This window comes from Rhinolophus sinicus, linkage group LG13 (genome assembly GCF_036562045.2).
Source record: "Rhinolophus sinicus isolate RSC01 linkage group LG13, ASM3656204v1, whole genome shotgun sequence".
NCBI classification, from domain to species: Eukaryota; Metazoa; Chordata; class Mammalia; order Chiroptera; family Rhinolophidae; genus Rhinolophus; species Rhinolophus sinicus.
The window spans coordinates 43,360,129-43,432,217 of NC_133762.1; the positions used below are offsets into that span (position 1 = coordinate 43,360,129).

The 72,089-nt window shown below is 36.4% G+C and overlaps 1 protein-coding gene across 6 annotated transcripts; it reads right to left on the minus strand.

Annotated features, from left to right (window-relative positions):
* Positions 1-5,886: 5,886 nt before the first annotated feature.
* Positions 5,887-56,428, minus strand: GPCPD1 (glycerophosphocholine phosphodiesterase 1). Of its 6 annotated transcripts, none has more exons than XR_012491245.1 (21): positions 56,222-56,417; positions 50,445-50,521; positions 47,467-47,563; positions 43,760-43,844; positions 37,875-37,950; positions 35,985-36,026; positions 34,013-34,136; positions 30,539-30,770; positions 28,600-28,762; positions 28,141-28,273; positions 27,017-27,071; positions 24,528-24,620; positions 22,349-22,426; positions 21,619-21,658; positions 19,703-19,764; positions 17,718-17,783; positions 16,169-16,305; positions 15,545-15,680; positions 14,960-15,120; positions 12,304-12,362; positions 5,887-9,306 (listed from the first exon to the last, which is right to left on the minus strand). XR_012491245.1 is itself a non-coding variant. In XM_074317679.1 (20 exons), the coding sequence occupies exons 2-20, from the start codon at positions 50,491-50,493 to the stop codon at positions 9,117-9,119; spliced, it is 2,019 nt and encodes a 672-aa protein (XP_074173780.1). In that variant the 5' UTR covers positions 50,494-50,521; positions 56,222-56,428; the 3' UTR covers positions 5,887-9,116. The 6 variants fall into 6 exon arrangements, 3 of the variants coding, with proteins under 3 accessions (XP_074173780.1, XP_019590454.1, XP_019590455.1); XR_002137628.2 differs by lacking the exon at positions 56,222-56,417 and adding an exon at positions 56,011-56,150 and having other exon boundaries at positions 8,069-9,306; XR_012491246.1 differs by lacking the exon at positions 56,222-56,417 and adding an exon at positions 53,802-53,939 and having other exon boundaries at positions 8,069-9,306.
* Positions 56,429-72,089: the final 15,661 nt, after the last annotated feature.

Consider the following 72,089-nt stretch of genomic DNA (forward strand, 5'->3'; position numbering starts at 1 on the left):
AACTCCAGTATGCAACTCTGACAGCTTCTTAAGAACTAGAACCAGCCACAGAAAAAAATGGCCATTGGTTGTCACCCATTGGCTAACCCAAGGTAGATGATGCTGTCCCTTTCCAGTCATCAGCCACTGGAGGGGCAACAAAGATTCCCAGTGCCAGGGAGAGGTGGGACGACAAGAAAGATTGGCATAGAGAACGTGAGGGGCTTCATGCAATGAGGGAGAGAGATGAGAGATTCTGGGAAGACAGGTACATGCAACAAGTTTCAGGAAGCAGATTTCTGCGGTAGAAGTGAAGTCAAATTTCTTTTTTTGGCAGCTGGCTTCTTCCCTGTCTTTGGTGCTGGGTATTGAAATGAATTTCCAGTGTAAGTTTGGGACCTGCTTGCTTAATGGATCAAACAGAATGAATATAATGTCATCGCAGGCACTCAAGACAGAAGGCAAGTGTCTATGTATCAAACACTGAGAGAAGTGTCTCTAAAATGCAATCAAAGCAATGTCTCATTGTTCTTTATAGCCTAGACTCAGACACTTAAATAACAAGGCAAGTAACTGTCAGGGGAATAGTTGTCAGCTACTCTGGGAATTCAGGGGGAAAGGAAGGGTACCGTCTGGTAAGCTGGGTATTCATGTAAAATAATAGGAAAAATAGTGAAAACAAAGATACCAAGAAGAGAGAGTATAAGTACATTCTGAGACAGTGATGAGTATGACAGCAGAGGAGGACTTGGGTTGAGGTGGGAGACAACAGTGGAAGCAGAACCTTCACAAGGATGGACAGAGCCACTCTAGTCACTGTTCACAAGGCAGCAAAAGCACAGGATGGGCTCCTACCAACTTGAATTACTTAGTCATTGCTTCTTGTTTGATGCTAAGTATATGAAGTATCTGACATGTGTGAAGAAAATGCAAGCTGCTCAACTGCAAGCATGGTATATAGAAATTATATTTGAAAATTTACATGTTTGTAGATGTATACACATCTGTAAAGGTACATATTCTACGTGTGTATACATCTATCATCAAGTTTACGTGGGTGTAAGCAACAGAACTTTCTCCAATATTAGAAGGAACTTACTAGAGGGACGTAGGGGATCTCATAGAATTGAAGGGAAGACCAAGGTGTCAGGTCAGAAAGAACAAGAATCAGGAAGATCCTATAGGCTTCACTGCAGAACCCACTTAAGTTGACCTGGAATGAAAACAGTCTAAACGCCTGTCCTATCCTCTGGCTTCTCTGATTAACATGCAACCACCCAGAAGCGAGTCCAGTTGGTTTGGCTTTGTTCATGCGCCCAGCTCTTAGCTGGGGGAAAGGAGGATTCTTTATTTTACATTTCCCCAAAGACTGTACCCAACAGGGGACAGAGAATTCCCAAAAAGAAAATGCTACAACCAAAAGCAGGAGGTGAGTTGCTGGGCAGCTGGAGAATCACAAACCTCCACATTAATTCTGGTCCCCTCCGGGGAGCAGGAACCTACAACATAGTCCTCTGGGATGGTGGGGATTTTTTAACACTATATGATGATTTAGTGAGTTTAATGCTAAAAATAATAAAACAACAAAAAACCCCAAACAAATCTTTGCTCCAAACACACAGGAAAAAATAAGCAGACTACAAACAGAGAAAACTAGATAGATGATAGATAGATGGATAGATTAGATTTAAATAATCCTCCTTGAACCAGAAATCAAAATGATGACACCTAGTGACTCTGGAGTGGGATGCAAGGTCCCCAGTGTCCTTACGAGTATTACCAGGTACAATCATATACCTGGATTTAGATTGAGGTCCTGAAGCGCCTAAGGAAAGCAACCACAAGACCATCAGAGAGGTTGGAAGAGGGAAGGAAAGAAACAGAAACATAATCTTGTGTACCCAAACTCCAAAATACAGGAGGAAACTCAGTATTAAGGAAGGTAGCCAATAAAAACAACAAAATCAGAACAGGAATTCATTCCAGAACAGCCTGAAAAGGATAAAGCAGATCGAGACTGTTTAAAGAGATCAATGAAAGTTCCACTTATGTTAAAAAAAGAACTGTAAATTATTTAATAAAAATGGGAAAAAAGGAAATAAAATCAGATGGACATAAACAATTAGAAATCTTGGAAATTAAAAACATAGTTTAATATTTAAAATGCAATAAACAGAGTGAGGTGGATATCGTGAAAGAGTAAGTGAACTGGAAGACAATACTGAGGAAATCACCCAAAATACAAGATACACACCTCCACTTACATGTCTAACAGACATTTCAAATATTTTTAGCTAAGGAACACCATCTTCAAATCACATCTGTACTAGAAAAAATAAAACAGGTCAAACCACAGCCATTTTGGTAGAAGTGGAGGTGGTAGGATTGATCTGGGTTATTAAATGAACATTAGGTATAGCTTGGTGACCTTTCTATTGCTCTCTTGCATTTCTGAAACATATATTACCTCAGCTAAATAATAAGCATGTTGAAGATAGAAGCTGCTTTATTCTTCTACCCACGCCCTCAAAAAGTATTTGATTTAAGGGATTATAATGAAATTCAGTTCAATTAGAATAAGGTTTATATTTTATGTAGTGCATATTTCTATTAATATAGAAACATCAGTACTAAGGAATATAGACTTTTTTCTTTTTTTTAAAGTTCTTTTCCCATACTATTAAAACAGTATTTCTCCAAGGTTAATTTAACTCTATTATTCCATTGTTATAGAACCAGAACTGTATTTAACAACGAGGTAGAATTAACTCAAGCAAGAAGAGGCACAAAATAACCCAAATTAGAATTTTACAAAACTAAATTTAAGGGGCGGCCGGATGGCTCAGTTGATTAGAGCGTGAGCTCTTAACAACAAGGTTGCTGGTTCAATTCCCACATGGGATGGTGGGCTGCGCCCCTTGCAGACTGAAAACAACAACAGGACTTGGAACTGAGTTGTGCCCTCCATAACTAGATTGAAGGACAACAACTTGGAGCTGATGGGTCCTGGAGAAACACACTGTTCCCCAAAATTACCAAATAAAAAAACAAAAACAAAAACCTAAATTTAAGAGCAGGAATTAATGAAATAGTAAAAACACTGCGCAATACTATTAGAGCTCAGTTAAAAAAAAAAAAAGGATATTTGGCAATCTAAGACTGCAGCACCTTACCCAGAGAAAATATCAAGAACAAAACAGTCACCAAGGGAAGATTTTATTCTCTCTCTCTCTCTCTCTCTCTCTCTCAATACACAGCTTTACATACAAAAAACTTTTTTTAGTCTAGGAAAGCTGGATGATTTTCCCAAGGAAATATAAATTTCATTAAAAAGTAGGGAACATGAACAGGATATAGCTAAAGAAACTATATGGGCAATAAAAAATACTTGAAAATATGCATGTTTCATAGGAGAGTTTATCAAACCTTCAATGAGATGATTATACAAACTGTACCACTAAATAGAAAAAAACTGAAAAGCTACTCATTTTATAAAGCTATCCTAATGGTCTCTAAAACTAGATATAAATAGCATTAAAAAACTAAGTCAATCTCATTTATTAGTATAGATAATAAATCCTAAACAAATTAGCAAACCAGTGTTAAAAATCATTCATATATAGGTTTTTGTACCAGTTATTGAAGGGTAATTCAACATTAGAAAAAATATTAGCCTCATTCATTCCATTAAAATAGATAAATGAAAAACTATTATTATTTTCTAAGTCTCCAAAAACTCATCGGATAAATTCAAAACCTATCCCTTGGGGGGTGGGCGGGGTGTTTGGGGAGAAGAGATCCTTTAGGAAACTAAGAAAAGGAAATTTCCTAAATTTAATAAGTGTTATCTACTAGAAACTTCAGCAGACATCATAGTTACTTCCCATGACACTCAGGAAAAAAACAAGTATGCCTACAATTGTTATTTGATGAAATAAGACATGATAAAGACCTGTTATTAAAAATTAGCAAAATACATTTGCAGACAAAATGATCAACTATCTAGAAAATCCAAGACTTAAATAACAAACTATTTTGACTAGTTGAATTCAGCAAAGTCGCTAGAGATAAAATAAACAAAAATTAACTGCCATTATTGGTGAAGAACATATTTAAGGAAATGTAACAGGAATTTTTAAAAAACCAATTCGTAAGAGTAGCTTTTAAAATATATAGGAATAAACTTTTAAAAGTACACACCTAAATGAAAAACACTCATCTTACTGGAAAACGTAAAAATTCTGAAGAAATGGAGAAGTAGAATAATAAATACTGTGTTCTGGATAGAAAGACCTCATATTTTAAAAATATTAATCCTTCCCACACATTAATCTAGAAAATCAATTCAACACTGATCAAAATCCCAAGAGAACTTCTCTGGCACTTGGTTTCATATTATTAAACCAAAAAAAAGTATGTGGAAGAATTTTTAAAAAATCAAAACGGAATAGGCAACTGACCTATCACATATCATAATATAAAGTTATACTAATCACAAGTTTTATGTTGAGTTAAATCATAGAAGATTCCTAGGTACCACTTACTGAGACGCAGAACACTGGAGGAGGTGGGGTGGGAAGGAGCAGGTTTGATGGACGGAGGAAAAGTATAGTTGAGGAACATTAAATGTAAGATGCCCATTAGACTCCAAGTGGAGATGGATGTGTGAATCTGGAGCTTAGGAGAGAGGTCTGGGCTGAAGAGAGATACATTTGAAACCATGAGATGTCAAGGAACACTTACTGGGCTTTTAGTTTTCTTCCTGTGAAATTATGTAATTTGCCTTTGCAAGTAATTTTCAGAAGTTCAGCCATTCCATTGACAATTCTATCTTCTTAGGAAACAGGCCAGAGGTATGTTCAGATCAATCAAGTAGAGAATTAGAAAATTTAATCTCTGTACTTCTTTTATTATTCCTGTACTAAGACTACTTTCTTCATTATTTTTAAATCCATTTTCATTTTAATGTCACTTCCATTTAAAATGAATAAACTTTTCATATCCTACAAGGATGCAAACCCTCTGACATTCAAATATCCTCTCCATTGTTAGGATGGCGCCTTCATTCTCCCTGACCACACCATGAACACTGCCCTAGCCTGAGTTTACAAAGGCAATGCCCCAAACTGGCTTCCCAACCACCCTGACCCCCACCCCATCCTGTAAGGGCTTGAGAGCTTCATCAAGTCTTTGTTCCAACCCAAGACCTCTCTTCCTTATCTATAACATACTCACATGGTCTTAATCATATGCTCTCTTGCATTTTAAACATTTCAAATCTATTTCTCAAACTATATAAAATCACTAAGAGTTTATATCTGAATGAATTTCCACTCATGAATACCAAAATAATGCAATGTTTCTAGTATATTTTGCTTTGTACCCAAAAAGTACATGATCCAAACCTAACAACACAAGAGTAAATCAGTTGTATCAAAATCTAAATTAACCTAGAGTACCAAACCAGTAATAATGTGACAAAATGCAGTCAAGCCATGAAGAGAAAGTGCCAAGGCACAGAGGGCAATGATGATCCATCAAACAGCCATCCCACAGGTCACACAAGTCCTATCCAAGGCAGCACTTTCTTCACTACCAGGCCACCAGCTGCAGGATTTAGGTGCACTGCCCCAGGAAGGAGCAAAGGCCTGGGGAGAAAAACATACCTTATTCCCATAATTCTCGCCACTTATCCCCCATACTTGTCCTCATTCAGCATAAAGTAGAAAATTGCTTTATAGCAACCCATCAGATATGTGACCCCAACCAATCGAGGTGGAGAACTCCATGTGTAAAGATGCAAACACACATGCACACGTGAGCACACACATATTCCAGACAATATGGCTAAACATGCCATACAAGTTGTATTTATACTGTGAAACAATCCGAATTAGGAAACTAGGATTGTTGCCATCACCATTTATTTATCGAGTTCATAACTAAGTATAGAGCACTACAGTAGTGCTAGAAATGCACAGTCCCTGCCCTTAAGGGGCTTACAATCTTATTAACAGGCATATAAAACGTTGGCCTATAAGAAAGCATAAGCTAACAAATGCCACAAGAATTCAGAAGGCAGCGACTTTAAGAATATAGCATAGTCACGAAACCCAGTTCTAGTCCCAATATGGTAAGTCAGTTAACTCTGGGTTTATTACCTCAGCTGCAAAATGAAGTAGTGAGATTTAGAGGCTGTCTGCATTTGTTTGCATCAAGATTCTGATCAAAAGGTGAGGAAGTTTTATGGAGTAGGTGGCACCTGAGCTGGACACTGAAAGGAGAGAGAGAGGGCATTTTGAGACAAGGAAAGTGGGATTGAGGTAGGCAGGCGCGTGGGGTTTGGAGGGGAGAACACAAGCTTCAGAAGGAACGATGGGAGTAAGGTCTAGGGCTGGCTGTGGTAGCCCTCAGGCACTAGCGACACAGAAAAGAACTGCATTCCTCACACCTACCTCCAGTCAACAGTACATAATTCCAGAGAGTAGAAAATACCAGAGAAGAATGGCGGCGTTTTAGCAAACATTTCACTCAATTTCCAGAAAATATAAAATAATTCAACATTATATCTCTATGACATCAATAAACTATTCCAATTGTCAAAATGTAAACCAATTCAAAGTCTATATCTTAGTAAACATCACTAAATCTCTTAATTCAAAAGGATATTTGATATAAATTATATTATCCCTATAATTTCAACATTCATTTTCTCCTATGCTTCATTCACTGTGAAAATAAAAATGAGTAAGTCAAGGTTCGTGCCCTTGAAGGGTCCGTATCCTGGTAGGTGAGACGAGCATCACGATGCCTACCTAGAATGTACTATGATGCATGGCATGACTAAGGCATCAACATACAGCTACGGGGTACAAACGATGGATTCATCCCTCCTGAAGGAGGTTCAGCCAGGCTCAGGGGAGAGGGTTGACGGCTCAAGGAGAAATCAGTTTGGCAAGGAGGAAGCGTCTGCAGGGAGGAGGGCTTCTACGCAGAGGGCACTTGGCTACATGTAGACAGGGAGCAGTGGAGGAGCAGGGCATGGCCGGGGCCTCGCACAGATACAGTGTGGCTGGAGCAGAGTATATAGGGCAGCAACTAGTGATATGGAAGCCAGGACTTAGTTCTATAGAAGTGGGGAGCCACGGCTTGCTATGCTTTAATCATCTACTAACCCTGGTTTACAAGGTCAGGAAGAGAAAGAAAAGAAAGTGAGTGGTGAGGTTCTACCTGCAGTCACTATAAGCTCTTCTCAGCAAATCACTCTGTTCAGGAAACCCATCTCTCTCTCCTAGTCCTCCTCTCTTCCTTCTCTTTATGAATTGCAAGTTTTCAAAATGGAGCTGGAACTTGAAAGGCATAGAGGAGAGGAGCAAACAAACAGGACTAGAAATACACACATTTGGCTAATCAAGTTACCATAAGGTATCCGTTAGGTAACCGTATTGTACAAGGTCTGCAAATGAAGAAAACGAATTCTTTTTCAGGCGTTTTCTAAAAGTACCTAATTCACACCAAAGTGTTGGAAAATCTCATTTGAGGTGGAATAAATACATAGAACCCTTGCAGAAGACTTCATTCCTGAAATTATTTTCTATTAAATATCTGTGTTACAAACACAGTATCATAGGATCTTAAAGCCTATCATCACACAATTAAGATCTGACCAAAATTCCATTGCTTGGCTTAAAAAATAAAAAGATAAAACGTGTTAATTCCAAGTCTTAGGTTCTCAGCTACTACCAAAATATGTCAATACATGAATAATCTGCCTAATGAAGAACATGCGTAAAAGGTAGCTGAAAATAAGCCATCCCTTTAACAGACAGTAAATTCCAATTTTTCATAATATTATAGAACCAATTCTACAAAAGTAAAACCTTGAAATTTCATTTTATAATGAAGAATATAAATCTGTGTATTTTATTTAACATTCATTCTTAAATTACAGTTATGCCAAAACAATCTGCTTCTAATGAAAGAAACCTTAGCATAGCCCTAAAAACATGCGTATACATTTAGTAGGATCATCTACATTTCTAAATAAATTACATGCATGATATACATTAACCAATAAAGAATACCAATATGAGAATTCAGGACATTTATTTTTCTGCATGGAGATTTAACTACTATACAACACACATACACACACACACACAACAAACCCATAAAGCAACGGTGTGTAATAGGTAGTGAGAGAGACTTAAAATAAGCATATTTAAAATGCCTATAAACAGGCTTTTTTTTTTTTTTAGGCAACAAAATATTTTCAGTCCTTGACACCTTCTCACACTCACCTAGCACCACAGATGCAAGGACTTATAGTAAACGTGTACAATCTCATGCTTAAAACTGAAGCATGCACTGAGTAGAATTTATACATAATGATCTACTCTACTAAGTATGCGATACATACTTCTGCTAATATATTATACATTAAATTACCCTGCAGCATTTTGAAATTTTAACATTTATGCAATACAACTTTTGAAAGACTCATGAAACAAGTTTTCAAGGATCACCTCAAGGCTGTTTACACAGGCATTGGTTTGATTAAGTGGAAAATGGCAGCAGCCTCAGGGTTCATACTGAATGAAAATGGTTTATGTGCATGTCAATCCATGTAAAAAATACATATATACACAGATGGCACAAAGATTTGTGCAGTTGGAATCACCAGTGCAAATGCATGCATTTGAGGTACTTATTTTTCCCATGGTCAGGTATAATTATGCATAGTCATGTTCCTCAAGTGCTAAATATTTCAGACCTGATTGAATGAAAAGATGTAAGAAGTGTAAATATGAGATATTTATACAGCTAATTTCAAAGTGCTATGCTTTTAATGAACATTTGTTTAACATTATACATTTATATATTTAGTTTAAAATATTTACCAATCAATAAATTTTCTCACTGTAATGAGACTGACTGGTAATTATACCTGGCCAATTGATTTAAACAGCATACTTGAAATTTTAGCAAGAACTGTAGTGAAACAGTAAAATACTTCATTATTGCTTAATTGGACTGAGAAACCTAAAAGGCATAGACAAACAATGCTCAACGATGAAAAGTGAATATTAGGAAGAGTAGTGCATGCCCCCAAGTGAGTGGCCTCTGCCCAATAAAAACTAAGCACTCTCCACATTATCAATGCCATTGGCATCCACGTGAATACCAGGCTCCCCACACAAAGATGAAGGACCAAAGCGGTTAACAGTGGGACACAAACAGCTTTTAAGCTCTGGCAATTCTTGCTTCAGGCGTTCCAACTGCTCCACTTGGAATATATTTGGCTGTTCAGGCATCCAATCATATATCCTATGGTGAGAGAAACAAAAAACACATAAAATAGGATAATTTTATGGTTTACTTAAGACCTGTCTGACTTAACCTTTTTAGAATTTGTTTACAAAATGCCTAGAACATCCATATCACAAGCGTCCTCTTTTTTAAAAAGATGTAAGCATCAGTTCTACTTAAAAATATTTTTCTTCTCCCTAGTCTTTCCAATAATCCAGAATAACAGCATTTCCTTTTGTACCCGGATGCAAAAGAGCTGATGAGAAAGCAATTGAATCAGAAAAAGAAATCTGTAGTTTACTACTGATTCTTCAAGAATCTTCTTGTCAATCAATTGGCAATGTCTTTTTTTTTTTTTTGAGTCAGACCAACAGTTTTATTGAAAGACCAGGAGAGCCAAATCCCCCTACCCCCAAGGTGCAGGCAGTGTCAGCTTCAAGCTTGGGGCATCTGGGCATTCTGCAGCCAGAGAGGTGGCAATGTCTTATTTTACAGATGGGAAGCTATTTAGAGCAGAGCTGGAATTCATACCCAGTTCTGACTTGAAAGCGTGAAAGACCAAGTTGAGAAGAACTGCACACCTGTGTGAGAATTATCCTGGAGCTGTGTCGTACTGGCAGCTGTACCCAGATTCAAAAGCAAATAAAAGCCCCATTTGACGATGGCAGCACTAGCACTGTAAATCAGCAGAGAAAGGATGGCCTTTCATGTCTTAATGTGAAAGCCAGGCAACTTTTATGAGGTACTACAAGACAATCTTTATGATATCACAGTTGGAAAGAATTTCTTAAACAAGATAAAAATATGTATTGACTCTACTAAATATTTGACTATATTAAAACAAAGGCTTTCTGTTAAAGATATGTATATACCTCTCTATATATCATATATATCTCTCTATATATACATATATAGAGAGATATATATACATGAAAAGTGACTCCTGGGTCAAGGTATTAGACTGAACAGAACATCTAATTTTACTCTCTCCCTATATCCCATTAAAAATAAAGCAAAGGGATTTAGGGAAAAAAAAGAAATCCATGAATATGGGAAAAACCAGAGACACAGCAACAAAGTTTTGGAAGCTGGAAAACAGATGATCACAAGACAGTAGAAGAACAAGTGAAATGAGTTCAAAGCAGCACCAAATTGCTCTGGAACTGGGAGTGAAAGGGAGAGGAGCTAAAAAAGGGAGGGTGAAGGTTTTGAGCTACAGTAAGCAACTCCCTTCCTACTAAGTGGCTGACTTGGAAGCGGCCCCTCCCCCGTCATGACCGAGGTGGTTTTGAGAGTTAAACAGGAAATCACTTGTAATGGAGAACAAGACCAGGTGAGGCTTGGGGCATTTTACAAAACCACCATCAGCACCAGCGGAATTAGAGACAGTTCATACACAGAACCAACGCTACACAGAGATATGCCCTCCCTTTCCCAGCTCCCTTCCCTCACTTGATTCCAAGAACCCTGGCAGCCAGACCTGGATCCTCTAGGTATTGTATATGAATTATATTATGAGCAATCTCAGCAGCCAAAAAGTAAAGTTCTAAATCTACTGACATCAAAGGTATGACCAGATCATTCCATAGTGAAATCCAAGTTAACACATTCAGAGCTTCCAACAAGCTTTTCAGATTCCGATTGCTTATCAGGAGAAGCAAAGCAGCCAAGGATTTCGAAACATCTGAGGAAAGCTTCTAACATGTAAGATAGTGAGCAAAAGATAAGAAAATTCCAAAAGAATAAACAAAAAGTCCTTAATGCGTTCAGAGAAATAGTGCTTTCACTGAACGAAAACAGGATGTTACATATACAGAAAAAGAACATTAAAAGAAAAAAAGACAGTTCTTGGAAATTAAAAACACAATAGCAGACGTGAAAACCTCAACAGAATGGGTGGAAGATAAGGTTGAGGAAATCTTTCAAAGTGGAGGAAAAAGACAAAGAAAGAAAATAAGAGAAAAAGACAAAGACTTAGAAATCTGGCCCAAGACTGTATAATATGCAAACAAAAATATTTCTATAAAAGAAAAAAAACAAAAGAAAAAACCCCAGAAAAATGGAAGGGACAAAAATCAAAGAAATAATTCATAAAAATTTTCACATCTTCAAGGACATGTATCAACAGACTGAGCTACCAAGTGCCCAGCACAATGGGTGAAACCAGACCCCACCACGACCCGACTCTATGAAATTTTAGAACACTGGGGACAAAAAGAAGACTCTCTTCTCCAAGCTTCCAGACAGGAAACAGAAATCAGATGCGAGGGAACAAGAAATAACATGGTTTTACACTCAACAGAGAAATGCTTTTAGAATTCTAAAGAAAAATGATTTCTAACATGGAATTTTATGCCCAGCCACAAATACTTATCTCTGCGTGCACTGGGTTGCAATGTAAAATGCATTTCTAACTGGGTTGGGGTCAAAAAAGTTTGAAAGTAATTGCCCTAGAGAAACTTCACACATGTAATCTAAGAGACCTGGTCAACAATGTTTACAGCAAATGATATAAGAGTAAATATTTGGTTAACTACATCAATGTTCTCAAATAGGGTAAACTGTGGTAGAGACATCCAGCCATGGATATTATACAGCCATAAAGATGAACAGATCATAGCTACATGCAACAAAAGTACAAATGAAGATTAAAGCCATGCAAAACTAAATGGTATGTTGAACAACAGAAATAAGAATTTAAAACATTTTTAAAGAGAATAATAACTGCTTTGATAAGCATTTAAATCTGAGGGAGGAGATTAGGAACTAGAGTTAGGGAGAGGCACATGGGGGACTCGAAAATCTAATGATAATATTCTTTAAACGTGGGTGTCTTGTTAGTGTATTTTGTTAATCATTTGAGCTCAGTAATTTTTTTAATAAAAAGAGGGGACATTGCCCAATTTATTCTGAGGCAAGTATTATCTGCATACCAAAACCAAACCATTAGAGAAAGGTAAAGGCTATGTATTATCATAAATGCAAAAATGCCAAATATCAGCAAATCAAACGTACCAGTTTATAAAATATATCACAAAATCATGATGAAATGGAAATCTATTGTGTATTAAAGCCTTTGTAAAAGAAAAGAACAAATTAGTTTTGATAAACTAAGATACCCATCCTCACCACAATTCTCCTCAATGTAGAATGAATCAAAGGCTCTGAATCACTAATCATTCAAATCTTCTATACAATGTTGCAATTTGATAATGAAAAAAATTATAGCATAAGCACATTAAATACCAGCAGAAACAGCTGAAAAAATTAGGGCACAGGAACTCAGCTAGAGACAATGAAAAGGATAGGTATACGGGACTGCTGGTTTTTATGGTAAGCCTCACAGAATTATTTACATTTTGAGGTATATGTATATACATATACATATATATGCATATAATACACACACATATGCAGTCATGCATACATACATATGTACTTCTTTGATTAAAATAACAAATAAAACTTTCAAGGGTAAAAACCAACTCTAACACAATCCATCTCACCTGTCACCAGACCCTAGCAGGAGCCCAGTGCTGGGCGTCTCCTCAAAATCCTACACACCTTCAACACTGTTCTACATGATTCATGCTCTAGCCTCAGCCTAAAACACAAATCCAGTCAAAGCAAACTTAACCACACCCAAAATCCATCTCAATCCTTCCTCTTTAAAATTATTCTTATTGACGCCAGGCCAGGAAGAACTCTTACCACCTTTTATATCATATAGCTTCTTCCTGTTGTTCTCCACTACATGTCAGTATTTGGCTCCAACCAAGTAAGGCCCTTGAGATAAAGTATATGCCTAAAATTTGTGCACCCTACAAAGTCATACACAGTATAACCTCCCAATACATTTTCTTGCCTGAAAATATTTGCAATCATTCCTTCGTCTTCCTCAAAAAAATAAATATTCTTCAAAAATTTGCTAAAGCCAATACTTCTTTCACATTGTTAATTTAAAATTTCAATTTTCCTTAAATTAATCAAAAATTGTCTATTATAAGAGCTATGAACCATGTGACTTATTGCAAAATTTAACAAAATAGTTAAGAAGGACGGCAGGCATTATCTGGGCTGCAATTTTAAAACCTGACTCAGACAAAATAGTGAAAAGAATAAGAAAGTGATATAATTTTACAGGGCAAACAGTAGTATGAACTAAATCCAAGGAAAGTATTTTTTAACACTTTTTAAAATTATTTTTTAAGATTTCATCACTTACTCTTTGCATGATGCTGCTCAAGTATTAGCAAATAATAACATCCCTTCTAACCCCCCAATTTCTTTATTGTAAGCAACTTTTTCATCTTTCAGGTTAGTGGCTCTTAAGCTTGTATCACACAAAAAAAAAAGAAAAAAAAGATTTGTTCAAATACAGAGGGTGCCAAAAAAAAAAGTGTACACATTTTAAGAAAGGAAAACTGTATTAAAATTGTAATATTCCATGTATACCGATAACAAAAGATGAATACAAGTCATGTTTGACTTCTGCAATTACAAGAGGTGCTCAAAGTGGTTACCATCAGCGTCCAGACACTTCTGATGACGGCGAACTACTGCTTGAGCAACACTGACCAAAGTGTCCACTTGTGTACATTTTTTGGCGTCTCCGGTATTTGAGCTCCTACTCTATATCACACATTGTTTTAATCTCTGGGAATACAGCAGTGAAAAAAACAGGCAAAGAACCCTGCCCTCATGGAACTTATGTTTGTGTGGATATATTGGGGGCGGGGGAGGTCAGGCAGAAAATAAACAAGTGAAATATTATATGTGTATGGGTGTATCTGATGGTGGCGGTAAATGCAATGGAGAAAAGACCGGAAGTGCACTGTGAGTAGAGCTTGTCATTTGAATTAGGGTATTACGGGAAGGCTTTACTGAGAAATTGACTTTGCAGGAGAGGTAAGGGCCTGGAATTTTCATCTAAGTGACATGGAAACCAGTGGGAGGGTTTTAACAGGCTCCCTCTGGCTGCTGTGCTGTGGACAGCCAGCAGGAAGGCCTGCATAGAAGCAATCACCAGTGAGCAGGCTACTTCAATAATCCACATGAGAAATCAGGTAGCTTAAGGAAGAGTGACAATAGTAAACGTGGTGAGTAGATAGATTCAGGATATATTTGAAGATGGAATAAACGAGATTCTTTCTGTATGACTGGATTTGGGATATGAGATAAAGAACAGTCGTGAAAGACTCCAAGGATTTGGCCTGAGAAACTGGAAACACAGAGCTGTCATTTATGCTAAAATCAGGAAGAACAGGTATTAATAAATGGATATAAAAATGGAGAGGGGTAAGGGGAAAGGTATGAATTGGAAATATAAAAATTTAAGAATATATAAAGGTATGAAAAGCCACAGAATTGGATGAGATCACCAAGAAAGTGGTGTAGATCACCAAGAAGAGGTCTGGGCAGACAGCCACCCCTACCCACAAGATGCTTTAGTATATCTGGCTTAGGGCCCAGTCACCTGCATTTTTAATAAGCTTCCCAAGTGATTGTGTTGTATTCCAAAGTTTAAAAAATTCCACCGACAAATCTTAAGATAAATTTCAGGCTGAGCTATAGAACTGTAATTTTACCAAGTTTAATATTATTTATAACTTTATATGAAAGCTAATTTTTTCCGAACAGCCCATGAAAGTTTTTCATGACAAACAAATACCTATCATAAATTAGACCATTAACTCCAAATTCCTTCAATTTCTTTCTGTTTTCGGGATCGTTGGTATCATCACCCCAGCAGAATATGACTAGTCCTTTAGCTTTTGCCTCTTGAATGTAGGACGGGTTTCTGAGCAGGTCTTCACTATGTGCATTTATCCCCTAAAGGAAGAAAAATAAGGTATTCATGAAAAAGTAACTTATTAACTGTAAATGCTAAATGGTAATACTCTAGATCAGTACTCTCCAAAGTAGAGTAGGCAGGGAAAGAAAATGTTACAGCTTTTTCTTACACAATTTATTTTATCAAACAAGTTTACAGTCTAACCATTTTAGATGATTCATAAAATTCATTCAGAAAACTAAACTACAAAACTTACTTAACCTAGGCCTGGAAGAAAATACATATTTTTTTCTTGTAACTGTTTTTCATTCTGAGATGTAATACGCTCATTTTTCAGAACTATCTGCTTGTTATACATAGGTCAAAACTAACCAATTAGATGTGTAATGTAACACGACACTTTACTACTACTCTAAAACATTTTTTAGAAAGTTAAAATAAAAAAATTGAAATATAACTTACCAGCAAATTTTCAAACTGTGCAAAGCTCATTGCAATAGCAGTTGTCCGAGATCTGAGGTCCATAAGTTCAGGATAAATATCAGACTTTCCTTGAGTCAAAAATAATATGGGATATTTATTCTGCTTGTGCCGAACCCTGAAAAAGACAATTTAAACAATACTTTTCATTGGGGAGATAATTATCATATATTCTATTTTGAAACTTTAGAAAATACTAAATGTATGAAGAAAATGAACACCAAAAAAGCATAATCCCATTACTGAGATACAACCACCATCAACACATACATACATACTGCCTTTTGGTCAAAATAGAAAAAAATGTAATTATTCTATACATTACATGGGCAACAAGAAAACCCTTGGGGACTTACAATTTGGTAAGGAAGATATTATATGCAAACAGAGGGCATGAAGCGCTAAGATGCAGTGGGTGTGGAGTTCACAGGAGTAGAAGGCATTCCAGCAGGTACTCCTGAAGGGATGTGAGAATATACATAACCTGACTGAGAGGACAAATCAAGGGTGAAGTCTGGGCACGTCCCCATTCCAACCATAATCTTTGTACCCTAAGTCCTAGCTACAGTCTAAGAGTATAGGAGAAGAAAAAAAAAGAATACTCACATTGTGCAAATATCTGCATCAAATGAAGAAAACACTATTCTCCTCTTCCCAGAATTTTCTAAGACAGTTTTTAAAATGATATCCAAAAACAGATTCATGTCAAAATATGTTGATAAGTTACCATCCCACATTCCATCCTATGTGGAAGAAATAAACAGGAAAACGAAAGCCATTACCTACCCTAGAATCACAGTGCTAGAAAAGAATCTTGAGAAATCTAATCCAACTCTTATTTTACAGATGAGGAAAGCAAAGGCCTGAAAAGATGAAGTGACTTGCCCAAGGTCACACATCTACTTGGTGGCAGTGCAGCTATCAAAATTCAGGTATAGACATACTTATATACAAAATACAATTATACCATCAATAGACTTTTGCTATAATAAGTTAACAAAAGCTAAAACTCTGGAAATTTACAATCTACTATGACTTTTAAAATATTATAAACTCGATAAACTATAGGACAAAAGGACTCTACTTCATTTGCTTATTATGAAAAACTCCTGGAATAATAATTATGAATTACCAGTTAAAAATCTCATTCTTTGGATCTTAGGTATATGAAGTACCCTCAAGAATAAAAATAATTCTCTAAATATAGCTAAGATACCAACAGTGTAGCTGATATTCAAATATTAAATATTATAAATATTCATGATTAAAATAAATCTAAAAGCTCAAAAAATTAAAAATCATTTATTAGGAAAAGCCTGGTTGAGCACTTACTATGTTAAGTAGGACCAGCTTATCATAAATGGTTACTTAGAAGACATGGTTTGAGGGCAGTTATAGATTATTCTAACCAAAACAAATTGGGATATTGTTCCAATTGCCTCATCATGATACCTGAACTAACTGCTTGCAATGCTCCCCACCCCAATCAACCCTCTTACCCACGCATCCCACCCATTTACACATATCCCCATCTGATACATTCAATAGTTAACTATTTCCTTTGACTGGAATGTAAGTTCCAGGAAGACAAGGCTTTATTCTGTTTTGTTCACTACTTGACCCCAGGACCCAGAAAATGCCTGGTTCATAGCAGCTTTTCAATGTATAATCATTGAACAAAAGCATGACTAAATCTGGAAGTGATTTAAAACACATTTGCAGAAATTTCTTTTCCTGGTTAATTATTACTAGCTACTGCCACTTACAGAAAACTGCTTAGGAAGTTATTTAAGATATGTGTTTAAATGGACGATTAGAAAACAAAAACTAATCAGAGTTATAGAGTTCTGACTGCACAGAGTTCTCACTGTTCACTTTATAAGTATGCCCAGAAACCATCCATATAAATGTGCACATAAAATATATATAAATGGAAATTTCTACTATAATACATTCATCACTATTTTTAAGTACTTATATATTAGCATAAAATATGCTGTAATAAAAAGGTCTAACAAGGGCTGTGCTTACGGGAAGAAGCCACAGTAAGTTTTCAGTTTCACTTATTCCATTAAAACAAGAGATAGGAATGAATGCATTTAAAGAAATGGGGGTGAGGGGAGGAGAAGAATGTGTTACACAGAGAATTACTTACCCTTTGTTGGCAGATCCACTTTATTTCTATGTTAAACCCTACATCTTCTGGCAAAGACTCTAAAACCTAGAGTTTTGTTTGTTGGTGGAGAATTTTAGTTTGTTTTTGGTGCGATGAATGGTAATGTAAGAGAAAAAAAGAAAACAAAGTTATTACAAAAAGCAACCTATAAGAAAACATATCACTTGCAAGAATAAAATTTTGTGCCTTCAGCATAAACCACTATCTTTTCTCATACACAAACTGACAATCTGGTTGATTAAGCGAAATAAGAAAGTCAAAAGAAATCAAACAGCAAAAGCAGTAGTCTTAGGCACTGTGATAACTGATAATTACTACTACAAAGATGGATCATTAACCTAAAATCCTTTTCACCATTACTACTGGACATTCAAAGTGAGCTGTAATAAGTTAGGCAACCTCATGAATTTAAGAAGACATTTATTATATTTTCTGAATTTCATTCAGGTATGTCAATCTATTATATGAAGACATGGTTATATGAAAAACCATGATTTCTATCTTGCTTTGAAGGTAGTGATGCTTCACAAATACCATGCTGTATGGAATTCTTTGAAAAGATGTTATTGGCAAATGAAAGATTATACCAAAGCTCATAAATAAATAATGCTGCAACTATATAAATGAACAAATAATATGGTGTCAACTTATCTAAACTATACAGACACTTTGCAGTAAGACCATTTTGGCAGCATAATGAGAAAATCACATTGAAAATATGAAGCCTGGTTTATTAACCTACAAAGAGCTGACTTGTTTAGTTTTCAAATATGAAGGTCAGGCAAATGCATAAACATGCTCAGGGCCAAATAAATTTGAAACAGATATGTTTTTAACTTCAATTTATTTCAAAAGTTTAGAAATCATTTAACATGTATAATACATATACGGTATTTGGTTTGATAACAGCAAATAAAGCATACTAACAGAACAACATAATTGTAAGAATATAATCTGGGTGTCGGTGACCTGGGATCTAACCCCGAGTCTATACTAACCAGCTACACGAATTATAGCGATGGCAAAGTGAGTGAATAAATGAGTATGTGTGTTTAACTTATTTGGCTAAGTAAATGTTGTCAAACCAACTGTTTTTCTGATCTATGACATCACAAGTCTAGGAATCATGAGATTTCTAAGAACCAAATTATTCAGAATTTGGACTAGAAGGAATGACTTTACTTAGCTAGCTTCATAAACACCTGAAAAATTGTTCAAACCATGTTATAAATGCACTAGGACAATGTCCATTTTAGGAGCTCTCTTGTAGCATCTTTTTTGTAGGGTGGATAACATAATCATGATAAAGTGAAATGACCTATTTTTGCCTAGGAAATCTAATGACATCACCAGAAAAAGGCAATGAAGAAGAGTAGAAGTTAGGAAATGGAGCCAGTAGGAACAAAAGCCAAGGTGAGTGTCTGGTGTCCATGTAGGCTTGCCTGATGTCAAAGGGATTCAGGTTTGAATTTTCTCTACTTTTAAAATCTTAATTCTAGTTTTTGTTTACTTTTCCAGAGTGAATTCTTGAAATTTGTGTCTCATTTTAAGTAAGCAGGATACTTAATTTCTTTGGAGAATCTCATTTTTTCCCAAAAGCTATGAATAGTTTAAAATATTGTAAAAAAATGCTTCCCACCATTGCAGCTTCCTCTCCCATACCCTTTTCCGTGCCCTCTCCTTCCTGTTTACATATAGAAATATGTGAATTTTCTAATTCATTTCAAATTAACCCACGGTGGGAATTTTTATTCATTTGAGTTTAAGTTGCTCTTAAAAAAAAAAGCAGCATAGATATACCACATAAAAATGTATGTTCTCTTAAAAGCATTAATGATGACAAGTTTATATTAATGTGTCTTTGACACAAACTATTTAGTGCCCATTGAAGAGACCAAAATTAATTATCCAGATAAAACAGAATTAATGAGATAGCCTTGCCCTAGTTTTCCTAAGGAACTTACCATCTTCAGAGAAGGAAATGGCTGATTTTCAGAAAAAGAATTTTCTTCTTCAACCAGAGATTCTGAAATTTTAAATTAGATAAAATACCATTGTATCACTAAGATCTTCCTAAATTCTTTGGGCAAAAAAAAGAGATGCTGAAGTAATTACGAGATTCTTTCATATGTAGTATTTTTTTGAAGGTGCTTGTATTTATTACTTTTAACCATTAAACCCCCATTTTTAAAAATAAGCATTCTTTATAAAGACTAGTTTGCAACATTTAATAGAAGCACCACAGTTAGTGGCCCCAAAAGTAATTATTTTCTTATAAAAGTTGTAATACCACTTTCAAAAAGTAGTCACAACCAGTGATTTGTTTTTTCTCCATGTAAATAAGAGCTATGCCACCTTGCTAAGACTTCTATTGGAAATACCAAAATCAGCTCTAAAGTTAGAAGTTAAGAGAATTTATAGCTTCTAGTTATAGCTACTAAAGTTACCATTACCATTTAAATCTAAATAAATCATATATCATGACACACAAGATTTTTTTTCCAAGAGAAAAATTAAATATCAAACTTCCCTTTCCTTAAAAAAAAAAATCCCATGTATTACAAATTCAAAGAAAATCATGTAACATTCTCTAGTTGAATAAATTAAAGGTAAAATTCATTTTACTATGAACAGTCATGAACTATAAGCCTATTAAGTCATGTGTACGCTCTGGGGATAATCTTTGAAGTCTTTAGGCACTGTACAAATTCTTGACAAAGGCATCCCAACTATCCTGTTATCACAACTGCAGATGTATATCTAGTGAGTACCTACTATCTACAGAGTACTGTAAATGTCTTGGGGAATATAAAAACATTTTCCCATCCTTCTTCAACTAGGTTTACATTCTAGTTGAAGAGACAGGGCATATACAAAAATAAAGGGTTAAAAAAATGATACAGGGGCTGGCCTGGTGGCTCAGGTGGTTGGAGCACCATGATCCTAACACCAAGGTCACTGGTTCGATTCCCACATGGGCCAGTGAGCTGCACCCTCTACAGCTGAGATTGGCAACAACAGCTCTCCTTGGAGCTGGGCTGCCATGAGCAGCCAGAAGTTGGCGTGAGCTACCGCAGGCTGCTGTGTGCTGCTGCAGGCTACTGTGTGCCTCCATGAGCAGCCGGTGGCCAGCATGAGTGGCCGGCGGCCATCGTGAGTGGCTGGTGCTGGCGAGAGCTGCTGTGAGCTACTGTGAGGGCCGACCGACCACTGGTGACTGACTGCCTCAGCCGGTGGGGAGCGCAAGGCTCATAATACCAGCATGGGCAAGGGAGCTGCGTCCTACACGACTAGACTGAGAAACAACAGCTTGAACTGGAGTGGGGGGGGAGGCAGAAAAAAGGGGGAACAAAAAAAAAAAAGATACACTAAACTTCAAATGAATGGCACAGACTATTAAGTTTCATGGCAGTAAAAAAGTAAAGTGGAATTACAAAGGGATTTTATAGGCAGGTAACCTACAAAAAAAGTAACCTGCCCAAGGTCACAAATGATAAATGTTAGAGCTGGATTCAAACTCCTGGTTCTGGAGCCAAATTCTATGCTTGATATATATATATATATATATATATATATATATAGTCTCTACTTTGTAATGGTAAGAATGTTGAAAAGATTGGTATTAATAGGCACAAAACTATAAAGAACTTTGATCATCAAGCTAAGAAAACTCATAAAACAAAAAAATCATGGTTACTATACACATGACACACATGCATTTGAAGATTCATATATGTTAAAGCCTTCATGTCTATAAAATTGCATTTGGATAGTCCAGTATTACATTCATTAAAATGACCAGAAAATATTAAAATGGATAAGGAAATACCATATATATGCTAACTATGAAATGAAAAGTGCTTCCCAGATTGGTACATACCTTTCACATCTTTAGATTTTAGTGCAGTCACATGAGTGAGCTAGAAAACACACACACATAAAGCAATCATTTAAAAAAAGCCTTAGTTTATAAAGATGTGGTTAACATTGAAAAGCTAGCAAGTAAGAGAAAACTATAAAATGAAGAACTATAAGTGTAATAAGAATAACCACTAACAATGGTATATATTTTATATATTCATACATACACATAAGTTCATGATCAAATGCCCAAATAGGGAAGAGGAATATAAAAATTCTTAAGTTAGGAAACTGTTTATACTCAATCATTTATTTAGGTATCTAATGGGAATAGGAAGAAGGATCATGTAAAATTACAAAGATCTTAGATAGTAACATATGTATAAAACCAACAATAGCATAAAAAGCCAATTGTAAAATAGTGACACTTACATAAAAAAGGGCTAAAGCAGACCAGAGGCAACCTAAGGTTATGCATGGGAAGGGCTAGCTAGTCCCTATGGCCTCCAAAGACTTATAGCCTAGCCCCAACACATATGCAAAAACCAGTGGGGTCCATGGAAACTGTTAGAAAAGACAGATGGAGTAGCACAAACCCATTCTTCCTAATAGAACAGAAAACCAAAGCATATGCTCCAATGCATGCTGAATATATCGTCATCTCCATGTGCAAAGAGAACATTACCACATAGACAAGCACAGAGTCTTAAAAGTAAAAGACAATTTACATTTTATGCTATTATTACTACCTTTAACAACTGGAGTTGGTCAAATGTTAATTCCTTTACTGGAATTTCAAATAATTCAACTGGATCAGCATCAAATTTCTGAAAATAAAATAAAAACGGGTCCCAAATTGTTACTGAATGTTTACCCTATACAGACCTAATATCTTAATTTATTGAATGATGAGAGTAATTGTTTGCTGGCCATGGTGAACCCATGCAGGGGAGCCCTTCTCACCTAACACCATCTCCCAGCTCTTAAAATTCTGGCTTTTGTTTTTAATGTAGGTGGTAGTGCCTGGGAAAAAAAAAACACCTTGGAGGAAGCTATGGTCCTAAAGACACTGAAAACAAAGCCAGAGTCAGTCATTTCCCCTACTTCCTGCCATGCTGTATATATTTTATTTGCCATATACAATGCTACATGACTAGGAAATCAACATGCAAGTACTACGTAAGGAGTAATTTCTGTCAATAACTAGCTAAACCTTTTAAATTTAAGTTGGGTTAAAAATAGCCACAGAAATTAATTGTAAAAAAAAAAAAGTCTGATTACCTACAAGCAGTACTACTTAACAGGAAGTCTATTATAAACATTTTCCCCATGAGCAAATGTTTTATTAGATTTTAATTTCATATCAAATATCACATTGTTTAGGCACCTCTAAAGAAAATAAGTTAATGTACCACCAATAAATCATCAATCCAACAAATATACTAAAATCCATTACTTTTGTATTCATTCATGTACATATGGTATGAACATACGCATAGTTTTTCTGGGGGAACACATAAGAAACTATCAAGGAAGTGTGACCAAAAAGAAAGGGGAAAGGAAGATTTATATTCATTTCATAATCTTCTGAACTATTAGCTTAATTGGAAAATACCAGCTTGAAAATTAAAACTGAAAATACATACAATCTGTAATTTTCATTCCCCAATTAACTTATCCAGATTCAACTGAAGAACAAGACAAAGTCTGCTGAAAAGATGGGATCGGTAATACTCTTCAATTAATTCTCATAAATTTTTTAGAAATTACAACTAGATTCAATAACCTTCACCTTGGTTAGTAAGGTCCTTTACCACGCCACTCCTCGTTTCGCTTTAATGTTTCCCTACAGCAAAAAACAACCTGCTCCCTTTCTACTGATATTCTACTTCTGTCATCAACTAGGTGCATTTCCTTCCCTTCATCTCCTAACACCAGTTCACAACAGGTGAGGGGCCCTTTTCTATACATCACAGTAATCCAAACCCATATGACTGATTAGAGCCACCAGCAGGCAGAGCCAGGAGCCCTGTCACCTACTTAGACGACAACAGGCAGTGTCCGCTGCAGTGTTACACATGTTAGCCAGCTAGCCTTAACTTTAAATCAACTCCGTGGAAAATGATACCTAATACACTTTTAAAGAAAATGCCAAGTGAACCCTCCTAGTTTAAGTATCTGAGAAATCACTTGGTTAATTTGTATACTGAAGTTTAAGCACTACACAATTATAATGAGTGTTATGTGTACAATACTTATAATTTTAAAGCAATTATATGCATTTTCAAATCTCCTTCTGGACTTTCTCCTCTATCATGCCCTCCTCTCCATTCTCACTGTCTCCATTCCAATTCAGGCTTACCTTACCTTTGGCCCATATCACTGTCCCTCTTGTCTCTATTCTCTGTCCTCCAGGTATCGAAATTTTAATCTAGAAGTTTAATTCTGAATATTTCCCTTCTTGGCTCCAAAGTCTTTCATATTTCCCTAGCTCCTAAGTCTAACCCCCTTCTCTGAGGCCCTCCACTATCTGAATCCAAAGCACTTTTCCAATTTTATTTTTCCCTATAGCTCTTTCCACTTGAGCCAAATCATACTAACTTATTAATTTGAGGAAAAGCTTAAGGTAGAAATAAAAGGGAGCCTAGAAAACAAACACTCTAAAAGCTTCCTCTCCTACCTCAATATAAAGACAGCGGCAGACTAATACAGAAACCACCTAGAATGTCCTTTTGTTAAATACAAAAAAACAATTCAGCAATACTGAGACCCTACTCTAGGAATTAGTATTCCTGTCTCCTTACTCTCTCAGTGTTGTAGGAGCTTCAGAGAGGAAGGGACTAGCAGTAACTCACCAAGAAAATGAACTGGCCAGCTCTATTTAATAAATAACTATATATATTTTTTAATGAAAGAATTTCAACATACCTTTTTCATAGTCAAACAACAGGTGAGATCATGATACACCACAGGCACAAAATCTTTTGAAAGATGTACATCAAATTCTACAAACGCTGCACCCTGACAGAAATAAAGGAAATATGTATTTGAAAAACATTATCTGGCCCACAGTACATCTAAAACTACAAGGACATAAGAAACGCATTGTTCTCTATAAAATAACAGACCCATACACAAAAACATAAAACTTCATGAATTATTTAATGCTACACTTTAAGCTTTTTCTAAAAAGTAATTTCTTCTCTTAAAACAAGTATTTTCCATTTTTTGCAATAGCACAGCAATTTTTTCCTGGAAAATAAAATGGGCATTGATTCACTTGCACACACCCCGGGCCCCTCTGTGGCAGTCAACAGCCTTCATAGGTGCGTCACCTCTACGACTGCTACTAATAGAAATGGAGCTTAACAGGAGCCTGCAGCACAGAGCTACCTCACACCTTGTTGCTACCTTAGCTGGACAGCTGGACCTCAAAGATGAGGTGGGAAAAAATAAGCTGTAGTCTCTTAGCTCTGCTCCTTGGTGCACTTAAGCAGCACACCAGAGCCATTCTTAGCAAAACCTCAGTTAACAAAGAGGAAACTATAATTGCCGCTGAAAAGACAGAGAGAACAGAAATGGGCAACAAGAATGATGCAAATGACAAATTTTCCAATAGGAGACTAAATAGAAGAAAGGAGGACAAGAATTAGAATTAAGGATATTTTTAAAAGTCAGATCCATTCTGACATGTGAATTAATCCAAATAAAAACTGAAAACATAACCTGACCTATAAATTTGTGCATTCACTGAAAGAAAGCCAGCTGGGATAAAAATTAACAAGATTTCAGAATCCTGTAATATTACTATGGCCCAGAGAAGTACTGTATAAGAATGGATGGATACATTTCCACCCCTTGCTCAACTTGTGAGTAAACATGGATGATAGGTTAGAATCAAAGGAGGTGAGTTACTTGATGACTTATGAAGCAGGAAATAAGCTTAACTCCTTCTATTACTATAAACAAGACAATAACAGAAGCCATTTCTACCAAAGAAAACAAACCCTACTATTTCTAAATAGTCACAATGATTAAACATATTAAGTTTAGCTTTCTAGTTTATATGTTTAATTTGACATGATCACAATCCTTTAGGAATATTTTATTAAGAGGTAAAACTTGATCCCAAAAATTCATGTGTGAGCTTTAGGAAATAGCCCAGATCAAAACCTCATCAAAGATATGTTTTTAACATTAAAACAAACTAACCATTAATAATTAACATGGATCTAAAATGTGATCCATATGAGTTACAAAGGATTTCATCAGAATACAAAAGGGGTTAATGAAATCCTCGCTCAAAATACAGAGACCCTGCAAGTTCTTTAACAGGGATCTTCACATGTTTACAGCTAATAAAACAATGTTTAGATTAGCTAGCTACAATGAGCTAAAACAGGTTCCAAATAATAAACTACAACCCAATACTCATAGATTTAATATCATCCTTTTAACACAAAGACAAAACTATCCACTATTAATATTTTTAACAAAATAAATAATTACAATAATCAAAGATGCCATGAATTATAAAATGCATCATTATTGTATATACCACTAAGAGAAAAAAAAAACAACGGCTAATCAAACCATGATGAAAAGTTAAGAAAGTTGTAAAACCCATCCCAATTTTAGAAACATTAAAATATGAAAAATGTATGTTTTAGAATGTATGTTTGCCCATTTATAAGTGATAAAGTGACTATAAGATGAATCAAGTTTACTTGCTGAACTATTGTTAAAAAAGCAAAGTTTAAAGCATGTGGAGGACACTGTGGGAAAAGTGGAACTAGAAGAATAAGATATTCTTCCATTTCCCTGTAGTTTAACTTTGGAATATATGGTTTTTCAATCAGGTACAGAGGAGTGGGAGGAAGTAGAGGAATCTCAGATTCTTGATTAAAAATGCCAAGCTGCAGCTGCTGAAAAGAACTAAAAGCTAAAAAACAGACTCTAACCCTTTATAACTGGATAAAAACAGTTAAGAAATTTAACATAATCAAGTTGGTATGCAGGATGTAAACTGACAAATTTTTTTAAAGCGTTACATAAAATCACTGTCAAATCCTTCCATAAGCATTATTTCCAAAAGGAGTACCTGAATGAGCACATTATTCAGTTGATGAAAATCAATGCTTAATGGGGAACAGTTTTCTTGCCCCCATCACCTAGAATTTATTTCAAAAATAGGATGCTTATGATTTCATTGTTTTCACCTCAATCGTAACCATGAATCTAAATACAAATGCCTAGAGATACTTCATCTTCACTTAGAAACATATTCAGAAGAAGCATAAAATATTCACCTCTTTAACCTACTAATGCAAACTGGAGGAGACTCCCCAGACCCACATTTCTCTACTTTTCTACCTTTGGATTAACAGTCCAAAGCTATTTAAGAGAGGTTCACTTACATGACTCGCAGCATTTCTTAAAGAAGCAATAGTATTTTCTTGAACTTTAGCAAGCCTAAAAAAGGAATGTATAGAAACACAGTTGTGATATACTGTAAGAAGATAAAGAAAACAAATGTAATAAGGAAGTCAGCTATATTTGCAACAATGGAAACAGTACTTATTCTGTTTTGAGGCTAATTTTGCCATCCCCAAAATAAGACTGTGACCATCACTTGGTTGGTGTGTGCATTTATTCCATAAATGCAAGCTCTAATAATTATAGATCTTTACAAGCTGAATATAGACATATCCTATGAAAACACAACCTCCCCAAGAAGGGTGACCAATTAAGGAAAAAAACCTTTGCAATGGCATGAAGTAGCAGAGACACAGAACCTTGCTCCCTGCAATGAGGCCTCAGATGACTTAATAATACTGGCAGACTGGAGGAATGGGAAAAGGCTGACACACCAACGTGGTGGAGGTATGGAAACTATATTGATCATTGAGTAAGCTGAGACCCAGAAAAGGCAACATGCCAAAAGTCAGGACCACAATACAGATACACTGATGTCATCAGGCTGACTCTGCATCAAGCCTTCCCATCCTGGCTTCCTAGTTTGTTTTCTGTTTTAAAATGCTTTTAAAATAAAATATAGTTGGCATATAATACATTAGTTTCAGGTGTACAACAGTTATTCGACATTTATATACCCTATGATGTGATCACCACCATAAGTCTAGTAACTATCTGTCACCATGCAAAGTTATTATAACATTATTGACTACATTCCCTGTGCTGTACACTTCACCCCTGTGGTTTATTTATTCTATAACTGGAAGTTTGTACCTCTTATTCCTCTTAACCTTTTTCACCCACTCCCCCACTCTCCTCCCTTTGGGGGTTGGCTTTCTAGTTTTAATGTCTCTCTCATCCTCAATTCAGTCCAGTATTAAAAAGACTGACTATAATCTGAGGCGTGAGTCTCTAATTAAGTTGAGTTGGGAACCCCAATTACCAAATTCCATCAAAGTTCCAGGGTAATAACAAAAGAATCATTTGACGTTTAATCAGTCAAACCAATCTAACATTATCAGGTTTGAGCTCCCAGATGCTCATTCTGCTCAAATATCCAACCTACTGGGCAGTTGTCGTAGAATTCCCTGCACCCCGATGTCCAACATCCAAAGGTGTCCTTGGCTTCCAGTACTTGGAAAACGAAGACTTCATGTCACAATTGTATTCAGGTAACGGCTTAATAATTATATAGTCAACTTTTGTAGGGGAAAAAAGGGGGGAGAGGGACAAAAATAAAGACAATTAAAAAGGCCATGATGAGATCAATTATATGTAAATACCACTCAAACTAGCTTTATCAATCTATCAAATAGGAAAAAAATCAACAAGTCAAAACTGATTCAAAATAAAGCTTCCAGAAATTTCAGTAGCTATATCCTTATTATTATTATGCTAGTTAAAATTCTAAAACGAATCATTAGTTTAATCTTCATCATTCTCAAAAACTCAATTTGAAACTAATAAAAATTTTAACTTAACCTTTGCTTATTTATAAAGGGCCACCCTGCTTCTCCAGGCTTACCTCTCACTTTGCCTATTGTTTTTCTGGAATTTCTGCTCATGATGGGCAGAATAAGGATTCCAGCACTCTTCCCACTCTCAGCAATGGTGGATGATAAGAGGCATGCTGTACCCACGTGTCCAGGAAGGGTATCACCCTGAACTACGGGCTCACTGAGATCTTCCTGAAAAAATGAGGTTTAGAATAATCCAAATTCTTGTGCTTGAATATTTTCGATTTAAAGATAAAAAAAAAACCTCCATGGAGGAAGATCGGTAAGAAACACAATCAAATTTATATTCAGGTAATTTAGATAGTTTTTTTTGTAATAAATAGTACATTTTTTAGTGTATAATATTTTAAGATTTTATGTATGACTTTATTAATCATAACTGCTAGTTTGTACTTCTGATCCTCTAACATATGAATTTAGGTGAATTTAAAGGACTGACTGAAAGTTACTAAGTACTTTTAGATTCAAAGACTAAGATATACCTGAGCTTTTAATATATACTATATTTTCTAAAAATGCATACACACAGATGACATAGAAAGATGGTAACTCCCTAGGAAATCGAATACTTTGAGGTTACACTGGGTTTTTTTTTAAATTAATTTTAGGTGTACAAAACAACATTAACACGTTGCGTACAGCAGGGTTTAAATCCCTCATGAAGATTCTCGTGATCCGTACGCAACATGTTAATAGTTAGACATTGATTCCCCTCACAAAGTGATAACCTCCCTCCCCCAATCTACTGCCCCTCTGACATCGTATACAGCTGTTACAATTCTACTGACTCTATTCCTTACACTGGGTATTTTATTAACCTAGTTTATAAATAAAATAGTATTTTCAAAACTGCTAACCAAATGAAAGAAAAGTGAGGTTGTTCGAGAGATTATTAAAAGGTAGGTCCTTAAAGAACAAGAAAACATTCAACCAAATCTTCATATTTTTATAATAAAATCCCACAGATCTTATTAATTGGGTAAGATCTAAATATAGTTTTTTTTTAGTTTTTTGAAAGGAAATACTTTAAATTTCATATTACGCTAGGTAGCTAAAAAGCCATTCACAAAGGCTACATCTAAAGGAACCATCAAATTAACAATTCAAGGATTATAATTTTAATTATTTGTGCAACAAGTGTCACTCAATGGGTTTAAATCCATCCTGAATTCTGCCATTTTCAAGAGACTGTGGCTAAGTGCTACTGCTGAGCAAGGCACATTTCCTACCCGCAAAGACTTAAATTTTAATCTAGTGAAAACGGGAGGGGAAGTGCCAAAGACCAAGAGTCTAAGGAAAGCAGTACACATAACTACTGAGCCTGGCACGACAGAGCAAGGACCTCAGGGGAGGACCCAGTAATATTTGTGGGAAGCAACTGAAGCCAGTAAACCAGAGCTCTAGTATGGGTGTCATAAGTAGCTCTGGAAATTTGGCAGCACAGATTCTGAACAACCTGGCACAATTTTCATAGCAACTTTATTACATATTTAGAATATCAAGTAAAGTTGCAAAAATGAGTCCATTGTTATGATGAATTCTTATAACAGAGTGCTTTAGTAAACCACAGACTTCAGTCCTGAAGAGGACTCAATCATGCTAGTTACGTCAGATTGCCCACCAAGAGCTATACAGCCTTCCCATCCCTCTATATATCCTTGGAGACTCCTTCTGACATAATTCATTTATATTTAGGACACAGACATCGAGGCATCTGGTCTTGATTTGAAACCAATTCTGCTGAAGTTCTCTTCATTATATTCTTAATAGTACTTGAATCTGTCAACTCCCAGCTTTTGAAGCTCGCTAAAATGCACAGAGGATTAAACATCTAAAATGTTGTACAAACCATACATTTACACAAACTAAACAAAAATCAAAACATATGCAAAAATAAGCTCATGCCTGCATTTCTTCTCAACCCCCACTAGTTAAAGAACTACTCACCTCAAAAAAATCAAATATTAGTTCCAGGTTATCTGGTTCCATTGTCTGTATGCTATACTCTGTCCAACGATCAGGCTGTAAGCCATACCCACATTCCGGCTGTGAATGCTTGCACTTGAACTCATTGTCACTTATTAAGGATATCTCCAAGGTATTGGACATTTTGTGAAGAACAGTGGGGGACACCCTATCATCATCATCTTCCTCCAGACCCTCTAGTGTCAGCTTTACCCTACACAAAAGGAAAAAACAATGAAATGCAAGAAGTGGAACAGAAGGAAAACTCATACAAATGTTACCTATATGCTAAAATGTAGAAGTACTCCCTGAATATGCAAAATCTTCAAATAACAAAAATAATATATTATACAAAAGCTACACATACTGCAGCTCGAGGCATTAGCTATATTTTATAAAACACTGATGTTTTCTATCTACATATATCTCTGTAAAGTATTAAAATGAGATAAATGTCCATTATGCCTAATGTCTAAGGCTGTTTTCATCAATTCTTTGTTTTCTTAAAAATTAATCTAAACAGGTATTTACTATTATCTCATTTATAAATGGCTATCTCAATTTCTTTTGAGAAATTTCACAAATGCATACACATACACACACACACATACACACACACACATACACACACCAGAGCAGCTCTAATGCGTATTTTGGAGCAAAAATTAATACAAGACCCAGTCTTATACCCGGTCTTATATTAAAATAAGACTGGGTCTTATATTAGTTTTTGCTCCAAAAGATGCATTAGAGCTGATGGTCCGCCTAGGTCTTATTTTGGGGAAACACGGTATATAATATACATCTATACATATATACGTATATATATATATATATATATATATATCTCGAGCACAAAATTGAACCATATTCTGTTAATATTAAGACTATGAGAGTTGGAGGTGGTAAATTAAAGAAAAATATTGTATTAAGTATATATATATTTGTATGTATGCATTTTTTTATGTGTATGTATTTGTATACATGTACTTTTTTAATGAAACAAATGAACAAAAACAAACTGAGAGTCTAAAACTCTTATAGGCTTCACAGCAATGAAAACAAAGACCAATGCCTCAAGGTATAGGGCAACAAAGACTAGTCTACTCTCAATGAAAGGCAATTACTTGCACAGAGCACTTTTAATGCCAAAAAGTATTCAATTCTAGAATATTTCTTGCACCAATGGAACTGTACTTAGACAATTTTAAAACTATTAATGTAGGAAACGTCATTGTATAGAGTAATAGGTGAGCTATAAAAACTTTTCATTCTAGATTTAAATGATATCTGACTGATAAAACAAATAACGAAATTGTATTAGTGGGGCCTACTCTCTCTGCATGACCTCCTGCTTCCAACCACTGCTGAGCCACTCTGATAGCCACATAATTCTGAGGTCTCCGAGGGGACACCTCCACATATTATTTAATTAGTAATATTGTTCCATAATCATACTATAAAAATAAAAGGAGCACTTTAATAATCCAAACAAAAATCATCATCTCTTCTCAGAAACCAAACTCTTAAAGGGAATACTTCTGGACAACTAATTCTGTTGGTGAGCCTGAAGGAACAAACATTCTCTACCAGGATATATGAAAAGAGACCACAAATGGACAGTAATGTACAGGGAAGAAAGGCACGCAAGGTTACAAAGGCTACAACTGTGAACAGCAATGTGTATCTATAAAAAAAAAAAGAAAGAAAGAAAAAAGAAAATTCAAGTTCAAAGGGCTCTATGAAAGAATTTATTTATGTTAAAGGTTTCCTTCAAATAGCTATATAAATGTTATAATCTATCATAAAGAGACATTGCTTTCCACTTTCTGCTGGAGTCAACTGAAAGAAAAACTTGTGTTTAAAAGTTGGTGGTAATGAGATAGAAGAGCGTGTCTATTTTATTTAAAATGCATAAGCTGCTGCTAACTTTTTAAAGTCCTTATATTCTTGCAGATAAATTTATTTCCTACCCCATGAAGGTTTAGTCTACCACTAATACGAATTTAAGAAAAAAGGACAGTCAGAATATACATCAGTTTCAAGCTGTGCACGATTATTTCAACAGGAATCAGTTACTAATTTTTGGATCCCAACTAAGTATGGTTGTATGAAAATATTCCAATTTAAGCCTCAGCAACACAATACATACACTCAAAATAATTTCTATATAAACAAGAACAGTATAGGACTCAGTATATATAGCAAACCAATCAGAATCCCAACTATTAATACCTATTCATTTAACTACAGTTGAGGAAAAAAAATCCTAATAAGCCCAACCAACCAAGGCTTTATCTCCTACTGATATCTTTATTTCAAAGTCTTATGCTAATAAGACACTTTACAGCTGTTACATAATTTATTTGCTTCTTTTAACATGTAAATAAAATATTCAATTACATGTGACTAACTGGTTAGGAACTCTTTGCAGTCAAATGGATCTTGCACATCACTCATGTGGTCCAAAAACCTCGGTTTTTCAGAAGCAAAGCAGAGGCCTAGAAATGCAGAGACAAGGTACACCCAAAACCCTTTACTCAAACTCTCAGAACAGCCAATGCAAAGGACTATGAAGTGCTACTTACACACCCTTTCCCTTATTTATTTCAGGATTGGGATAAGTACTATAATATTTAAGCATTTATGGATTTTCACACTGTAATATCATTGTAAATTTTATTATGAAGAAAATTAAGTATTGTACGATTATAATTACTTCAGTTACTGAAAATGGCCCTGTCAACCCAGCCCTCACACTTTGTCAGAAAAGGCTGCATATAAAGACTTAAAAATCTCTATACCAAAGTTGTAAGTATCCAAATTATAGGGCTGCCTGGGTCAGTGAGAAGCCAGCTCACTCAAAGGTATATATGAAGACATTACAAAGAAATAAAGTTACTCACTATTTAGCTATTCACACAAAGTTTGACATCTATTTAAATTAATATAAGATTAAAAAGAAATATGGAACTGCTACGATAAGTGCTACTTTTCTTCATGGCAAGGTTTTCATTTTTAAGCCACAGGAAAGTGTCGGACACTGATGGATATTTCCAACAATCATTTTTCTGTTTATACCATTCTCCCCTCATTTAGCACACAATCATTTCCGTTACATCAATTTTAAAATAAGCTATTTATTGCTATACTAAAAAAATTTAAACGGTATACATTACACAGATGCATAAGCTTGGAAATCATTTATCTACATAAAAACAAAACTTTCTAGTTTCAAATTTAGAGATTAAGGTTAACGTAAGTGTGTGTGACTGTAGCAATATGAGGCAGGGAAGTAGTTAGCTCTTACAAGTCCCTGAAGTTATTAGAAAATGTGACATTATAAGTGTGCTATTTTCTTAGTTTATACACTTAAAAGCTAAAAACGAAATGGGTCAGAAACCTATAGCATTAGTAAAAATAAATGGCTTAAGTAACATGTACACATGGTCATACCTAAATCTAGATTTTTTAAATTTCTTCTTGGTTATTGAGACAGGAGGTTTTTCAGAATAATGCAAACGTAATCTTATTTCAGTCTGACATGTCAGCCATCCCGAATCCAGAGTCTCAATACCATCTGGCAAGTAAATAGGAAGAACATAATTATTATACATAATTTTTAAATAATCCAGTAAGTACAATACATTCTGACAATTCTAGTGCACATTCAGGTTTTAATACACTCCAGTTATATGTCACTGGGACTTCTCTCCAAAGCAAATAGATAGGTAACCTTGAATTTGTCATTGAAAAAGAACTTTTGTATAAAGAAGGGGGGGCGGGGAAGTTAAATGAATGGTAACAATAGCCATAGTTTAATCTAAGTAAATAAAAAGATTGTAGTTGAATCCATTATTGAAGTAACAGGAATCTATTTCCAAAAGAATACATGTTCCAAGATTGCTTCTAACCTACAGGTGTTTCATTAGGGATCACTATTAAACTTCCAAAGCTTCACATGAGATATTTATTCAGCTGAAACTAGTTATACCACTACTTCTGGGGACTGAGATATGACAAGGTAAGAATAAAACTGTGAGTCAATTCTGTATGTTCTCACATTTATATATTCTGCCATAAATTGCACAACTGTGATAACACTGTATTAGCATTGTTTAAGTTGAAGTTTCCCAACAAGGTATAAAATTTGCATAAATACTAGAGAGCTGTCTACTGTTTTGGACTTAGTTTTTCCATAGGACTTAAACAAACAAACAAAATCAAGAAACTTTTCTCCTTAGAAATATCTTTAAAATGTTTACTAATTAGCAATTTTAAAAATAAAGAGAAACCACTATTATCTCTTAATTTTAAACCGTTTCAGAAATGGACAAAGGTGGAGAAATGGCTTTCCACCCTAAAAGCTAACTAAAGCTGAATTTAGAACAAAACAAAAAAAGAGGAAAGAAATCATGCATTCATAACTATACATAGTAATTAGCATATAATAGAGGGATATGTCATGCATTACAGTTGAAGAAATAAGGAAACTACTCCTCCATAAACAAAGCTCTCTAGAACATGTAGCATAAACATCATCTTTTGTAAATAAAGAGGACAATACTGTCATACACTAAACACTAAAGCTATTCAAGTATTTTAGAGTACCTTGTTCTGTAATATAATAACCCAAAATAAATTCAAGGAAAAGAGGTTAAATTCCTATCCAAACACTGCCAAAGCATGTACATTTCTAAAGTGTATAAACATACGTCCCTGCTAAAACCGCAACCAAAACATTCAGAACTTGTTTCTTCCTATACTTGACAGGAAAGCAAACTGGTTATCAGTAATTTATCTCTGGTTCAGTCAGGGCAAGCACACAGTCTGGCCACCCTCTTTACACCTTTTGACTCCTACAGTATAGTATCTAAAATGAAAATGCAGTTTAGCATAATAGTGCTGATGCTGATACACTGTGACAATTCCAGTCACTGAAGAAAACTTGCATCCTCAAGATAAAGTATTTATTGAAGCAGAAGTATACAAATGCATATTTGCAACATATTCGGAGTTATAGGATTTTCTACTTTACTGTAATTAGTTGTTAAATAATCAACCAGAATTACTAGAACATTTTACTTAATCTGGATTTTACTGTAAATGCATATATAAACATACAAAATGGACAAATTTAGCTTAAGTATTTAGAACTGTTAACATCATTTTCAAACATAATAGTGTTAAAAAGTGATGATGTTAACTCATATACTTGAAATCACCAAATAAAAACCAAAAGAATAAAATTTGAAAGCATAAGAATTATACTAACAACTATTATTTAACAGAATGTATTTGTTTCTTGGATTTAGCTTCTAGTTTCAAAATCATACTCTGTCATATTTCCCTGTGCTACCTGCTTCTAATGAACGTAAGGTAACATCTCAACCATATCAGTAAAGATTTTCAAAACAGTCTCACTTACTGTGGATTCCAAATTGTCCATCATCAATAATAATTTCGCTTTCTAGAATTGAAGGAAAATAAAAAACCTAGTTAATATTCACAATGTATACAGAATGAACAAATGAGAAATTACCTACCTTAAGCATTTTTTCAAATATGAAATCTAAAATTTAAAAGCAGCCCAAAATGAATAAGCATATTTATTGTAGCCCTCAATAAATAATTCCCTTTTAAGGAGGCTATTAAAGAGCAACAGTTCGTACATATTTGGTGATTATTCACAATGTTACAAGGAAGAGAAAAAAACTCAGACAGGTGCTCCAGAGGCACTGGGACAAACTTCTACACCCACCAATGTGTGAGGCTGACAGGCTGCTGGACAACAATATCTCCTGGTTGATTTTTCAAACCAAAGGTCTTGGCACAATTAAAATGCTTATTCTTATGTAGTGCATATTCTGAACTTACCTAAAATGTAATTCTCCTCAAATCCCAACTATTCTCTACAGCCAGCTAAAAGCTTTACAAACAGCATACACTTACCTGTATACACAGAGCTGTGAGGAACTACCAAAAGAGTAAGTGCTAGCACATGCCCTTGTAACCAAAATTTCAACTAAATGAGACAAGCTGGTAAGCCCCACCCTCTGAGTAACATACTAATTGTCTTCCCTGCTCCTTCCTTTCCCAGTTTACTTTAAACCTGTCTGAAATATTTGTCAAAATAAGTGTGATAGTTCCCAATATTCTGATAGATTGCACACAGTTGTGAAGTTTACAAGTTATATTTTCTCAAAGTATAAATTTCTTTTTAAAAGACCACAAACAAAATCATCCCACTTGTCACAATAAGAAAATATATTTAACTATAAGATGCTTCAAAATGCAAATTATTTTTAAAATATTCAATATCTAATAATTTCCAACCTCAGTATAGGACTATTATAATTCTGAAGCACACTATCATAAACATTCTAAACACACTATCAAAACTATATTAAAACATATAAAAAGAAAATCCAATAAAGAGGATGGAATGAGATATCTGTTTAAACGAGATGTGTCCTTCCTACAGGGTAAAGAGGAATCTCTCACTTTCTAAGCTGGTAACTAGCAAGCCATTTATCATCTTTACATTCTAATTTTCCCTAAGAAACTAAAAGACACATTTCTCAGCACCAAGTCAATTTACAGATGAATCCAAGTAGATAATTTAACATATGTGAAATGAACTTCAAATTTTAATCTGTTATGGAAAAAGAAATTCAAAAATACTTGTATGAAGAGAAATGCCATTTTTAGGTATAAGAAAACTGAATTTTTTTTAACTATCTGAATATCAATTTTAATATAGCCAGCAAAGTATTTAAGTAAAATTAGGAGGAAAATATGCCTGCTACAACCAAGAAATTTGAATTCATTCCTATAAATTTATTCAAATATTTACTAGTTTAAAAAAAACACAATAAGTAGGATACCTTGTTCTATCATTCTTACTGTCCAAAGTTAAAAATTTAAGAATCTTTGCCTTGGGTTAATTTTTCCTCAAATGTTCTCTAAGTTCTCTGAGCAAGTAAACAAATAAAGCCATGGATGCTCAGCCAAGAAGAATATTATTTTATAAACTCTGTAACTACTCCAAACAAAAAATAAATATTCCACAATCAATTAATCTAACCTAAGAAAATAAAAATAACTAGGCATTTCTAATAAAGTTTATAAAGAAAAGCAATTAGAACTATTTAGTTTTGAAAGTAAGAGCCATGATATACTAAGTGAAATTTGTAGTACTGACAATGCATTGACCTTAAACTTCAGAATAAAAATTTATTAAATCCCACTAAGCCATTGTGCAGCACATTAGTAACTTTATGCATATGCCTCAAACAGATGCAGTTAATGCCCATACCTAAAGGGGTTATTGATCGTGGTTGTTGATGAGTCTCCCACTTGTGAACTATGACTTGACATGGACCACCGATAGTCTGCAATTTAAAAGTTAAACGTCTGCAATAATTTCTTATATCTTATTTTCTACCCATGACTCCATTAGATGTTTGTGGCCTAAGTCTTATACTAAATATGAAACCAAGAGATTCATCTTGTTAATTATCAATATTATATGCCCCAAATCAGGAATGTACCAGGTTACAAAACATGAATGCTAGAAGAGAATGAGGATGAGGCAGTAAACAAAGAAAAATGGGATGAACTGGCACACAGAATCGTCTTAAATCCATTCTTAAGTCTGTCTACGATACTCTTTTTTTTTTAAAAGAAATTTTCATCTTTAACTGATATTCTATCCTAAGTTAAAGTTAACCACAAACAAACTTTCTATTTGGTATGTCAGCAGTCAATGAGGTGTTAGTGGATAAAGCATTTCACGTTAAGTAACTCTCCAAGTGTTTGGAAAAAGCCTAAACTCTATGATAGCAGGAATAGTAGGAACAAGTAAGTAGTTCAGATCAATTGTCACAAGTTACTCAAGGAACTCGATGGAATTATATATATGTATATATTTAAGTAACGGTAAGTAAATAACAGGAAGAACATCAGATTTCTCATATCACAGTAACCAGTCTTTCTAAAGGGCACAGGAAACCCTAAAAGAAAGGACACATGCATGGGTAAATTTGAAGAACAAATTTGATAAAAGGGGAACTAACACCCAGTTTTACTGTGACAATTCCTAATATTGTCCTCTGTTAGTAAGTTCTTACTAAAAAAGAAAATAAAGCTTTGTTGTCAATAACATCTAAAGCAATTTAAAAACAATGAACATACCAACAAAGATTCCCTGCATTTAGCTAAAAAATGGAAGTATTAAATGCTTCCTAATTTTCCTTTATTAAAAAAATGACTAATTAAACTTATGTGCCAAAATTAAACCCTTAAATACATATTTTTAAAGGCAAATTTTGAACTATAACCTTACAAGTTACTTTAATTTTCCGTTATTTACACATCTTCTGAAGAAATGTAGTAAAATACAAGGAAGCAAAAAGAAAAAAACAAAAGTCACCCATTATCACACCACTTAGGGATAATCACCATCAACATTTTCACACATCACCTTTAAGCCCTTTTCTAGGCATATAATAAATATACTCTTAAAAAGCCTGGAGTATATAAGTTTCTCTATATATATTGTACACCTTTAGATGGCATTAAATACTCTTCTATGACATGTTATAGGATTTCAATGTTGATTATATTTAATAAATGTGCCAAATGATAGTAAGTCTGTAACAAATTTGGCACATTATTAATTAAACACAAGAAATTATTCTGCCACTTAAAATAATCAGAGGTTAAAATCTTTTGTAAAACTTGCAATTTGAAACTTTTGAAATTTGAAAACTAAAATAGCATTAGATACTCATTCAAATCATTTATCTTGAGACAATACAGGAAATGTTCACTCTCTGTAGCCAAATGCCTCTTTGTTATAAGGGTTCACTTATGAATTGGTAGACTGGGTAGAAGTTCTTAAAAATGTAAATATGAAACTGCTCATCTTAAAATATGGTGAATTTCATTTCCATTACAACTAAAAAAGGAGATACATTTAATCCTACATCTCCTAGGTATTTTTTACAACTTTTTCTTGTCACATTTTTCTGATTTTGTTTTTTTAAATATCAAACTTTCTAATCCTCAAGACATGCAAATGTGTACACATTAAAGATAGGAATGATGCTTCTCAGCAATAAGCATCCAGAAAGAACCAACCTATTCCCTTCTTCTACTTTGCCCATGTCCCCCACTTCCCCCTACCAAAAAAAAAAAAAATCTTCACTACAAAGATGGTGTCAGGATAATTTTACCAAGTCTTGACTGTAGCAGCTATACTTATGTAAAAATAGCCCTGTAGATTAAAATATTTTACAGGGAACATATTTTAGTAGCAATTTTAATAACTCCACACTCATCTGTTTTAGTTACAAATCCACTACTCACAGCATAAAACAAATTAGGCTTGAACAGAATAAAAATTTGAGAAGTCCAAAGAGTCAATTCAACCGATGACTTATAATTGTGTCTAGTAGTGTTCACACTACAAATCCTTGTGGGTTGGTACACAATGTGTCATAATATTGAAAAAAATAAACCAAGTTTTAAAATACAGTGAACTTCAAAAATTGTTATGACTATTTTATTAAGCTTTAGAAGGTAATCTTAAATTTTAGCTTACTGAAGTTCTCTAAAAAAAAATAAAAATTTAAGGTCTGAGCATTGATATATTAAAAATCTCAGTAATGACTCCAAAACATGCAATCTTTTTTAAGGCTCTATTCCATGAAAAACATTCTTCAAGATTTTAGAAAAAAGAACAGTTCCATTCTGTAAAAGGCTGCCACAATTTTAAGCATTTTGGAGTCAAGTGGAAGGTAGATCTTTGGAGAAAAAAGGAACAATATCAGTCCAAGACAGTATTCCATTAACAGTACTGGTAAAGTTATTTTACAATTTAGCATATATTAAAGCAGATGATTGCTGGAATATTTTCAAACATGCATACAACAAAAATACAAAAAAAAAATCTATGTTTTCATACACACAAGTCTTAATGATTGCTTTCTTAAACAGTTATTGACATCACTCAGCTGCATCAAGCACTGAGAGAAATAAACAAGATTATCCAACATGTAGACTGAAGTTTTTGTTTTGTTTAGTTGTTTTGTTTTAACAAACCACCAAGCAAAATTATCAAGTAGTCATTAATATCACTGCTCTTAAATATCATGAAAAATGTGTGAACTTGAAATTTTTTACTGATTGTTTCCTTTCCACAGTTTTTTGGGGGAAATGCACATGTAAAAGGGTCTCTGAAGAATTTTTATCAATGCTGTCAGATAATAATTGTAATAAGATCAGTAAGAAAAATGGTCCCTTAAGAGTAAAGCTAAGAAAGCTAAGCTGACAGACATCTATGAGATGGTTCAAATTTGAAGTTAACAGCTGAGGGCATTTAGAAGTTAGAAGAATTTTACTTATTAAGAAACCACTATACAAAATGACAAGCCGGGCTATTCTGAAAATAAATCATCATCTGCCTATCACAGATAATACTCTTGTTAAAAGATTGAAATGACAATCAAGGTAGATTAAGAATAAAGTAAAAGTTTGCAATGGATCTAATTATGAGTGAATGTATAAAAATTAGAAACAAATATGTTACTGAAAAATAAAGAGCTATTTCCACTGAAACAAATGAAAAATTTCAAGGACAATATAATTAAAAATTGGCTAACAGTTCTGCATGAGGTAACATCCCTAATTCTAGCCATAGTAAACACGGGTGGACATGGATTTTTAAAATGTTTAAATTACATGTTAATTCAAAAATTATCTTTGGTGAAGATGTGAAATTAATAGACTATCTGCAGACTCACACCAATGTTTTCATTCCAGGAATATCTACTACCGTGTTTCCCCGAAAATAAGACCTAGCCAGACAATCAGCTCTAATGCATTTTTTAAAACAAAAATATAAGACCCAGTCTTATTAGAGCGGATTGTCTGACTAGGTCTTATTTTCGGGGAAACACAGTACCTTTATTTTCTATGTTTAAATGTTAATATTTTGATTTGTCATCTGTAAAATTATCTAAAAATTCCACACATTCACATTCTAATTCTACAAAGTATAAGAAAATATGTAGCTATGAACAATTAAGAGAAAAAGGACTTCAAGATTCAACTTCTAAACTAAAAGGAATATGCCAGAAGGAGAAAATATGGAAGAGAAAATATGAATGGTAAAATTTTACATTATTTACAATAAAATTTTAGCAATGGAAGGGACCTAAGAAATTTATAGTTCACATTCATTTTCTAGATGAGGAAGCTGAAGTCTGAAGGTCAAGTGACAAAATCACAAGATTTTTAGCTTAGGCTCTACAACTGCTTAGGTAGACTACTTCCTAAAACTTCTGACCAGTAAAATTAATCTTATTACCCATTTCAGCTTTTCAATGCTTTCGTAATTACTTCGCTTTCCTATTATCTATATTCATAAAATATGTATTCCAATAATTTACATCATTTTCTGGTTTAAGATTCCTTGCACATTAGTTCTATCATTTGACAACGCACAATGGAAACAAAGTTTCATAATTATTTCTATTAAAATTGTTTCATTTAAAAAGAGCCACCAACTTACAAAAAAAGTGTCACTTTAAGCTGGTATGGGGGTGGGGGAACCCTCTAGCCATAGGCATGGGATTTTATGTAGCTATTTACTCTATTCCATGAAAAACATACTTACCATGGCAGCCCCTGCATCACACGGTACATGTGTACACGATACAGAGCACCTACTTAAAGAAACACACTCACCAACACATACTGTAAACTTTTGCAAGTATTACAAGGGGAAAAACTTGTTTTTTACTGTAAGCAGACTTCTTGCCAATTTTTTCAAATAGGCATTTTAGACTGATGTGCTGCTTTAGTTACATTTTCAATGAAGAGAGAGAATACGGTAGGTTGGCTTAATTTAACCTGTGTTGACAATAGTCTTACTTTAGAAAACTATACCCAAAGGACTCTTTATGATTTTCTTGTCCAAATGCCCTTGTCAGTAAAATTTAGTTGATTTCACATGCTACAAATTTCACATACCAGGATCCTCAAATAAGCTTTCAATGTCATGAGGGCTATGACCTACGTATCTATGCACAATTGTCAAATTTATACTGAAGAACTATGCTATGATGCGTTAACATCTATACCAAATAAATGATCTTTTCTCAAGTCATTAAAGTGAGACTATTGTCAAGATAAGCCAACACAATGATCAACCATGATGTAATTTAAGTTTAATTACCGAATATTTACAATATATTCTCGGAATAAGAAACGTAATAGGTGCAAAAGACAGCTGAAGTGGGTTTGTCAGTTTTTTCTTTTTTATAATGGTGGCTAAGAGAATGCGGTAACAGTGGCTGCTTGCCTTTTTCATAAGTAACAAGTATTCAATGACCCCAAAGGGAAATAAATTTTTTTTGAAGCTCTAATCCACATTTTGCTTCCTAGACTCCTGCCTAAGCCCTTGTTCACATGCAGCCCAAGTATGCTCAAAGGTAACAATCTGAAGGAAAAGAAACCTTTCAGCAAATAAGTCTCTTTAAAATAAGAGGAAAAGAATCAACATTTTTCTAAATATGAAAACAATCCCCAAATAATAAATCATTGTGAACAAGCATATTTAGTTTTATTAGCTACTCCAAAGGCTTTCAGGAAAGATCCTGGTCTATCAACACCATCATTGAAAAAATCTAAGAGGAATGACTTCAGTTGTGACAGAAGTTAAACAATGCAGCCACTAAGAGATGGCTGCTGTGAAATAATTTTTTAAAACAATTACTCACCTAAAACTGGCTATATGCTACTCTAAATGTATTTATGCCACATAAGGATTAAAAAATGAAACAAAAAGAAAAACCTTGCAATTGGTTACTGATTAGCTTACCAAAGTTATAGAAAATGTATATCCTACTGAGAACATGTATTTATCATTAAAACCATAATAATAATATTGTAGAACATACTTACTATTAGTTTTTTTTTTTTGTTTTTTTTTTAATTCCATTGCAGACATTGCCTACCTTTGAAGTGGCTACTTTCTTGCTTTTTGGTACTAAAATGTTATTAATCTACAGTTCTAGTTTCCTTAGTTGATCAAAACAAACTCATTTTAGTTTTAATGTATCCAAACTTAAATTAGTTGCTTTTGAAAGAAGTAAGTTTGCTAAAGAAACTGGAAACTGGATGAAGAAAACATACCTTTGGTTCTAAAAAGCACCCTCTGAAGTAGCGATACTGAACTGATACTCCTCTACTGAGTACAATGGTGGCTTTCCATAACATGCTGTGAGGAAAAAAAATATTAAAGCAGCAGCATCAATATCAAACTAAAATGCATAAAGACTTCATAACTAATAAAACCCTCAAGTAAGGTCTGTGACCAATACCATTTATTCCTATACAAAATTTTACTCCAGACCTAATCTGGACCAGGCGCTGGGAACACAGTAATAATATAAGGCAGAAAGAGCCCCATCTTTAAAGAGATTGCATTCCTGTGAGGGTAGACACAGAAATAACCAACGTTCTAATGTGACAAGAAGTTTTGGAGGAAGCTTTTAGAGGGGAGGCCTCAATGAGGAAGAAGTATCTGAGCTTGGACCTAAATAACGGAAGGAACAGTCATACAAAGAGCCAGGAGAAGTATTCCAAACAGAAAAAGCAAGTAGCGAAGAGGTGAAAGCCAGAGTCAGAATCTTCTCTGACTTCCCACTTAGCTAGAGATGTTACATGGCTGCTAAGAGTCTTTGGGGCCAAGGCTGGCAAGTTACACTCAAGTTCCCAACTGTCCCTTGTTCTGTCCTGCCCAGCCTCTGGCTAGTCCCCTAGCCAAGGAATCAGTATCTGTATCTTACTTGATTCAACCCAATGTCTTCCTCTGAACTATACTATTCTAACATATTCTAATGCTATTCTAAAACTTTGACTCAATGGCGGAAAAAATTCACTATAATTCATGATTATAACTGATTTTTAACTTCAAATCATAGACCAGCAGTATCCAAAGCATGGTCCCAGGACCATCAGTATCACATGGGAGCTTGTTAGCAATGCAAATTCTCAGGCCACACCTAAACCTATTTAATTAGAAACTCTGGGGATGGGGCCCAGCAACATATAATTTAACAGGTGACTCTGATAATGAACACTTTGAGAGCCAGTCATAGACCATTACCCAAACATTAATTCAGCATGAACAGTTCAGTGACTAAACGGCAGCTCCAAATGTCCTTCCGTGTTACCAGATGGCTAGCACTGCTCCCCACCTGCCTCTGCCAAGACAGGCTTCATAGGGCATTATCCTCACTCTGACTCAGTCCTGGGTCCTAAGAAATACCCACAACCAGCTGTCACCTCTGGTCCTACTTACAGCAATCAGATTAATCTTGTAATGACAAAATACATATGCCCTGGCTCCACCCTGGGAGATTGATTTCCAGGTCTGGGTGGAGCCTGGTCACATGGATGTGCATGATTGGCTGAGAGTCCTGCTGTAAAGCAAGGAGAGGAAATGCTGGGCACAGGCCCCTACTACTTTTCCGTGATAAGCTTCAGAGTCATTTTCAACACAGGACTCCAGGCAGACTCTACCAACTCTAAGGGATAATTTATTTCCTCTGCTAAAAAAAAAAAAAAAAAAAAAAAAGGCACATTTCCAGTACTATTTCATCCATAAAACAGTCAGCTAGAGTACATGAAACTAGCCTGAGATGTGCACACTAGAATTAGTGGGAAGCTGTGAAAAAATGTGCCGGGCCCCTCTGTCATGCACTATTTCTCAATCTCCAAGAGTAGGGTCTAGGCATGTGTATTTTTTAGAAGCCCTCTAATGTGCACCCCTGGTGAAGAACCACTACATGAAAAGAGATGGAAAGAGCAAAGCAATGAGTCTTTTTATTCTGGTTCTCTAAGCAAAAGTAGCGAAGTTAAAAATGAACCAGAACTGCTCAGTGATGTCAAGAATGAACATAAGCTGATGAAATTCTAGATAAACCAGGAAAGAGGGGCAGTGAGATGCTTTAGTGCACCCGCCTGATTTTGATTTGCCTTCATACCTTCCCCAAAATAATAAAAGCTACAAGGAGAGCAAATAAAACCACAAGTGACCCATGTTTTCTGCATTATCAGTAAACAATACCAAGAGCTTCAAAGTATTTGTAAGTAGAAAAAAGAATTCCCACAAGCCTGTAGGTATGGAGGGGCTTAAGAGACTGTGAAATGGCGGCACAGACTGAGATGCAGAGTACACTGACATCCCAAAGAAACTCAATTCTAAAACAAGAATGTTGTCCAAAGGCGGACAGATGTCTGCCTTTTATATCATCTTGTATCATCTACTTCCTTTCTCCTCGTGAAGCACTGCTTGTCTGCCATATAGGAATCAATTACATTTCAGTGTACATCAGCAACGTAAAAATGGTGGGTCCTGTAAATTAAGTGGTTAAGTGTTACCTCATTCTGTTCACATTACTTTGATGAGGTTGACGAAACGGACTTAAGACAGGTGGGGTGACAGGTCAGCTCAAGAGCTCAGAGCAGAGGTGTGTTTTAGGAACAAGTTCAGAAAGATGTGAGGCTCCCTTCAGACAGGAGTGGCTAATCCAAAAATCAAGGAAAAAAAGCCACCTGAAGGGGAATAAACATCTGGTTCCTCTGAGATCCCAGTATTATTTATCAATCGAACATCATTACTTGTGGCTGAGAAAATGTGCCCCACTAATAACAAATAGGGGAAAGAGTTTTCTATACATGGTTTTTGTTTTCTTTTCCTTAGCTTACATTATGGTGGTGCTTCACTTTTGTTATTTTCCTTTTCTTTCCCACCAGTGCCCCTGCTGCAAAGGCCCAGCTTTTGTTTGCTTCTTTGTTTTACCTAATCTGCCCTGAACCAATGTATTTGGTCTCCATCCCCAGTTCAATGAGATGAGTCTACAATGACATGCATGGAGGCCCCAGCAATGTCAAACGGCTATAAATATTTCCAAATGGTTGCTCTCAATGTTTGTATTTCTCATATTATGCACTGATAAAAAATGTTTGTCTAGCGCTGGTCCACAGGCCACATTTTTAGGAGCATTGCTCCACAGGAAAGCAGAATTTGAGCTTCATAATCACTAAATCTGGCGTCCCTCCCTAGTGGCATTTCACGTATTTGTATACTATTTAGAATCTCCTTATCTCTCCTCACCCCCACACATACATCCTGACAACCCATAACAATTCCAAATATCCCCAATGGAGAAGCACCACCTTTGTTGACATTCACTGATTGTATCCTAACCCCTTTACTGTGTAAATGAGGTAACTGAGACCTAGAGATATTAGATCCACCCAAGTTCACAGACTACAGAACTGAAACTGGCACCCAGATCCACCTTTCCCCAGTCCAAGGTACCAATATATCCACTCTAAGTTTAGTGCTGTATTTACATCAGCAGTGAACTAATTTCATTACATTAGTTATCTAAGTATGTGTTCAACTTTCTGCTACCTTTTTAATGCTATATACATCTGAAGAAAGTTATTTTATAGGCTAAAGAAAAATTAGATCTTTTATCAAGACTGTGTACCGAGAAGCCAAAAGATAGTGCCTAAAAGGGTTTAAAAAATAAATAAATAAATAAGAAATAGCGATATAAGCCTATTATTTAGAAATATGGTGGTAAGTATCAAAAGAACCAGCCAAGAATTTAAAATGGTTGCTTCAGAGGTGGAAATTGAGGAACAGAGAAACTTGGCTTTTTTCACAACGAACTTTGTACAACTATTTTACTCTTTATGCAAATGTGGTAACTTTCATAAAACCAAAAATTAAAAGAAAAATATACGAAGGTATCTATCTTAAAAGCCCAAGTCTATAATCTGAATATCACAATCATTCTGTCACCTAACATTTCCATGCTTACCTTTCACCTGTCTCGTTCTCTGGAAGAAGAGCCACAGCATTTTGGGGATTCCAGTTTCCCAAGGCATCATAGCTTCCACATATTGCAAAAACTTCTCCTAAAGAAACAGAACAACCAGTTACAGTAACATAAGTAGGCAAGTTTCGAATTTTAGTTTTAGGAAAGAAGAGCAGTCAGTTGCGCTAGTTCAACTGGCTGCAGAGCCACCTTTAGCAGAGATGGAGGACCGTCACCAGGAGCGGGTTGGGACCCAGGCACCACACCGGCACCTGCGGTATTAACTTGACCCACATCAACAGAACCAAAGCCAGAGACAAAGAGGGATACACTTCATTCGTTCCATTATTTATTGAGCCAATAAATAACAAGCACCAAGAAGACAAAGTGATCAAACCATAGTCCCTGCCTTCAGAGCAGTTTCCAAGTTAAAGGGGCAAACACTAAATGAATGTAAGTATTCTAAAGAAATAGGAACTCAAACAGTAGCTGTTAACAAGCTAAAGATCAAGAAAGTTATCAAGGGGACAGAAGCAATTTAACAATAACAAAAAAATCCTCAAAACAAAGACTGATTATCTAGTGAAAAACCTAGTATTCCTTATGAAAATAATAACTATTGTTTCATCAGAACATTTCTCATCAATAGACAAACCAACATACAGTTATTATCTATATTTGCTAAATTTCACATATTTAGCAAAAGGCTACACCTTCTTGGATATAAGTATGCAGAAGTCTTTGACTTATACACCAACACATCTTGAATATAATTAAAATTCATGAAGAAAAAGGTAATGAACTGAGCCCAAAGGACAAAGCTCAAGACAAACTCCTCCACATTCTGAGAGTAGCTTGATATCCACGCTTTAGGCACTACTCTAGTAAGACTAGACTTGTAGTTGGCTTCAGCCACCTGCATGAGCCTGTTGTGAACTTGGACTGTCTAAAACTTAACTAAGTTTCAAAGTGGTATAGTCACTCGGTAGTTTTCAGGGTTCTAAATATATGTGCATGAGGCACAGGGTGGTTATACATAGTGATTTCATGTCAAAATACCTTAAATATATAAATCCTTAAGAGGAACCAGACTTTTTTTTGCAATTAACTTAGGTTATCACTGCCTTCTCTGATTTAAAGGGGGGGGGGGGGAAGGATAAACATTATTGCTAAATACAAGGTATGAATATTAATTCCCAAGACCATATATGTTGCTATGCATATAATAGCATGTGCTCTGGCTCCTAGCTCAAAGTACAAACTACCAAAAAATCAGATTCTGTCCCATTACACTTCCTTTATAAGGAGGCATGTATTTCTTAGCCCCACACAAAACAGCAGCCACTCTCTGCTCTGGAAAGAACATTTTTCCCAAGTGGAAAAAGTGAAACTGGGCCATCAGTTGGTGGTTCATTCTTTCCTTCCGTAAGTGCTCCTGCATTTTACCAAATCCCTCTTGCAACGTTACTTTCTGCTGATTGACTGTGAATATGGCTTCTACTTTTTTAAAAAAGGGAAACTTTTTATTAGAACAGACAGACCTCTGTTTAATTGGCTTTCATTTATAAAAGATTATAAAGACTTGAATGTTAACTAAAGAAATTTGCAAACAGCACCCCGACATATTCTTTTTACTTGTTCCCTTTAACCTTACCCCTCTCTGCACTCCCCACTCTCCACATTCAGCAGATGACACTTCTTCCTGATTCGGTGAGCGTCCGCCCATCATCTCCTCCTCTCCTTCCCACCTACAGATTCGTCTGCATTCATACCCACCATTATCTTTCCTCTAGTCCTTGAGAGTGAGCGTCCCTTCTTGTTCAGCTGAGCCTTCTATGGCTACTGCTGTGGTCAGTCCATTTGCCTGACATGGCCAGCTCCTTCTAGCTAAACGGCCCGTGTACAACGCCCTAAAAGGGTATGATATAGCTCTATGGTCTTCTCTCTACAGAGGAGGCTATACAATGACCCGGAGGTGAGCACTTTGACCCAAGGGCACCAATCCCTCAGCTTCAAGCTGTAGAATCTTGCCCAGTGGTTGAGCTGCACCAGATCATCTTGGCTGAGAATTTGCACTTGAATACACACCTGTCAGCTGTTGTGATGGCTGCTAGAACAAAGACCCTGGATCTAAAGAGTGAATCACTCATTCATTCTTTGAACACATCTTACCCATGCTCTGAGCCAAACACTGTGCTAGGTACAGGAATTCAGCATGAACAAGACAAAGTCATATTTTCATAGTTTATAATCTATTCACAAACAAAATTACTCAAGTCCATAAAATCTATAAGAGGTACTACAGAAAGTCCTGTAACCTTGAATTTCACAGGGACCTTAACCTAGTTGAATGTGAGAGACAGTAGTAAGGTGGATTGGTGGGGGGTGGGGGTGTCACAGATCTAGACAGAGGAAATACTTTGAGAAAGTCCCAAAGGAAAGAAAGAATGCAACAGATTTAAGGAACTGACCAGTATAGCTAGAGTATATTAAACAGCAAGGTATATAACCTAAGTGTGATACTGTTTTGACATGCTATCTTACACTAAAATTATTTCACACTGCTTTAGTAGACAGCAAAAAATACAATAAAGCTAAAAATAAAAATGCACAAGTAGGGAACAGTTATCTTAGTCAAATATTTCACCAACTTATTGTACTAGCAAAATTTCACTTATTTTCATGTTACTTAAAAATCATAGCCCAACTATCTTTGTTATGTGCAAAATTAAATAAAGTCACAGCTTTCTTGGAAAACATAAGAATAAGACACTTACTATTTGGGGAGGTTTTTTGTTTTTTTCCCCTTGAGTTTACTATGTTCCAAGCACGTTTCTAGTATTGGGCAAGCCATAAAGATATTTTCATTTAAAAATTAGGCCCACTCTATTAACAACTCCATATTTAGGATAAGCCAGATGAGGAAAATGCTCCTTTAATTAAAAAAAAAAAAAATGTTTTAAATTAAAACTTTACAATACCTGGTAACAGAGTTCCTCTAATTTCAAAGGTAACCTGAGACGGTGTCATTCTGATGGATTTATTTTAGGATGTTGTGCTAGGAAGAAAAAGAGAAGATGTCATTTACAGTATATGAAAATATTAGCTCTAGATAGCTACCACCAAGAAACAAGTTGCAAAGCAAACAAAACAAAAAAAATGAATCTCAACAGTAAGCAAAAGATTTCAGAGACCTTATATATACAGAATGAATTACTTAGGAAATATGTAGCAAGTTTTAGGGCCTATAATGTTACCAATCTATTCCATAAGAATGTATAGACCAAAAAAAAATTTTTTTTTTAAGGATTCAAGATTCTCTTGTCACATACTTTCTCTTCTGATAAGCAGCTGTTCTGAACTCAACCTATCTTTCCTGACCAAGTTCATGTAATGGTAGAGGGGAAAACAAAAGCAAAACAAGACAGAAAAAGCCTTGGCTCAAGAGAGGATTTCTGCTTTAATAAAAAGGTTTCAACTTTAATAACAAGGAAACAACCAAAGAACTTAAGTATCCTGCCCATTGAAACAAACTAATTATGTTCTGCAACAAGCTTGCGAATGTGCTTTTCAGTAACTAATGACTAAAAACAAAAAACAAAAAAAACTTCACCCACAAATCACTCTTTTCAGATTTTCTCTTTATTAACCATAGGACCATCATTATGCCAGTTCTGCAGATTTGAATTTAGAGTCTCAACTCTATGATCTATTTCCAAACCCTGTTGATTCTAACTGATCTCACATATATGCCTTTCTTTCTAAAGTTTGAACTTCATTCAAAACCCTAAGTGTCCCACCTGTATTTTGGCTTCTAAATTTCTTCCCAGGAATACATTTTATGGCATTTAGAATAATGTTCCTCAATATTCTTGGAATCACTTTGATCACTTACAGGTATCTAACCCCCTATGTTTTTGAGGTCTTTTACTGCATATCCACATTTTCTCTTTAACTGATTTTTCATTTCTTTGCTGTTTTCCCCAGCCAAACCATCCTGTTTACCATCCCCTAATTTAAGTACCTGAGGGAAGATAGGAAATAGATTTCTTTTTAAATATACAATGCCAATTCTTAAGGTTACATAATTTAATACAGAAAGAACTATATTCCCCACAAAGGCACATCATATTCTACATAATATCCAATATCCCCCAAAAAAATTTTGCACCACAATCCACCAATGTTCCTAAAACAATTCCAGTGTCTTTATTCTGAATCAGTTCTATTAATTTACCATTTTAAAATGTTTATTTGCATGTATTTTATACATTATTTTATATAAAAAGTCCTAAAGAAACTTTCATAGCTATTTATTTTCTATTTCCCCTTTGTTCTCCCTTGGCTGCCTGTGAATACACACACAACTCCGCACTGGTCACTTAATGAACACTGCTACCCAGTGAACCACACTGCCACATCAGAGTTGATAGATCTACAGTAGCAGTTTTCAGAGGAGGCAATTTTTAAAAAAAATTTTGTGAAGTGAACATAGTTTATTTAAAAATGTTTTTATTTTATTTTTTTAATTATAGTTGACATTCAATATTATATTAGTTTCAGGTGTGCAGGTTAGTGGTCAGACATTTATATCACAAAGTGATCCCCTTGGTAAATCTAGTACGCACCTAACATCATACACAGTTATTACAATATTATTGACTATATCCCTTATGCTGTCTTTTACATCCCCATGACTATTTTGTAACTAACAGTTTGTACTTCTTACTCCCTTTCCCCTTTTCACTCAGTCTCCTGACATCCTCCCACCTGGCAACCATCAGTGTGTTCTCAGTGGAGGCCACTCTGCCCTCCAAGGGCTATTTAGCAATAGTGGAAGACAGTTTTGTCACAATCACGGGTGATGCTCCTGGCATCTAGTGGGTAGAAGCCACGAGTGCTACTAAACACCATAGAATGCGCAGAACAGCAATCCACACATAATTGTCCAGCTCCAAATACCAAGAAAGCGGAGGTTGAGAAACCTGACCTCTAATATCTATCCATAGGGGACTGCTATGGGGATCAAGAGTCCAGGCTCAGTGTTAGCTATAACCTGTGCATCATTCCATTTACATCAATTATAAAATGTAAATGTTGAACACACACATGCACGCATTCACATACACATGTACAAACAAGACCATTAGTCAACATAGCTTCATGTCACTTGAATAAAGACTTCCTTGTTTGGCAATACTACCATTTCAGTTAGAAAACCCAAGACTGTAGTGGAGAAAAATCTGTTCTTGATCAAAATCATTTCTAAGATACTTATTCTACTTTCCAAGAAGAAACATGATCTATTTAAAACACATACATCCAGTTCTAGCACTGCCAAAGAATGTCCTAAATCTAAAAATACCTCTAGATTGTTAACCCCCATAACCTATCATTATCCAAATATCTTAATAGTTCTTTTAACATGAAATCTGATATAATAAATCTGAGTATATAAACCTAAGAGTACAAATATTTCTTTTTTTACTTATTTACTTTAATTAAAATTTATTGGGGTAACAATGGTTAGTAAACTTACACAGGTTTCAGGTGTACAATTCTGTAACACATCATCTATATATCACATTGTGTGTTCACCACCCAGAGTCAGTTCTCCTTCCACCACCATATATTTGACCCCATTTACCCAATATTTCCTTTTCTAATATATAAAATGGCTCATTGAAGCACTGCAATCTTACATTTAAATTTATCTATAGCATATCAAGAAGAAACCTTAAGGCTAGCAAAGAAACTCAGCTTTTAAGTTACTGAATTAATTTTGAGACACAGCAAAAAGCCCCATCATCCAGGAAAACTGCTGAATAACCAACCTCAATCGCACCCTAACCAACCTTAATCGCACCCTGTAACTTGTACTTTCACCTCATGTTTACTACACCACAGTTCTCAACCAAGGACAATCTTGTCTACCTAATTACATAGTACTCTAATTCGCTGATCAATTTTAAATAACTATTTTAACCAATTTTAGGGAAATGAGATGTAATTATTTCTATGTATTAAATCCAACAGCTGATACAAAATTATCTCTAAATTTCTACTGCATTAAAATGGGAAAATTATCTAAATTTAATTTAAGGGAAATCAGTTATTAAAATTGAGCCTTTCATTCTAAAACTTGCTTATAAGAGTGGCTATAGTAACTGCTGTACACAGCTACAGTAAATATACTATACAAAGCTATATACACAAGCACAAAAATACCCCCCAAAATCTCTCCAGATGTCAACAAAGAGCATCATCTTCCACTTAGATTGACAAAAGTCATATAATCTCATTTAATTTCCACCCCATTCCCTCAATTAATACCATACCAAATAAAAGCCTGGGGAGCTGCTGCTACAGCAGTTCACTTGATAATGGACAGAGGCCAAAATTCTGGTGCAGGATTGAAGCGTATAATTCTGGCACCCAGCTACCACCAAAACAGTGGTGACGAAGTAAAATACTGCTCTGTGATGGAACGTGAAACTTATATATCCACCAATCAACACGTCCTCTTCATCCAAACAAGCAAAAAAGAAAAAAAAACAACCACCCAACTTGGACAGGGGAGGTCTTCAAGATATGCATAAAACAAAGAGTAAGATGAAAAACTACTAGTCATTGTCCCATACCTGAGCTGACTGCATATGTAATTTAACCAACTTACCTATTATCTCATCAACAGACTACACTTCCTGAGACAGGTTTTTTGGTTTGGTTTTGTTTTTTAAATATAACATCTATTTTGTGCTTTTTGAAGATAAATTTTAAAGAGTATGCTCATCCGAGATTTTGAGCAGCATTTATCACTACTTTAATACTTTTTAAAAGATTTAAGCAATTAGCAAAATACAACATTGTAATTTACATTTAAAAATATTTCTGAGTTTACACTACCTGGCAAAATATATTTTACTCTCTTCGTCAAACTATTCCAACACATGACCTTACTAGTTTACCAGCTTAGGGGACAAAAGGGAGATTTACGCAAACCAAGGTACAGGAACATTTAGTTTAGAGCTAAATTGAAGTTCACGGGTATTTTTAGCTAAAATATGTTTCTCTGGCCAAAAAGAACATCTCTCCGTGTTTTCCTCCAAATTTTTGCAAAGAAAAAAAAGCTGTTTCCAATTCTCCTTGCTCTTTCTTAAACTCCCAACAGTTCTGAGTCTCATAACTGGCTGTAGGAAAGGAATATGTGCATATGTAATGCCTTTGTTTTCCTGAGTTAATTTCTGTTCATTCTGGTGAAGGATCATTATTATCCTACAACTCTGACCCCAGTAAACTTTGAGCCAATATTTTAATCAAGTGTATGCAGACATGAATGGATTTTTATTTAAGAAAGCATTTCTGGAAATTTCATTAAGCCAAGTTAATTCTTTAATCAACTCTCTAAGCAATGCAGCAAAGTTTTCCCAAATGTTTTCCATTTCATGTCATCTTGATATTACTTTCATATATATTTCATATATTTTTCCTGGTTAAGTAGTTACACACAAAGATTTGATTCCACAACCTACTTTTTGTACGTATCAAATTTTACTCATTCTGCCACTGTGAGATTTCTTTTGTAGTCATTACTTCTCTGAGTACAACTTTCCTAAGTCTTATTTCATCTAGAATATTGGTTCTCCCTTGTTTTTAAATCAAGACTGCATAGGGCCATGTGCAGTTTTACATGTTTATTTTGTGTTATTTGTAGTCAGAACAGCAGAAGTTGGGAAAAGAACTGATAGCTTGTATTTACTTTTTAGCTAAGTCACAACTGTCAGAAATGTAGCAAGATAGGGAAGCCTGAAGGGGTGGTGTAGTGGGTTGCAGCTGGGGAAAAACAGGGAAGGTGAAGAGCATAAAAGAAGCCAGATCCAAACATCCTGCTTGGTTCCACCAGTTCCCTAATGTTGGTTCTACATCAGACTCAACAGCTGCCTCAAGATGAAAGAATTCTCTACAGTTCAGGACTGAATTCATGGCAGATTTCCTTTAGAACCGGGCAGGGGGGTAACAGGAGAGGCTGATGAAGCACATAACTGATTGAGGCTTTTTTGGAGAAGTCATCAAGGCAAATTGAAGAGCTCTGAAGAAAGTAGAGCTTTGGAGAGAAGAGGGCAGCTGTCTTAAAATTGTATCGAGGGCACCGATGTCTATTCCTGGAACCTTTTCCTAAGAGAGTAAGGCACTTTGGTTTCTTGGAATAACTGGATTATCCCAAGCATGCCCGAGACTGTGGGATTTGCAATTTCAGAAAACAAGCAGTTGTCAAAACACTCCGAGTTAGGGACAGATGGAGAGTGGTGGTGGGCAAGGGGCAAGCGTGACGTGGAGAACACAGACGACTTCAGCTGCATTTTTCGTTTCTTCGTTCCTTAACTTGGTTCTTCTGATATTCGTGGCGCTCCTATGCTCTTTGCATTCTGGTATATCGAAAACCCTTCACACAATTTTCAGAGGGGAGAACTAAGGACCAGGCAGCAAAGCGGAAACGTGGCAGCAAACAATAAAAGTGGAATCAATAGGTGGTATCCACCGACTTACCGGAGCGAACGTCCAGGCCGCTGTTCCCCCGGCAGGGAGTGTCCAGCCCGGGCTGGGCGAGCCTGCCCGCCCCTCGGCCCTGCCGCGGGTCCCGGCGACCCCCGCCCCGCCGCGTCCCCGGGGCCGGGCCGCCCTGACAGCTTCACTGCCACGTGAGCCGCCGCTGAGGCCCCCGCACGGAGCGCCGGGCCGGCCCAGCTGCCAGTCTCACCTGCCGGGTCCGCGGGTCCGGGCCGCCGCCGTCGCCGCCGCGCCCGAGAGCGAGTGCAGCGGGCCGAGGTGCCGGGTTCCCGCTGTCCACGCCTCGCCAGCGCTCCCCAAGGCCGCCCGCGGCGGCGCCCAGTGGCAGGAAGCGGCTGCGCTCAAACCGGTTTCAGCTGCTCCAGACCAAACCGCCAGGCCACCCCGCGGGGCGGGGCCTGAGGGTCGGCTGGGCGGGGCCTGACGTCACGCCCGGCCCCCCTCCCGGCCAATGGGTGGCCGCGCGCGGAGGTGGGCGGGCCCTGCGTTCCTGGAAAGGGCCCGTGTCCGCGGCCGAGCGTGGCTGGGCATCCCTCGGGTCCCCGCGGTCCGCCTTTTCCGCTGACCTGGAGTCGCAGCGGGCGGCGGCGCAGAGGAGACCTGGCAATTGATCAGAGACGCATACCTTGGTCCCCAAAGCCGCGTTACGACAGCCAAGTGTGGAGGCTGGAACTGCAGTTCTGAATTGTATTTTTTCCTATTCGAAAATGAGGGACATTAGCAGACCAGGTGTTTTCTGGGAAGTTTCCGTCGTTACAAAACAACACGCACACTTGGATCACATATTTAAAGTTGAAAGTGAGAATTAGGCGACTTAAGATGTTGAGGGTTTATACCTTTGCTGTGCAAAGAATGGTGTACAGGTCAGGGGCAGCACTTGGGAGCTGTCAGAATTGCAGTCTCAGGACTACCACTGACCTGCATAATGACATCAGCATTTAACAAGATCCGCGGGTTGTTTGTATGCGAATTAAAATTTGAAGGAACTTTTCTGAAAGCTTTCTAGAAGCTTTCAGAGCCTTTCTAGACCCGCTTTGCAAAAGTTGTAGTCGTTTATATCCTGAAAAGATCGTCCCTACAAAAGAAAGAGAAAGAAAGGAAGAAAAGAAAGAGAGAGAGAAGAAGAAAGAAAGAAAAGGAACAGATTTGTCTCTCCTTTGATGGTCCCAGAAATATGATTCAGTATTGGCGAGGTACCTAACTTAAACTCTTATCTTTTCAGCATCAAAGTTAGCCTTTGGTTAACGACTAACATAAAGTTACCAGATTCATATAAATTAAGTGAGATACTGAAAATTAAAAAGAACCACCTTTGTTGGGAATGTTGAAGCACTCATAATAAGAGATAGCTTGAGTTGTAAATCGGTTCAAATGAGCCTAACTGAGAAGGCGTTTGGATTAAATGAGCTCTAGCTTTAGACAAAGCCTCTGGTTTACAAATCAGATTGTTCGCAGCCACATTTCATATCTGAACTTGGATTATATCCCAGGGCATTTCTGATAATGTCATCCATTCAGTTAATAAATAATTATTAAATGCCTACTTTGTGCTAGGCACAGGATGCAGAGGTTTTTGGTGGCACTCGTTTTAATACCAAATTTCTTTAAAAATTAAAATTTCTTTCTAATTAGGTACCATTAGAAACTAAAGTCTGCTGTTGTACATTTCCTAATAGCTTGGAGTTGATTTCATTCTTCTGCAGTTTGTCATACATACTACAGTGATGAATTTCTTTCATACGAGTTTTTTTTCCTTTAAATGTTTATTATAGCTCTTTATTTTCCTGTAGTCACCATTTAGTCAAGCAATCACTTTTCTAATGTTCACAGGTCAAGTTAATGGATCTCATCCATACTCCTTCCCTAAATCCCATTGAAATGACAGAAGTATTATACATATTCGAAGGATGCTATCAGCTTTGTTTTGCGCTGATTTTTCTCCCAGAATATTCATTATGACTTGGATAAAAGACTGGCCATTTGTGCTTGTCTCTTGATCATGCCACGCAAATATTGTAAATATTCTCCTGCGTTATTCCACAATTGCTCTACTGTCAGAATCTTTTATCAGACTCAAAACACTATCAGTTTTTTGTGTTTCATTTACCTCAGTAGTCGCCCTGCTCCTCAAAGGTACTATCCATCCATACCTTTCATTTCCTCTGCATTAGTCCATGAACAATTTCCCAACTTACAGTATACACTTATTCTTAATGTAGGTGACAAAATTGTTAGTTTAGTTTTTGCTATTGATTTTTCTTCATGTTAAGATCAGTCCTATATGGAGGAAACCAAGGAAATTGCTAATTTCCAAAGCGATTAAGGTGCTTCAAATGTGAAACTTTAAATTAATTTCAAATTGGCTACAGCTTTTCTGGTGGTGCATTGCTTTCCACGCTCTCAAATGCATGATCGGATCAAAATGTCTAGAGCAGAAAAGGTTCAAAGGGCAAGGTCAAAATGTCTTCCTTGACCTGTTTCTTTATCAGTGCAATGGGAATTTAAACACCACAGGTTATTTCAGATGAAGTTTGAGAAGGCACCCAGCACCTAGCACATTACCTGCTGCTCCCCAATGCTTATGTCTCTCCCAGGCCTTCACTGAAACTCAGTTCTATGAAGGAACTACCAGTTTCATCAAATGTAAGAAGTCAATTGTAAGACAATAATACTAAGAATCAAAAAAGTGCTGCACTTTAAACTATACCATACTACTGTACTGATGCAGCTTTTTTTTTTTTTTTTAATGTTCAAATATTATTCCTGGGATGTTTTCCAAGCCACTGATACCCATTGGGCAAGTTTTGATGCCATTACTATTTTTGATCCTAAGAGAAGGTATCAATGAAGACCTACAGACAACAGCCAGGACTCCTACTGCAAATGGTCCTCAAATGGTTTGTACACTGAAACACCCAGGGGTTGTAGCTGTTAATCGTGCCACCGGGAAAACAACCCCATTCGAAAGCCCAGGTGATGACAAGTATGTCAGGACTGCTGCCTGGCCATCGGTGATTTCAGAGGTTAAAATGATAAGAGGGGGATGTTAGAATGGATGAAATAAGGTAATATCCACCTTAACTCACAGAAGTGTGGCTATTAAACAATTGCATGGATAGATAATCTACAGTTACTGACCCATTAAATTTCCTTAACCATGTTTCAAATCTGTATAGTAGAAAAGGGAGATCTTCAATTTTTTTTTTTATTTAATGGAAGAGTAATCTAGAAAGATTTGTCAGTCACTATATAGAATCTCCTTCTCTACAAAAGGGACAGTAGAATAACCATTTTTCATAACTGATTGGGGAAACCTTCCATTTAATTTTGACTAAAGTAACTTTTCATCTCTAATGAAGTCATTTGTAGGCCACCATCCCCATACAAATGTTAGTTCAAATTTTCATGTTTAGTTAGTGTAGCATTCTACAGAAAACCCTGAGTAGTAAGATATTGTTTGTAAACAACTAGTATATTGGTGAAATAGTCTCTAAAGAAAAATTGCCACATGTAACATAATGTAACATAATTGTAACTCTGGAAAGTGTTCTGTGGACTCTTTAGGAGTCAAGACTTTGTAAAACTAAGACAAGTTATGTTAGAAAACACTGAACCTGAGCTATTTTGTTTTCAGCCTGTTTCCCTTGTTATTATTTTTCTGTCTTTCCAAATGCTTTGAAGTCTTGTACATTCTGCATTAATGTGAATTCCCCAAGGAAATTCCCTTTACTGCTCAAATTGTTCAACAATTGACGGGCTACCATTTTATCATTTTAGTGAAAATACTGATGACTGTCTGAAGAATGAGGGGCTGTTTTCAGGACATATCCTTACTCTGAGCTAAAGAACTCTTAAGAGCACTCCTACTACACACCAGGCTCAAAAACCCAGCTGCCCACACCAGACTGGCGGGGGGCCAAAGACAGCTGGGACTAGAGTCAGGAAGGCAGAGGTTCTTGGCAATGGTGGCACGTTTATTAAGTGAATGATTTAGGTGAGCCGATTGGAGACCTAAATCGTGATCCTGCTCTCTGTTCTACTGTTGACTTGCTGGCTTACCCCATACCTTTGACATTTTACCTATAAAATGAAAATAAGTGTGGGCACTAATACTTTGTTGCTTTTATCTCTTATGTCTCTATTTTTCCCTTCCTGTAATCAGGTCCTTAAGGGCAAGGACTATATATTATTATTAATCTTCACATCCCAGCATAGTGCCTGGCACATAGCAGGTATAAACATGCTGATAGAAATCACTGACCATTTCAGGAAAGAGTAATAAGTAATGGTCAATTCTAGATGTCAGTATTTAATAATAAACAATGCTTCATGTAGCCATTGGAGAAGCAGGGATTCAGCTGCTGTGGGTTCCACTGCATGGCTTCCCCTTGCATCCATATCACCTTCTCCTGCTCTGGTCATCAACAATGGCATTCAGTCAGATGACATATCTGACCCACAACTGTAGACATATGGCCAACACAGTGAATTTGTTTTTTAATTTTTATTGGGGAATATTGGGGAACAGTGTGTTTTTCCGGAACCCATCAGTCGTTGTCCTTCGGTCTAGTTGTGGAGGGTGTAGCTCAGCTCCAAGTCCAGTTGCCGTTTTCAATCTTAGTTGCAGAGGGCACAGCCCACCATCCCATGTGGGAATTGAACCGGCAACCTTGTTGTTAAGCGCTCACGCTCTAACAAGCTGAGCCATCCGGCTGCCACACAGTGAATTTGTTTTTTATTATTTAATTTTCATGCACACCCTAACACAACACAGACCCCACCGCACACTGTTACCCACCCATTGTCCCAATCATACATTCCATATGTTCTGCCTGGCTCAGATAGACCTCTGAATTTGGATTCCAAGACAATAGAACAAATTCCGAATTATCTCAGTCCTGCTGAGTGAAAGGGAACCTTGTCTTCCTTTCACGAAACTAGGTGGATACCATGGCCATGTTCCTTATTGAATTTTCCTGCAAAAGAGCTAAGGTATGTCCCAAGGGGCATGGAGAGGATGGAAATACCCAAACCATTTGAGATTCATCAGCATTACCATGAAATCAATTAATGTGACCATACCTTAAAGTGCTAAGACATCAAAAATAAAAGTAATCAAAATATTTTCCTATAGGAGAGGAAAACCCCAAGTACCTATGGAAGTGATGGCAGTTAGAATTCTGAGGCCATCTTTTTTTACTCCAGATTTCAATAACTGCTAGTTATTTTTTTGAAATTTGAGTAAGTGGTGTTTCTTTATTTAATATATCTCTATGATTTATAGTGTATATAGACAATCAAATACCATCAGAAATGGAAATTAGCTCCCAAATTATTTATTACCCAGTCAACTGTAGAAATACAGATCTAAGAAACATCCAAACTTATAGAGAAGTTTTATAAGAATTTATTTGAGCCAAACTGATGACATAGACAGGGGAGCAAGATCGCAAGTGCTCCAGAAAATAGCAGTTTTGCTACTTCTTTTGTGCATTTGAAGTTAAGGAGGGAACATAAGGGAGATTGTGTGGAGGTGGGAGAAAGCATGGCAGGGATTGATTACAGGAGAGTTAACAAGATCATGTGCTTTCTTGAGGATGGTTATGTCAAAGGTATTTTTAAAAAAACAAAATATTTTATTTATTTAAGTGTGTTTTTCCAAGACCCATCACCTCCAAATCAAGTAGTTGTTTCAATCTAGTTGTGGAGGGTGCAGCTCTCAGTGGCCCAAGTGGGGATCGAATCGGCAACCTTGTTGTTCTCTAACCAACCGAGCTATCCACCGCCCCTTCAAAGGTATCTTAACTTAAATGCACAGAAACAATGAACAGGACTTACGGCAAAGATAAACCTTTTACTAAAAAGTTATATGCTTGGGGCATGACTACCCATCATGACCTATCCAGTTAGATCACTCTGTGATCTGATCATACATTTCCATGGAACCCCCACCCCCTTTTTTTTCTGTCCACAGAAATGAGCATTAATAAATTCAACTAATTAGTTGGTCATAGAGATATTTATTTTACTGGGTTTGGGGACAGAAATTGCAGGTAGAGAGTTTATTATAGAAAAGTTCTATAGAAAAATGGCATCACAGTCTGATAAAACTTGTCATTAAAATCGGGAATTATTTTCTTAGGCCCCAGATCACAGTCCATAGAAACCACTGCCAAGACACCAATTTATGATTCAAAACATAGACTTATGGCCAAAGCAGGGACCCACTGTGTAAAGCAAACAGCCAAATTATTTTTGTCGGAGATCAAAATGTATCTTGGAAATTTTAAGGAATTCGGAGACTTAAGAATCCTGTAACAGCCAGAATCCTTTTTATGTTCAAAATAGTGCTGATTCTACAGTATGTCAAACTCTGCCAAACTAGTAAGATTTCCTCAAGGACATCTCTCTTTTCACCTCCCCTTTGAAATACTATTGATGCAAGCTGGCTGTGCAAAGTTCATGTCATAAACTGTATTATGTATCTATAGTTTCAGAAGTCTTCCCTTTTGCTTACTTTAAGTAATTCCCCACTTTTAGGGCCTAAATGCAAGATGATGAGAAGGAGGAGGAAGAGGGAAGGAGAGTGGGTAGGAAATTAATTCTCCATAGTCTACCTCTCTGGATTAGATTCTACCACCTCCCCTAATTTATCCCTCCTCTTTTTAGTATCCCGTGCCTCTCCATAATTAGATAATTATTGTCTTGCTAACTCCCAACTACCTCTCAAGCTTTATCTCTGACGCAAGCCACTCCCTTCCTTCCCAGCCATACTAAAGGATTTAGGGCTCAGTCTAGAACTTTGCCATTCAAAGTGTGGTCCTTGAACCAGAAACATTGGCATTCCCTGGGAGCTTAGTAGATGTGCTGAATCTCTAGGCTCATCCCAGACGTGCTGAATCAGAAACTGCATTTTAACAGAATCTGTACGGGAATTCATGTGAACACAAAGTTAGGAGATCTGCTCTAGAAGACCTTTCTGCACTGGCCACTCAGCCACTTACCACTGTAAAATTAGCTCCAAGAAGCAATCAAGTGATCTGCAACTCGTCTTGGAAACATGTCCTTACAAACAAGCCCCTCCCTTCTCCTTAGTTCTACCTTTGTGGGTGTTACAACAATGTTCATGGGTAAATTTGCACAGACAAATGTTTATCACATCTGCATTGAACTCTGTGGAAGGTACTGCTTTCTGGTTTTCAATCTTCCCCTTCCTGTCCAACTAGATTGTAAACTCCTAGATGTCATGAAACTTATTTATATTTGAAACCCCAGCATCTGGAACAGGGGTGTCCAAACTTTTTTCAACGTTTTTCACCAAGGGCCATATGCGGTAAAATACACAAACAGCTAGGCCACTCACTCGAGGTGAAGTACGTATTGCCTCACCTGGTTTATTTAAGTAAACTAAATATATTTTTGGAATTTGTTGTGGGCCAATTAACAATGGATCATGGACCGCAGTTGGCCCGTGGGCAGCAGTTTGGACACCCCTGATCTAGAACAATGCCTATAACATGGATTTGATAAATTCTGTTGCCTGAAGAAATAAAGGCTTGACTTCTAAAGCCCAGACTCTCTTGTAATTAGACTCAGCCACCTGATGGATCTTCCAATCTTCAGTAGAGCTTGAAGGGATTTCAGAATCCCAAATTTTTAATCTCGCACTGTTATTTAAATTTGGCACAAGGCTCAGCACTAAACTATTCTTGGTGATGTAACTCCTCTGATTCCGTTTCCAGCACAAAGGATGCTGCCCTGAGCCAAAAATGAAAGGGTCTGCCATCTAACTATGCCACTGTACTGCCACCAAAGGCTTATGTTGTGTGTAGTCTTTGGTCCTTCAGATCTGAGGGAAAGCATGAGTCTTCTCCTGCTGGGCCCAAGAATGGTTCCCTTTGACTCCAGGTCCCAAGACCTCTTTTAGCAGCCAATGGAACAATCAACTCTACCATATGCCTAGTGACCTTCAGCCTTCTGGGTTTCCAAGAATCCTTATCAAGGAGGAAACCACTGAAACTTATCAATGATAAAAGCAAGGATTTGTAATACCCAATTTTGGAAGGATGTGAGAAAATGAACTATATGGCACAGATAGTTTTAATGCTGATGGTGTTCATTGATAACCCCATTTTGGATAATATTGGGGGTCATAGCTATGAAAAATGTAAGTGCTCATAGATTTCAACCCAGAAATTGGACTTCTAGAAATGTATATTTACAGAAAAACTAACATAGGCTCATAGATATACCAAGAATATTCATGTAACATAACTTGAAATTGAAAAAAAATAATAATTAAAAAGTAGAAACAATGTAAACATCCCTCAACATGATGTTTGGCAATGATTACATAAACATTGCTCATTTATTTCCACAAGAAATACACGGCCACTAAAAGAATGTGAATACTCCTTATATACCCGCTTGGAAAAATGTCTGTAGTCTATTGCTAAGTGAAAAAAGCAAATGCTGGAGTGTGTAGTATGATGCCACATTTTAAAAAAGTCTATGTTGATATATGTATATATTTATAGGGCTATATGTTGGTATAGCATTTTTTAAAAAGGCTGAAGGAATGCACACAATGTAGTGGGGATGTATTTTTCAACAACCCCATGTGACTACGTGTTAATTTTTTAATCACGACAGAATAATAGAAAAGACTTTTCATATACACACAAATTAAACTATAAGCCCATCTTATAAATATTGAATTATTATAACAAAGAAAATAAACATAAAACAAGTGTACATGAAAATTTCAAAACAAAAGTATCACTTCTTGTTTCCACTGAAAATTTTCACTCAAATCAGGTAGAGATCTGCCATATACTGAACACAGCATAACTAGGCCTGCAAACCACTGCTTCCCCTCCTCCACCCCTCAGTGAGCATGACACACACACACACACACACACACACACACACACACACAGCAGTGCTGTATTGCCCAGAGGACAGGCCCACTGCCCTTCTCAACACAATGCTCCTGGGAGCACCTACCAACACACTGGCCTTGTGAGAAACACCTTAGCTCTCCATGTATAACTGTGAATTTGTCCAACTCAGTTCTGCACCCATTGCCCTCGCTGCATTCCTGAGAGGCATAATTTACCACGTGTCCCTGTGGGCGTCCCATCATTGTTATTAAATGCCCTGGGCCTTGACTCTATCTCCTTTCTTAGGACTCCCACTCCAGAGAGAACATCATAGCACACGTGAGTGACAATGACATTATAATTCCTGCTCTAATTTATTTTTAAAAGTAATTTGCATACATTGGTATGCAACCTAAGCTCCCATCATGATCCAGACAGAATTACATTCAACAATTGCTCAAATGCTTCCTCACGGAAAAAGTATTTCGTATGCTCGTACTGCCCTTCATAAATCATATTAAGCCAGAACTGGAATTCTGCACCAAGATTGTTAGCAGTCAGAAGTATTTTAAATTTTCTTCTTTTTTTGCATTTTGGCACTTTCTCGTGTTCTACAGGGAATATTTATTGTATGTGAAACAGAGAATGACTGTATATCAGGAAATGTGCTAAGAATTTCATATGCATTATCTTGTTAAATCTTTCCAACCATCTTTGAGGTACATACTATTATAACCCACTTTGCAGAAAAGGAAACAAAGGCTGCTCAGGTTAAATAACTTGCCTAAGTCAGCTCAGCTGCATGGCTGTGTACGAACCGCGCATTTTCTTAGGCTGTCAATTTTATGGCCTATAAAATTTAGATAGTATCTACCTCATCAAGTGAAAGGATTAAAAAAGAACATCAACTGTCAAGGATATGTGAAACACCTGGTATAAAGAAAACAGTTTTTATTTTTCAGTTCTCTACAGCTGTCAAGTATGACTATTAAAATAGACTCCTAAGCAATAGTGTGCAGAAGCTAGCTCCAGTGTCAGCTGTGTACATCTTCCAACTTCAAGTTCACTGTCCTCAGGTGAGTGACTTGAAATTAGCCCTTGTGGGAGTCAAAATCCAGCAAACGCTGCAAATCAAGCCCTTTCCCCCTGGAGAGCTGGTTGTTGGATATTTACCAGCATACCACAGCTCCCAGATTGGAAAATAATGGATTTAATGTTCTGGCTCAAATTCAGGTTTTATTTATTTATTTAGGGAGAATGATTCATACGTTGGCTCTGCAAGTCACAAGGCCTATTTTCCGAGCTGCAGTATGAAGTTTTTCATACTGCAAAAAAAGCTCCAGAAAAAGATTTTTCCCACGTCAGCTGTTTCAATCTGATTAAGGAAACACAGTACACCATACACAACATCTCTGGGTACTGATGTGTGTTTTGCTTTTTTTTCAAATCCTTATCCTGCCTGTTGCTGCCACAAAGAGCCCAGATTAACAATTTTATGAATAACCCACTTTATTTGGCATACTTGTGCCTTGGAGTAGCTAGTTCAATAACCAGACAGCACACCTCCTGTGGAACCATATCTTGCAAGAATGCCTGGCATGGAGAAATTAAGATAGTTTATCAAAATAAGGCAATATTGGTCATCATTATTGTAGTGGTTGGTGTTGACTGTGGAAAGCTTCCCTTTCCTCCATAATAAAATATCAAGACTCCTTCATTATGGCTCCAGAAATGGCAAACTTGCTGCTGGAGTTTGTTGTGCACGACTGAACTCAAGTTTCAACCCAGCAAGGAACTGACAGTGAGTCTTCCTTCTCCTCTGTGTCTGTAAGCCGTTGAGCACACTCATTGGCCTTTCTCCAGTGGGTCCTAGCCTGCCAACTTTCTTGTATTAAACATGTAGCTTCATCACAGATTATGGGGGTTAGAACTTGAACACATCTTTTTGTGACACACAGTTCATCCTATAACAGACACTGGGAAGGAAATTCTCAGTAAATATTATATACTTAGCCCCGGAGGATGGAAATTATCAGGCCAAGTCCAAGATGGGTCGATAGGGGAAGGCAATGGAAGAGGGAGGGACAGGCAGAACACATATACAGAGGGAAGCAGAGAGAACAATCTTGAAAGATGGAGAGTGTGGTTTCCGTTGCATCCCTTTTATTAACTCACTCATTCCCTTCTTTGATTTTTGTTCTCCTGAGAGACTTTCTCTTTCTGTGCTGTAAAACCATTAGAACCCTGACCAGAAGAGTGATGTCCCCCAAAGTCCATGCGGAATGGGTGATGATTACTGAAGACATGTTTACCAGTTACAAGAAAAGTGAAAAATACAAAGGAAATGTCATAAGTTCTCTATGAAGCCAAATTTATCCTATGATAATATACCGCTTCTTTCTACTTTTTTAAAAGGCTAAAATAGCCATTAAAATGGAAATAATAGGAGTTTGGTTTGTTTTGTGATGTTCTGTTTGGTATAATTAAGAGCTGGAAATCTTACTGATTAAAAATGTACTTTGTTGGGTCAAAATTTCTAAATTTCTAAAAGTTGGATAACCACTGACCTAAAGCACACTGAAACCCGTGAGTGTCACTCACATTACACCCACTCTCAGCCTGTGAACCTAAAACCTCTGCTGATTCAGTTCCTTTCTCGAATGAATTTCACATCGGCTTCTTTTCCCTCAAATGTCCTCACCGAGGGACTGTGTAAAACACAACGCTGTCCTGCTGAGGGGTGAGGAAGCTGAGGCACTGGCCCACCAACTCCATCTCTAATTCTTTGACGGCTGCTTTTGGGGGCATGAACTTTGCAAACCTGCCCTCTTGCCACTTGACGCAGTAGCCAGAGAACCTCTCTTGCCAAAAGAAGGTGCAGGAAGCCACACACATAGAGAAGAATTGTGCACAGGTGATCTCCAGGGCAGGCTGAGGGCCATGGATGAGGCACCAATAGAATCTATTTTGCTGGGAACTGGGAATTTTGAACTCAGAGACCAGAGTTGGGGAGTACTTGTGCTGAGTCCTGTTAACAGTGAGCTCTAACAGGAAGGGGGGGTGAGCTCCTGCAGCTCCTGAACAGCTCTCGTTCTTGCATCTTCAGGTATTTCCAGCTCCTTGGGACCCCCAGCCCACCCCATGTAAGTGCTTCTCATTTTAAGGCGCAGATGAACCAGCTGGCTATTTTGTTAAAATGCAGCTTGCCCTTTAGCCGTTCCAAGGTGAGGCTTGAGAGTCTGCAGTTCTAACCAGCTCCCAGGTGTTGCTGATGTTGTTGGTCCAGGAGCACACTTTTGAGTAGTGAGGCGTTAGTGTATTCCAAGTAGTGTATTTCAGTCTATTCCCTTTCTTACAAGGTGAAGAGAGTTAGTTGGTATTTGTAGCCCAAAGAACATTGACTATTCTTTCTGACAAATCCTGATATTTTCTTCCCCAAAGCACCTTTTAAGAGGCCACTGCTCAGCCATAGCCTTCCTGAGCCCTGTCTGTTGAGAGTCTGGCCCCACAAGTTTTCTACATTTCCCAAGCCAGTGCTGATACCTAAAGGGTAGACAATTTTCACTGCTGCACAGAGCTTCTTGGTTGTTCCAACCTAGGTGTGAACCTATTTTACCTGTAGTGGAAGGAGTATTGGAATGGAAAATCTGAAATTTGTATACTGAGTCCTTAGTCTCAATCTTATCAAAAACATTTCTCATATGAACCTTGTAAAACGCACTAACTGTAGTTTAGAAAAAATAAAGTCAGAAGGGAACAATAGCACATGGAATATTCAAGCTAAACATATATAATCTGAATCTAAGAACAAAAAAATAATGAGTGGCCTATACTCTTCAAAAGTATCCATTTTCTTTGTTGTTGGAAGATGAAAAAAGGCTGAGGAAATGTTCCAAATTAAAGGCGACTAAAGAGACATGACAATTAAATATAACATGTACTTCTGCACTGGATCCTGTACCAGAAAAACAATTCCTATAAAGGACATCTTGGCACAAAGGCTGAAACTGGAATATGGACTGTAGATTAGATAACAGTATTAGATTCTAATTCTAATTTCTGAATTTGATAACTATATTGTGATTACATAAGAGATCTTTGTTCTAAGGAAAGATACACTGAATTCAGAAAACAGAGATTAGACAGTTGGTTACCAGGCCCTGGAGGGTACGTGAGATGGGAAGATAATCAGTCAAAGGGCATGAACTTTCAGTTATAAGGCCTAATGTACAGCAAGTTAATTATAGTTACTAATACTTACTATATACTCAGAAGTTGCTAAGAGAGTAAATGTTTAATGTTCTCACCACAAGAAAGAAATGGGAATTATGTGATGGGGTGGAGGTGTTAGCTAATGCTATGGTGGCGATCATTTTGCAACATATAAGTGAACCAAATCAACATTTGTGCACCTTAAACTTATACAATGTTATATGTCCGTTGTATCTCAATGAAGCTGGGAGAAAAAATACCATATTCAAACCCAAAAAGTGGTTTGCACTTCTCAGTTCTTCCTTCAGATATGTTAAAAAAAAAAAAAATTACACATAAGAAATCGCTAGAATGAAAGCTGAAATGTGGCTATTTAAACCCAAAGATAATGGAGTATTTAAGTAGTCATAGAAGAAAAAACAAAATAAAGCCCTAAATAACTATAAGAGTGGGATTCATGGACAAGACAAACTCTTTAATATTATGCTTTGAGTTTTTTATTAAGCAGTCAGCATAAATAACCTCCAAACCCACAAAACTCAAATCACAAGTTTGAGAAAATGTTGTATAACCCTCTCCAACCTCACATTAAAAAAGAAAAAAAAAAGTGTGTGTGTGTAAGGGACATGATGGATATAGCTTATTCACAAATGGTTCAGTTAAATAATAATCTGTGTGTGTGTGTGTGTGTGTGTGTGTGTGTGTGTGTGTGGGAGAGAGAGAGAGAGAGAGAGAGAGAGAAAGGGAGCAAATATGGCAAAATGTTGAAAACGGTGAAGCTGGATAAAGGATATTCATGAGTTCTTTGCATTATTTTTGCAATTTTCTTTAAGTTTGAAATTATTTCAAAATAAAATGGTAATAAAAGAAAGCAAGGGGGCAGAATCATGACGCGCTGCATCTTCTTCACTGGCTTCAGTTAAGTGATGAGACCTCAGTGACCAGCCTTGAGCTAGGAGAGGAGGGAGGAAAACCTACATCTGGCTTCCACCTGCACCTAGCTCCCCACCTAACTCTGCTGCATTGAAGACAGAGTAGCTCAAACTCAGTGGACAGAACTATAACCCCACGTTCTCCACTACCTTTCCACAACCCAGTCTCACCTTCTTTACAGATTTATGTTCCATGAGGTAGGCTGTGTCATTTGGTTTTGTGAGTATGATTGTGTATGTGTGAATTAAAGGTCTCTATTTTCCTAAAATATGTTCTGTAGATGTGAGAGAGGATGGAGAGAAGGAAGCATGGGGAGAGAGGGGCAAGGGGGAGAGAGAGAGAGAGAGAGAGAGAGAGAGAGAGAGAGAGAGAGAGAGAGAGGAGGGGGAGGAGGAGGAGGAGGAGGAGATGGAGAGAACAGAAGAGAAGTGGGTAGAAGAGAGAGGGGAAAAGGTGTCATGGGTCATTTGGACAATTTGCAGAAATCAAATACAATTATGGGAGGCCCTAGAATCTAGGATCTAGATCAGTGCCTCTCAAACTTTAAATTATCCTTGAATCACGGGGGGATCTTGTTAAAGTGAAGATTCTCATTCAGCAGATCTGGGGCCTGAGATTCTGAATGTCAAACAAACTTCCAGGGGACACTGATGCTACCAGTCTCTTAAATAGCAAGTACTCTTTGAGTAGCAAGGCTCACCACAGTCTAGCCATAGTGAAACAATGATCAAGGAATACGTCATTCTGTAGGCCTTTGGCATCTGTGATCCATCTTGCACTGATGTTCTTGGGTTGGATCATATAATTTTGGGAGCTCTAGATGGTGGATCACTAACCAAACTTCATGGCGATGCCAACACAAGTTGTCAAATATTACATGGGTACCTAAAATCATAGTACTAGTCATTGCATATGACCTGGTGCTGCAACCTTGGGTTTAAATTGCCTCCACCACAGGTAGAGGACAGTTGATAATCTACATCCTGCAGTTATACAGTTGCTTTTACACAATGACTCCTGAAAGCAAATCAAAAGCTGGAAAATATTTGCGTAGAAGGTAAATATCAAACATCAAGACTATATTCACCAACTTAAACATTAAGACTATCTTCATCATTTTCAGTTTCAATTTCATTCACCTTTTCCCACATCGTATCTGTGGAGACCTTAGATAAATCACCTAACTTCTTACATATTTCTACAGTTAGTAGGGAGAGAAAATAGTATTTACAACCCAACAGAGATGTTATGAAAAGTGGGCTGGGGGATCTCCCTCCCCACCCCCAAATTTTTTTTTGTAAAAGCTGGGTGCAGAAGCCACAAATACAGAGATTCTATAAATTTCCCAAGTCAAATAGAAGTTAGGTTGAACTAAATTATACAATGTAATTGTCACCTACACAAAACTTTCTTTTGAGCTTGCAGATCCCACACAACTTGATTATTTGGGAAAAATGTCCTCCCAGTTCCAAATGATAGCTACCGTGTTTCCCCAAAAATAAGACCTAGCCGGATAATCAGCTCTACTGCGTCTTTTGGAACAAAAATTAACATAAGACACGGTCTTATTTTACTATAATATAAAACTGAGTCTTATGTAATATAATATAAGAACTGGTCTTATTTTACTATAAGACCCGATATACTATACTATACTATACTATACTATATTATACTATACTAAATACTATACTATACTATAATATATGGTCGTATATTAACTTTTGCTCCAAGAGATGCATTAGAGCTGATTGTTGGGCTAGGTCTTATTTTCGGGGAAACATGGTATATGTATTAAATATGTATAATTATAGCTTAGAATTTAAACAATTGCAATGTGCTGTATGTCTTTGAAATGTTATTGATCAAATGAAAAGGCAATTAGTTGAAAGTTTCTTTAAACAGTTAAAAACTTTTAAAATTCATTTTACTTAGTAAGGATTTTATCTTCCAAAGATATTTATCTGCATTGTACTTATTGCCATAAATATCTACCCATTTAATTTCACAATGCCACTCTTTTAATAACAA

Coding starts and splice junctions, on each gene's coding strand:
- GPCPD1 (XM_074317679.1), bottom strand. CDS start 50,493: ATGACACCGTCTCAGGTTACCTTTGAAATTAGAGGAACTCTGTTACCA. Junction 28,763..30,538: donor TAATATTTGATTTTTTTGAG/GTGAGTAGTTCT, acceptor TCATTTTTTCAG/GAAGATCTCAGTGAGCCCGT. Junction 27,072..28,140: donor AATTCTACGACAACTGCCCA/GTAGGTTGGATA, acceptor TTCCTTTTTTAG/GCTTGCTAAAGTTCAAGAAA.